This window comes from Bos indicus x Bos taurus, chromosome 29 (assembly GCF_003369695.1).
Source record: "Bos indicus x Bos taurus breed Angus x Brahman F1 hybrid chromosome 29, Bos_hybrid_MaternalHap_v2.0, whole genome shotgun sequence".
NCBI classification, from domain to species: domain Eukaryota; kingdom Metazoa; phylum Chordata; class Mammalia; order Artiodactyla; family Bovidae; genus Bos; species Bos indicus x Bos taurus.
In genome coordinates, this window is record NC_040104.1 from 14,150,967 (window position 1) to 14,222,895 (window position 71,929).

At 46.8% G+C, this 71,929-nt stretch overlaps 2 long non-coding RNA genes across 3 annotated transcripts; one reads left to right on the forward strand and one right to left on the reverse strand.

Moving 5' to 3' along the window:
* Positions 1-12,854: 12,854 nt before the first annotated feature.
* On the reverse strand, positions 12,855-44,148 carry LOC113886227. 2 transcript variants are annotated; one of them, XR_003509395.1, is made up of 3 exons: positions 43,881-44,148; positions 40,998-41,155; positions 12,855-15,007 (listed from the first exon to the last, which is right to left on the reverse strand). It is a non-coding gene; the product is annotated as an uncharacterized LOC113886227 (long non-coding RNA). The 2 variants fall into 2 exon arrangements; XR_003509394.1 differs by lacking the exon at positions 12,855-15,007 and adding an exon at positions 39,418-39,557 and having other exon boundaries at positions 43,881-44,146.
* On the forward strand, positions 27,689-31,490 carry LOC113886228. The gene is made up of 2 exons (XR_003509396.1): positions 27,689-30,400; positions 31,174-31,490. It is a non-coding gene; the product is annotated as an uncharacterized LOC113886228 (long non-coding RNA).
* Positions 44,149-71,929: the final 27,781 nt, after the last annotated feature.

Genomic DNA, 71,929 nt, shown 5'->3' on the forward strand with positions numbered 1-71,929 from the left:
ACTGAAAGGGCAGCGCAAATCCGGGGCATTAAAATAACCCGAATGGTGTCGTTTTCTGATCAAGTGCCTTTCCCTCCCGGGTTTGTGAGTTTCGAGCCTGAGAATGTCTCCCCACAGCTCAGGTTTCTCTGCTGCCACCCTGATCTCAGCCTGGAATCCAGGTCTGATGGAACTATGTCACAGTCCCGAAATGGAGAGACTTCATCTCACAGACGGTGGTGCTGGCAGGCCCAGCTCAGGCGGCCGGTCCCGGGCCCCGGGCAGCGTGGCACGTCCCAGCTCTCGGTAGACAGATGGCCTGAGCTCCAATCTGTGCCCAGTAAACTGGGGTCTGTGAGCCTCCCACCGAGAGCAGACGGGGAGCACAGGCCGAGGTGCCACAGGCTCACTTGGGGACAATCACGTCGGTTTGCAGACAGGTGGACCCTGGTGGGAGGCCCTTGAGTTTCTGGAAGGTTGGATTGGAGGGCGGCGAGCAGCCAGTTACACGATGGAAGACATGGCTCACGGCCGAGCTGAGCCCCTCTCTTTCATTAGCGGGGCCCCGGTGTGATGGCGTCACCCGCAGGGCAGGTGGGGCCTGGGGGTCAACGAGGAACCACCCCTTTCTTGGTGAGGACTAGGCCTCAAGGGGGACCACCCACTGCTCGTGTGCAAGAGAAGGCAGCAGAGTGTGGCCCCTTGGGCCTGGTGATCTCCTGGGTTGAGGAGCAGCCCTTCCAGAGCAGCCGGGGGCAGAGGGTGCCTGGGCCCTGTGCTCGGCCAGCCTCGCTCCCCACCTCCTCTGTGAGAACTGCAGCGGCAGCCAAGCCATTGCCCCTACTCCCGCTTCAGCCCCTGCAAACTCCCTCCGGATGTCCCCTCGAGCCTCTTCGTAGTCCAGGAGCCGCGCCTTCTGCCGGGCAAGGTGTAGGAAGCCTGGCCTCCAGGTCCCAGAGGTGCTCCTGTCTTGAGTGGCTGCTTCCATCCCACGCATCTCCTGCCACTGTCTTTTACCACCACCTGCGGGCACGAGGCCAGCTTTGAGGCCCTTCCCCGCGCAGGCTGTATTTTATCTCTCAGTGCCCCCAGTGCCACGCAAGGTGCTCACAACACTGACTCTGAAGAATGCACCAATGGCAGCCCATCACACCTGGCGTGGAATCCTGAGGTGAGATCCAGGGATCAGCCTCATCTCCCCCCACAGCCTCCCCACCTCCGCCAGGGACCCCGTGCTCACATCAGGCCTCTGGCCCGTTTGTCTGCTGGCATGTCCAGGGCTCATTCCCTTGTCCATTGTTTCTCTCGCCAAATGCCGTCTTCTCTTCTCAGACAGGACTTTCCTGAGCAGGCGGGCTGGAAAATAGCTGTCTTTACCACATAATCCCATCCTGCTGTGTTGTTCTTAGCACTTACTACCAACTGACAGTCATTGCATTAGCTCACACAATAGATTACTTCGTGACACTGCAAATGTTTCAATTTTTTGTTGTGTGTGACTGACTCCCATAAGACTGCAAGCTCCAGGAGGGCCAAGACCTGGCTTTCTCCCCAACTAGTCCTGCGTGCTGGCCCATAGCAGTGATGGAATGCTATAGGTACTCCTCACTGAACAAATGGGTGAGAAAATGCATGAGCAGATGAATGTTTCTTTGTAAAGTAAGAACCGATATAAATTATCTCTTAATGTGATGGGTAATCAACCCCCAAATGATCTAAGGCTTCCTTTTAAAGAACCAAAGAGCATAAGAACTATAAAGGTCTTTGAAAGCTGGTCAATCCCCAAATGTATACAGTAGGAAACTGAGTCCCAGGGCGGGAGAAGGGCTGCAGTGAACACTCATAAAATCAGTGTCTTTGACTTCCAGCCATCAGCTCTTTCTAAAACAGGGTCTGACATGACAACTCTTCTGAACAGATTCTGACCTGTCAATTTTCTACTGGTTTTGCATGCAAATAATTTTTACTAAGATGAAAAACAAAACAGACAAGAGAACAAGGCCAGCAGCATCAAATTTCACCTCCTATTGCCTCCAGGTATGTTGACTGAAAAGCAAGCCTCTGTACTGCCCAGAGTCCCTTCAGTAAGCTTTGTTGTTGTTGAGTCACTCGGTTGTGTCCGACTCTCTGCGACCCTACAGACTGCAGCACACCAGACTTCTCTGTCCTTCCCCATCTCCCAGAGCTTGCTCAAACTCATATCCATTGAGTTGGTGATGCCATCCAACCATTCATCCCCTGTTACCCCTTCTCCTCCTGCCTTCAGTCTTGTTTCTGCATTCTTCCCCACTTTTGTGTGTCCGGCAGGACCCTGCAAGATTGTCTGCAATTGGAATAGAAGAAATGCAAGCGTAAGCCAAAAGCTAAGTTGTGCCTGGGACTCCACCCTCCGTCTGCCCTTCTCCCCAGACACCTGTGGAATCTCACCGTGGGTATTTTAGATGGACGCAACCCACTCAGTTCTGCAGTAAGGGGTGCACCTGCTCTGCTCATCAGACATCAGCCATTCTTGATGTTCCTTTTAAAGAAATTCTCTAGAGGCTTCTAAGAAACTCCCAGCCTATCAAAGCCTTCTCTCCCAGCTGGCCCTGGAGGGTGACTCCCCCATCTTGCTCTGCATGTAAAATTATGTTTAACAGCAATGAAAACCAACAGTTCAACAGCAATAATTTCTTGGCAGGGCAGATTGGCATGAGACCTGCCCCAAAACAAAATAAGCCTTTCAGGGAAGTATTTTTCAAGCTGGGTTGGCCTTCTCAAGCCTCTTGGAGATTCTAGTATGGCTGACTTGGGAGTCGAGGCTGAGCCCCAGCCAGAGCCATCAGTGACAGTCAATGACATGATGGCCAGGAAGGGAGACCCAGGGCTGAGAGTCTCCTGAACAGCTCAGACAAGGGTGACTGCTGCGGACCTTCCCCTGGGGAGAGGCCGTCTACACTGCGCCTGCTGTTCTCCAATATCCCGTCAGTGATTTCAGTCCTGGAGGAGGAGTCAGACAAGCACCCCTTCCTTTCCCTCCTCCTCTTTTCACTTCCCAGCTCCTATCCATCATTCTTTACAGTTCTTAGCATTACCACCTTTCTCAAGGCTGTGTGCCACTCTGAGGGGCCTTCTGTCACCAGGGAGCATGCTGTGTTCCCTGGGCCTGAGATCTTGTTCCATCCTGTGTCTCTGGTCTCCTGCCTCCTAAGCTGTTATGAAGCCTTGCTTTCTAGGCTTGGTTCCAGCGTGGGCCCACAGCATAATGCAAACATCAAAGATGGCAAAGAGCCCAGGGACATCATGGTTCATCGTGCCCTGGGAATAGCCAAGCCACGTTTGCGCTACTTCTGAACGCCCACCAGAGGTAGCCCGAGACCTCCGGAGTCAGGCCATAGCCAGGGCCTCGAGGCCAGCAGGTGGCACTGTTAGCTCAGCCACCAGCAGGGAGCGATCCCCACTGGGCAGGTGGGCAGCACCCTGTCTGGGCAAGTGGCGTCCCTGCGTGGGGAGGGCAATCCCCAAGGAGATGCTGCCATGACCCGCCACATGCAGCTTCCCCGCCCCACAAGCACAGCCAGGCCCTATGAGCCTGAGTTGGTGGAAAGCTCCAGATGAGGAACTGGGTTCTCGGGTTCGGGTTCTCACTGCACAGATGCTTTGCTGGGAGGCCTGGAAGGAAGTCATTCATTCTCTCTGCCCACAGCTTCCTCGATTTTCCATGCGTTTACCTAACATAAATTAAAGCCATACTGTAGGACCAGATGGGCTCAGGACTCAGGAACAAAAAGGACAAGCCCTGTGTTGGACAAAGTCGCAGTGGGCAGGGTGGGGAAGGGCGTGGACCCCATAGAGGAGAAGCAACTTGCTCTCATAGAAATTGCTACTGTCAGCTTGGGCTCCTCAGAGGTGGTTCCGCCCTGTTTTCAGTGCTCTGCGTAAATTAACTCATTTAAGAATCCCAGGATCGGCAGGGCCTTGTGGGCTGCCGTCTATGGGGTCGCACAGAGTCAGACACGACTGAAGCGACTTAGCAGCAGCAGCAGCAATCCTCCCAAAGAGGGCATGAAGGATGAGTTCTTCCCCATATTTAAAGGTGGCATGATGGAAGCTTGGAGGGGCTAACTGACTCTTGCTGGCTCATCTATCTGTAAGGGGCTGAGCTGGTTCAAAGCCAGGCACTCCAGCCCCTAGCCCATCCCCACAATCACATTGTTTAGTCATCTGGCCCCCAAACCAGCGCAAATCCGTAGCAGAACCAATGAAGCTCCTATACCTCGCCCCCAGTTCTTGTTCTCTCCACCACGGCGCTCCCCCCTGGTCCTGAAGCCCCTCCGTCAGGGGTGCTCTTCACCCAGGTCTCCAAGGACCTGCTCCCTCGATTTCTTCTCTGTCCTCTGCACCCCAGACAGAGCGTGGCTGCGCACACTCCCACCCTGTGAACCCCTGCATGTCCGATACCCCTTTCTCTGCTTCTTCACAGATAACAGTTACCACCACTTACTTGCCATTCTTGTGTCTTCTTCTCTAAAGTGCAGTGTCTGAAGGCAGGCTCTATGGTCCTCAATGCCAGAGCCCTGGTGCCCGGCACATTAGAGCATTCAGTAAACAGTCGATGAATAACAGACGAGCAAATAGCAAATCAATCCACAGGGTGGAAGCAAAGACCTGGGGTGCTCTGTGCCCCGTGCTTAGATACCACTCGCACACCCAAACCTGGCCAGACCCTGCCTCCTCTGGACGCTCTCTGAATCTTTCCACTTCTTGGAGAGATTTGTTCCTTGAGGTTTAATATCACATCCCCAACAAATCTTCACTTAAACTGTGGGTACTTCTGAAAGGGAGATTACAATACCTCAATGAATTTTCAGCCATGAACACTCCTGAATATACTAAACAATACATATACAACATTTTATATATGAGAGCCAAAGTGAAATAGAGCTGGTGTGGATGCAGTCCTTATAGCACGCCCATCAGAGCACCTGCCGCTTTGCACGCTGCACTGATTGGCTTCTATTTCTGGCTCTCTGCTTTCCTGGCACCCATGAGAAGGGTTCTTCCCAGATGCTTGGTGGTGGGTGGGTAGGTGATACCATGTGACTGGTCCTAGCCTATCACACCTAAGTGGATCTGTTACCCACTTAAAGTTCCAATGAGAGACATTGGCACTCTCTTTCCCTTTTGACTCGGCAACCTGCCAGCCTTAGCCCGAGTCCCCGAGTGACTGTGATGAGCAGGGGACCCCATCTCTCCAGTCTCCACACAGCACTTTTGTGAGGTATTCTGTGCTGTCCTTGTTTTGCAGAGAAAGAGCAGGCTCTGAGTCATTAAACGATTTTCCTGAGATGACACAGGTAATAAGTGACAGCCAGGAATGGCAATCAGGGGTGTTTGACACTAAAACACATAACTTTCACTTACTCTTACTCTCTGGCAAATCTGTGTTAAATAAAAAACGAATAGGAAAATGGGAATACCAGCCATTTCCTGGAAAACAGAAGCTTTGTCAGGGTACCACGGCTGTGGGGAGTAAAGAGGGCACTGGGGTCCTAAGAAACCCATGACCAGAGGGGATGTGAAGGGGATAATCTATGGACCACATTGTCCCGGTTCATATTTTTGCATGTTGAAGAGTTAGAATCCTTGGTCTGTAGCCTGATTCCTTCCACCTACAGACTCATTAATGCAGTAAAGGAATATGCGGGCTTCCCAGGTGAAGAACCCGCCTGCCAATGAAGGAGCCCTAAGAGACACAGGTTTGATCCCTAAGTCAGGAAGATTCCTTGGAGGAGGGCACGGAAACCCACTGCAGTATTGTTGCCTGGAGAATCCCATGGACAGAGGAGCCTGGGAGGCTACAGCCCACGGGGTTGAAAGAGTCATATACGACTGAAGCCACTTCGCTTGCGCGTACAACACGCACGTAAAGGATTATGCAATGAGTCTATCCGTGTGCCAGGTCTTGTGCTGAGGGTGCCCTGATGGGCGCTCTCCAGCTCCCCGCTGTCAGGGACCTACAGGCTGTCCATAGAGCCCACTCCTTCCATGTTTCAGACAGAAGCAGCCACCCCTGTAGAGGCTAAGTGGCCAGTCGTTTGCTCTGAGAGTTCTCGAGAGTCGAATCTCAGCTCCCCCACGTGCTCTTGGGCACAACTTCTGAGACTCTCTGCTGTTCCATTTCTCATCTGCCCTAAGCTCCACTTGACCTTGTGGAGTGATCGCCAAAGTGATGGGATAAGCATCTGCAAGGACAACCCAGATGTCTTTTAAATGGGAAGTGGTACATGGACGAGAAACCCTCTTCTCCCAACCCTCACGTTTAGTTTTTAAAGAGAGAGGAGACAGATGTATTTCCACCAATTCTGAGGCTTTTTAAGAGGAAGGGGTGGGAACTCGACACTGAAAAGGAGCCACTGTAAATGCTGTGACCAGTGGAATTTTTGTGGCCTGATGGCTTTGAAAATAAACTCCAGGCTGGGTGTAATCGCACCTCCTGCCACAGGAGATTAGCTAATGTGGGTGAAGCACTTGGACTTCAGAAAGCAAAACACTGTCATGATTAGCAGGATTCTGATACCTCCCTCTTGAGATTCTTAACCGACTTGCTCCGTGCCCTTTTGGCAAATCCTTGTATTGCTGCTTCCAGAATCAGGAACAAAATTTTCCGGATCAGATGGGCTCCTCCACTGCTCTTCAGAAGACCTGTTAGGTGGAAGGTCCTGGGGTCTCAAGGAGGAGGTGCAGACTGGGAGAAGGAGGAATCAAGAGAAGGAAAGAGAGAAGGAACACCAACGCAGCTCAATTCTCTCTTCCCCTTAAGGCCTTCTCCAAAGCACTGCGTTTGTCTACAAGAGCAAATGAGGTGTAATTTGTTACCAAAAGCAAATCTTGACTCTCTCACTATAAAAAGTCTAAAATAAACAAAGCCCAGGGGAAAAGGGACCTAAAAAGAAAGAACACTGATGCAGAGAACAGATGGTTATCATGAAAATGGGAGGGACCAACGTATCCCCTGCTTGTGTCCCTCCCCGGATGGTCCCTGCTTGCCACCTGGGTCCATCCCAGCTGCAGAAGATCCCCTCAGCCCCCTTTCCCAGGCCGGCTGGTCACCCACCCCTGCGTGCCACACCCTCTCCCACACCTCACCTGTCACCTTGCCTCTGGCAACGGTGTCAGCATACTTTTAAAATTCCTTCTGGAAGTTGCTCATGGCCCTGGAGCAGGCATGCTGTTTCCTCTGTGTTATCATGGCAGGCTTACATGATGCAGCCACCTTGGTTAGAGCTGTACAGCGGTCCTTCGTTTGCTACTAAAATGTGTTTCTCTCTGATAGAGTGTAAACGCTTCAAAGGCAGGACTCTTATCTTACTTACATCTGAGTACATAAATGTGTGCCTTGATAAAACCACACTTTATTCATCAGTACACGTCGAACATTCCCCAAACGTGCCCACCGGTGCCAAACTACATGGAAGTGGCAGAAAATCCTCAAGGTCTGCCTCCCAAGCAGGAGCCTCCTGCAGAGTCTTCCACTTTCTGCTAACATGGTACCTGAACTCTTCACTGAGGACAATCTCTTCCTGCAGGGACTTCCCTGGGGGTCTGGTGGTTTAGACTCTGCAGAGGCTTGATACCTGATTGGGGGACTATGATCCCTGTGAGGCACAGACAAAAAAACAAACAAACAACAACAACAAAAACCCTAAAAATCTCTTCCTTTGGATGAAGACAGGGTTCTCCTCCTCCCTGGGATATTCTCAGACTCTCAGATAAAGTCTGGTTTTGTCCTGCTTCCAAATGACTGGCCTGAGAACTCCTACCCTCACCTCAGCACTGAGGTCTGGCTGAAATACCCCAAAGAGCCGGGCAATGATACATATCTCAGTTACAAGAATTAACATGCTCTCCAAGTCTTTCTCTTCTTAAGTGGCATGGCCCCAAAGGAACTCATTGTTACTGTCTGTGTTTGGGGTTGGGGAAGGCCAGAGCCCCGTATTCTCAGGAAGACTAAGTGGGTAAGAATAGATGCTACCCTGGGCAGAACACAGATCTCCTTCAGCAGGGTCTGTCATGGGCAGGCTCTGGGAGATGAATGCACCCCTAAGCGTCGATGCAGGTCGTTCTATGAGAAGTGTATTCCTTTCTGAGGCTGAGCGGATCGTGGAGAGCCGTGGGGGCCATGAGGGCATCTTTATCAAGAGAGACAGCTAAGGGCCTACAGAAGGATGAGTGATGGAAAGATCTGGAAAGTGATGTAGCCTGGAAGGGGAGGATTAAATGGCCAGAGGGAAAGAGAGGTTTCTTTGTGGATGAGGATGGAAGTGAGTCATCAAAGCTCAGAGAGATGACTTGAAGACAGATACCCAGAACCTCATTTAGAAAATCAGGGAGGTGTTAGGATGACTCCGAGCAACCCTGGAATGTATTTGTAGGCTTAACCCTGACTTGCATATGTGAAATTGCATAATTTGAGGCTAATTTGTTTTGAATTTCTGCCTTATGGGTCTCTTTAGTTTGGATAATCCAAGAACATCTTGTGAAAAACTTTGAACTGGGGTTTAAGTTGAACATGCAACACAGCTGAGTGTGGAAAAGAACTGTGTACACATCTGAAAGAGAAATCATTTAAAACCATTCCTTAAATCCCTAAGCAGAACAGTGTGTGACTGGGAAGAGCAGACTCTTTGCCCCCATGTTCCCTGAGGCATCCTGCCTTGCTCTGTGTGTTCGTGAGGCTGACCTGTGCTCAGCGTCTGTAGAGATGTCAGGTTACCTGTGACATTTTCCCATAAAGGAAGGATGAGCTCTGGGGGTCACACATACCTAGGTGCACATACCCCAGAGCCTCTGTCCCCTGTGGGTGACACAGGGAGGCCCGTGCTCACATGCCCTTCCTGTAGGCCTAGAGTACAGGTTGGGTGTCGGGTGTCCAGCAGGACCTTGACCCACAGGAGGACCCCATCTATCCCTCCGCTTCTCTGGGGACGGACACAGTGGTCACCTGCTGACTCCAGCAGGTCCTCTCACCTCGTGACCTCTCAGCCGCTCTGTCTCCTCCGACTCTGCCCTCTTCCCTCCCCTTCCTTGGCAGCCTCAGAGCTTTTACCAAATCTCAAATCTCACTTTAAAGCCCCACTGGGAACACTCCAAGTGCTTCCTGTGCCCACACTCTCCGCAGGGACTTCTGAGGACTTTGATGAATGGGTCCTGCTCCCCTGACCTTCTCTCTCATAAACACATCTCGCCTTCACATTCTCCCTCCACTCCGCCCCGCCCCACCACACATGCCCATCTTCCTGCCCCTCAGCACCTGCAGGACGCCCTTTCCCGAAGGACACGCCTGTGAATATTTTGTCCCTCTGCCTGGACGGCCCCAGATTGAACTCCCAAGGGCCTGTCTTTTATTTGATCAACTCCAGTCTTCCGAGTTCAGCTTCGAAGTCACTTCTAGTGTGCTGTCACCTATTCGGTGCTGCTCTTCATGGAATGGTGTCTTGTGTGTGTGTGTTAGTCGCTCAGTTGCTAAGTCACGTCTGACTCTTTGCTACCCCTCAGGCTGTATGTAGCCTGCCAGGCTCCTCTGTCCATGGGATTCCCCAGGCAAGAATACTGGAGTGGGTTGCCATGCCCTTCTCCAGGGAATCTTCCCGACCCAAGGATTGAACCCACGTCTCCTGCATTGTGAAAGTGAAAGTGAAGTTGCTCAGTCGTGTCCAACTCTTTGCAACCCCATGGACTGTAACCTACCAGGCTCCTCCGTCCATGGGATTATCCAGGCAAGAATACTGGAGTGGGTTGCCATTTCCTTCTTCACTCCTGCACTGTATGCAGATTATTTACTGTTGCGCCACCAGGAAAGCCCGAGGTGTCTGTAGTCCTGTCTTACTGTCTCTACTAAAAAGACCTGCTTACTTGTCCTTCTGCAGACCAAGCTCCCAACCTCCAGGAGAAGCATCTGGTCTTGTTCACCAGGGTCTCCTTGGCCCAGAGAACAGTCCAGAATAGGTGCTTAGTGAATCTATGTTTTAAGCTTCTGTGTGGAATAATGATGGGCTTAAAGAGAAGTTGCAGAATGCCAAGTTCCCATACATCTTTCACCCAGCATCCCCTCATGGAAAATCTTATAAAATCATGGTAAAATGATTGAAAGGATATTATCATTTGATCCAATACTCTTAACTAATCTACAGACCTTATTTGAATTTCACCTGTTTTGGTGCTGTAATATTGTGATTTATAACATGAAATATGTACTTGGTTCTTGTCCCCATTGCTAGCTCAGAGCTCCTAAAGCTCTCGGAATTTTCTATTAAGAAAGCAAGCAAGGTGTCTTTTGTTATGTTAATGAGGTGACATTTGGAAAGCCCCAGGTCACCTCTGACCTCTGGATGGGGGTTGGTTGGGGGGGTGGGGGTAGGGAACGACAAACCCAGTGATTAGAGGTTTGTTTTTCAGCCCTTCCCCCAACCCTAACTCCAGGGATGAGGTAGAGCTAGAGATTGAACTTAATCACCAGATGTCAGTGGGCTGACTGAGCACGCAGGCAGGGCCAGTGTGCTGTTCCATCACACCTACATAATGAAGCCTCCAGAAAACCCAGAAGGACAGGGTTATGAGAAATTTGGAGAGAGTGGACACTCAGAGGGACTGCTCTTTCTCCCCACATCCTGCAAGGTCTCTCTTCTCTGTGCTGCTCCTGAGTCATTTCCTTCTTTGGTAACCTGGTAAGCATAAGTGCGTGTGTGCTCAGTTGTGTCCAGGTCTTTGCAACCCCACGGACTGTAGCCTGCCAGGCTCTGTTAGTCCCTGGAATCCCTTTCCTTATGTTTGGCTTCCCAGGTGGCCCAATGTAGGAGACACAGGTTCGATCCCTGGGTGGGGAAGATCCTCTGGAGAAGGAAGTAGCTACCCACTCCAGTATTCTTGCCTGGGGAGTCCCATGGACAGAGGAGCCTGGTGGACTACAGTCCATGGATCACAAAGAGTTGGACATGACTGAACAACTGAGCGCGCTCACACACACACACACAAACAAGCACAAGGGGATTCAGTTCAGTTCAGTCTCTCAGTCGTGTCCGACTCTGTGACCCCATGGACTGCAGCATGCCAGGCTTTCCTGTCCATCACCAACTCCCAGAGCTTGCTTAAGCTCATGTCCACTGAGTTGGTCAGGCCATCCAACCATCTCATCCTCTGTCATCCCCTTCTCCTCCTGCCTGCAATCTTTCCCAGCATCAGGGTCTTTTCCAAGGAGTCAGTTCGTCACATCAGATGGCCAAAGTATTGGAGCTTCGGGTTCAGCTTCAGTCCTTCCAATGAATATTCAGGACTGATTTCATTTACGATAGACTGGTTGGATCTCCTTGCAGTCCAAGGGACTCTCAAGAGTCTCCTCCCACACCACAGTTCAAAAGCATCAATTTTTCAGCACTCAGCTTTCTTTATAGTCCAGCTCTCACATTCATACATGACTACTGGAAAAACCATAGCTTTTGACTAGACGGGTCTTTGTCGGCAAAGTAATGTCTCTGCTTTTTAATATGCTATCTAGGTTGGTCATAACTTTTCTTCCAAGAAGCAAGCATTTTCTAATTTTATGGTTGCAAGGGGGTTAGGGTTTGAGAATTTTGGAGGACACCTCAGACCATAACAGCCCAGGCCTTCACAGGGCATTACTTGTCCAACAGGCTGTCAAAGTGGGGCATTTCTTATGGTCTCAGTTTCTGCCGGTGATGGGAAAGATTAAGAATTAAGGAGGGAGCAAGAAAGGTGGAGGTTTCTCTAAAAAAAAAAAAGCTTTGCATGCATGCATCTTCCTAACTGCTGCTCAGGCCAACTGAGATAAGCTTAAAGGGAGCTCCCAGGGGCTTTGACACACACCCCTTGGATTAGGAAAGAATGTGGAAGAAGGTCTGAAGGGAAGAGGCCATTCCTGGCTTGGGGATGGGGAGGACCGTGTTGGGAGGATGAAGAGAAAGCTGCAGTTACCTGAGTGGTACAAGAGGCTGGACAAGAAGAAGAATTTTCAAGATCCAAATACAGATCCCAGGGCAGAGCCCAGCCATGAAGTGGCTTGAAAGCCTCTCTACCCAAGGGGACCACCCACGTGGGGATGCTGGGAGGGTGACCTCAGCAGAAGAGGATTGAGCTGAACCACCAGCTGTGGGCTGGGAGGGTGTTGTGAGCAGCAGCCAAGGCAGGTGACACCCACATCAGAAAGTGGCGGTGACCGTGCCCAGTGGGAGGGGCTCAGAGGAACCTAGAAAAGCCCCATGAGAAAGAAAGACAGCCTTGGGTCCTCAGCACAGAAGGCTCCATCACAGCTGCATCTGTCACATAGGGAATGTGCACCCCACCACTGCCTTGCACCCCCCAAAAGCTGATGCAACAAGAAGCCTGAGAAGGACAGGAAGATCTGAGTGGGCAGCATGGTAGGGCTTAGTACCCTGGGTACTAAGCCTGGCAGGGGAGGCAGAGGGAGCCATCAGAAGAGAGTTTGATAAAAGAATGGAAATGACCTGAAAATTCTATGGGACCTGCAGGAAGGAAGAGGGAACTGAGAAAGAATTCAACACAAAGTGCAGAAAAATCCCCTCCTATTTGCACTCTGCTACGTTCAGTCCTTCAGAAATAAGGTAGGACAGTTACAAACAGTTGTGCTCACCAATCCAGCCACGTGGGGCTCAATGCTCTGTGGGCACCACCTTCAAATTCTTAATCATTTTTAACTGGAGGCCCCAAATTTTCGGATTTCCCTGGTGGCTCAGATAGTAAAGAATCTGCCTGCAATGCAAGAGACCTAGGTTCCATCCCTGGGTGGGGAAGATCCCCTGGAGCAGGAAATGGCAACGCACTTCAATATTCTTGCCTGGAGAACTCCACGGACAGATGAGTCTGGTGGGCTACAGTCCATGGGGTCGAAAAGAGTTGGACACGACTGAGTGACTAACACTTTCACCCAGGTTTTTACTTTGCACTGAGCCCTGCAAATCAAATAGGTAGTTTTGGTTATATAGAGAGCAGGGACTTAGACGTGTTCTATATAACCCCACGGGATACATTAGATCTGATCCAGGGGAGGTAAAAAGAAACAGCTTTTAGCCCAATATTAGGAAAAGTTCTCAAAACTGGTGGTTGCCCAAAATGGAACAGGCTATATAAATAGGAAGAGCTTCTGACACCAGCCTCCTTACAGCAGAGGAGGGTCAGCTACTTGGCAGGAATATTGGAGGCACAATTTAAGCATTGGACTCTGTACCCTCCAAAATCCCTTCTAACCCTGGAATTATCTAAGTCTTTGATTAATGAATCTCCTTCCAGGTGTCTGCTTTACCCTCTTCACCAGGAAATGAACTCACTAGTGCTGAGACAGGTGAGGGTCTTGCCAAGTCCAGCCTCTAACTCTCCACGGTTGGGAGTTTTGCTGACTCCCTGGGTTTCTGTCCAAGTCGTGAGCTGTTGTTTTCCTTGATGAGGACATTACTGCCATTACTCACTGTATTTTTGATCATCGTTAAGTTGGACGTTGTTATGGCTGGCACACTGTGACTTCCAGCTTCTAAGAAAAGGCCTAAAAAGACTCAGAAAGTGTCTTGGGCTTAAAGCCATGTTCATTAATCATCGTTTTGACAACAAAGCATAAACAGACCTAACAAATACTGATTAAACGCAACTTTAGACATCTATACTTGTGTTTTGGTTCTTGTCTTCGGCATGATTATTAGTCTTGGGGAAGAGGTTTCTCAGAGAAGGAAAGAAAGTCCAAGGCTTGCTGAGACCTTCCACAGGTAACCGCTCAGCCTCTACCTTCATGGGGCTGGTCTCTGAGGCTTCAACCTGAAGGACCAAAGCTCCAGTACAGACACCATCGGGGATGGTCCTGGGTCAGGAACCCACAGGAAATGGGTGTACTTGGTCATGCCCAGTAAACTCATATTGGAAAACTCTGGGCTTCTTTCATAACCACATTTTGGCCTTGACCTTTCTAGCATTTAGCCTCCCGACAATGGAGTCTGTGTGTCTCCACACCCTCCGTGCAGGCCCCCTAATTACCACCATCCGTTAAGCTGTCAGGAAGAAACCCCTAGCTCAATCCCGTCTTTATCAGACTCCGGCTGCCAATGGGGTCAGGACAGGCGTCAAGTCTGACCCGCCTGGAGCCCCTGTCCAGTGCTGGTCCCCACGCTCACTGGGGCCTTTGTGATGGGGCTGGGGACAGCCACCTGGGGCCCCAGCTCAGTCCCCTCAGATGCACTGCAGACAGGGCGGAGCCAAGAGCAACAATGGGGCTGACTCAGCGAGGGCCTCCTTGTTGGCTTCATCTTCGGGGAATTTTGCACACAGGAGTTATGCGGGGTTGTCAAAGCCCTAAACTGGAAACGGAGACTCTACTGAATAGGCAGGAATCTGGTGTCAGGGAAAAACAATTCCTCAGCTTGGACCTGCTGTCAGAGACCATGGAGTCATAGATGTTATCACTGCCAAGGAACTTAGTGGTCATCCGACTCACCCTTTATTTTACAGGTCAGTGTAAGTGTGGCCAAGGGAGTAGGGTTTGACTTTCATCAGTGAGCCTGGTTTTCTTGAGTTCTAGGTGAGTAATATTTTAAAGTGAGCTCTATATAATAAATCCAGGTGTGTTACTATGTGGCCCCATGTTACTCGCTGTCTGTTTCATGCACGTGTGTTTTCTTTCAAACAGAAGATCATAGATTCTCTCCAGGACAATTATTTCTTCTCTATTCCCCACAGAAAAGTGCTAGCAAAGAAAGTGCTGAGGGTTCGTTCATGATCTTTTCTGGTTTTTTCTTGTTTTTCTGTCCGAGTGTGTTTCTGTGTGTCAATGTCTCCCTAGATAGATGATAAAGGCCATGTGAAAATTAAAATAGAACCCTCACATCTCATTGCTCATCTTGCTACTCCGTTTAAAAGATGAGAACACTGAGGTCCAGAGAAAGGAAGTTATTTGCACAGGATCACTCACCAATAGATGATCTAAACGCAGGTCCACAGTTTATGCAGGGCTCTTCCCATAACTCCAAGGTAGCTGCTTGTGATCACATATTAATAGATACAGGTTGAAGGGGACAAAGGAAATGAGGCATCAGAATAGACCCTTAGTACTTTCCTGACCAGTGGTTAAGACTCTGTGCTTTCATTGCAGGGGGCCCATGTTCAATTCCTGGTTGGAGAACTAAGATCCCATATGCCACACAGTGCTGGCAAAAAAGAAACACAAAACAAAACCAACCAAACAACAACAAAAATTGACCCTTAACTGATAACATGATCATTGTTATTAGTAATACTACTTGAAGCGTGCAGAGCTATTAGTTTACAAAGATAAACACTGTTAACAGTTTCTTATATGTCCCTCAGTAAACCACGTGCATTCTTATTTACACAAGGGGAAATTCTGCCATACCTGTTGCTCTGCACATTGCTTTTTTCACTTGCAAACATTTCTGAGGGATCCTTCCACACCCGCACGTGCAGGTCCACTTTATGCTTCTTCAAAGGCCCTTAGGGTTGGATCGACCACAGCTTATTTCACCAGCCCTATAGTGATGGACAGTTGTTTCCAGATTTGTGCTTAGAGGTGTCTATTTTTCACACTCTGCCCTGAAGAGTTTTAAGTAACTAGCTTGACATCAGATTAGCCAATCTTTCATAGTTTTATGTCTTTATTTTAGAAGATGACAAAACTGAAATCCAGAGAAGTGTGGTCATTTCAACTACTAGGGGCAAAATCCTAAGAAGCAGGACTTTGTATTCCTGTGTCCTCTTCCACTGGTCACTGCAACATGCTTGGGCCACTTAAGGGCGCTGGACCTGCTGGCCTTGGCTACTTATAGAGGCAGTCAAGAGCCACCGCCAACATCATCTCCAAGGAATAGCCACAATCTGACCCAACAATCTTTGCTGAAAGCACTGATTCATCAAAAGACTCTCATCATGGTTTTAATTTTACTAGCCCAAAGACCACTGGATTAAACTTCCCATTTCAGTGGATGAACCCAACTGCTTTGAATAAAGACGTAATTCAATAAAAACTTAATACTCTCATAAAATTGAGTATTCTCTGGTTCCCCAATGAACTCCAAAACATATTAGATTTCTTCTGCAGATGACATGAGATGAGTGGCTTTCACTGACTAACCCTATTATGCCTTTTAAAAATACATTATTATTTAAATGTTCAAATTTCTTTTATCCTACAAATCTACAGAAGAGCAATCACAGTGTTCCTGGACAAGAAAGAGCTGGTGGAGGGGTTTTATGATGTGGGGAATTTTAGGACATTCATTCAAGAATTAGAAACAAAAATCATGTTGGGGTTGTACATGTGTATCTCATGAATGGTCTCAGGCAGTGGCTCCTTCTGCAAATCGCCACGTAAGGAGTTTATCACAGATTGAGAAAAAGAGAGAACTTAAGGAGAAGGAAATGGCAACCCACTCCAGTACTCTTGCCTGGAAAATCCCATGTATGGAGCAGTCTGGTAGGCTACAATCGATGGGGTCACAAAGAGCCGAACATGACTGAGCGGCTTCACTTCACTTGAGATTAGGACTTTCTAAGGGTGAGAATCTGAAAGTTACACTGACTTTTTAGACAACTGCTTTTTGTTTGCTTGGTATAAAGAAACAAACAGAACGTCTTTATTAAATAGCAAAAACCAAAGTTTCTGGTTGGGTTTCAACAATGAAAATAACAGTAGCTGCCATGCATGAAGCCCCTGCTCTGCAGGCACTGTGATCATGGCCATACACTTTAGAAAAATCTAAGAGAGAAAGAGAAATATCTGGGAACTTCTGGACACCAATTTCTAAATAACTTCGCAACAATCACCAAGTGCCCACAGGGTATGTTCCAGTGTAGTCTTAGGTTTATGTAGAGTAGTTGGAAAACAGACGAGCAAAAGTGCAGGGTGCTAATGATCGTCCATCATTCCTTCTGGATGATCAATGGGAAGCAAGGTCACCTAACATAGCATCTTGGACCAGAAGAAGGACACTCCCATAAAAAGGGATCCTGGCTCAACTCTTGTGTGCTTTCTGCGTCAGGAAGATTCCCTGGAGGAGGAAATGGCAGCCCACTCCAGTATTCTTGCCTAGAGAATCCCATGGACAGAGGAGCCTGGCAGGCTACAGTCTATGGGATTGCAAAGAGTCAGACGTGACTAAAGCAACTTAGCACTTAGCACAGCACCAGAGGGGGCATTGCAGGCAAGCTGAGGCTGGCCAATTTCTTGGTCTTAACCCTAATCCTGCTCTTGTGCTCCTTCCTGACCTGGATCTCTTCTTTAGAGAGTCCTCGATCCCTGGGAAAGTTCCTTCTGTTCCTCCCTCTCTTTCAGCTGATTTTCCTAAAGCAGTTTTTCTTTAATCTGTCAGGTATTATTTCTGGTCCTTTTTCATTCTCTTTCCAATCTGTTGCTAAGTTTCCAATTTTAGTCCCTGCTTTTCTCCAAGTGAGTTTTTAGAGGATTTTCTCACCTATGGGTCTAAAAAGAGAATTTTAGAAGACCAGGAATTCCACTGTACTTGGCATTTGACTCAGATGTAAAGGAGGAATAAAAGATTACTGGGAACAAATACCCTATCTGTTATTATGTGCCAATACTTCCATGCTATACCTGGTCTATGACTTTCTCCATATTACATCCATGGACTCAGAAACAGAAACTTCTATCTTAATAAAATAACTTAACACATGTTCAATGCCCATTGAAATAATTATCCTCTAAGTCAGTAGAAATTCTCTGCTTGCTTCTGTGTTTTTTCTTTTAAGCTGAAAGATTCTACCTCTGTCTTTCCTCTTGGGGTAAAGTGTTCAAATGAAAAGGTCCCACCTTTCTCTCTTAGTGTTTCTTCATCTCTACCCTTTAGTATATTTTGGAAATCTATGAGGAAAACATAATATTCTGTTTCTTTATAGGCTCATTCATCTAGTTCCTCCCAACCAAAGTTACCCTTGTAAATCAAGATCAAGAAAAGCATGAACGCTTCCCCAGATTTTTTTTCTTCTTCTAGAGCAGGGGTCAGCAAAGTTTTTCTTCAAAGGGTCAGACAGTAAATATTTTAGACTTTGCCAGCCAAACAATCTCTGCCACAATTACTCAGCTCTGCACTGTAATATGTATGCCCTGGGAAATGTGTAAACAGATGGACATGGCTGGGTTCTAATAAAACCATTTATAAAAACTGGCTGTAGGTCATAGTTTACCCATCCTTGTTCCAGGTGAGGAAGAGGAAAAGGAAGAGGAGGATATTGATGGCCAACTGCATCGAACATTGAGTGCCTTTTCTGTGTGAAATACTGTGCTAAGCATTCTATGAGAATTATCCTGTTTAATCTCTGTAATTCCACAGGGTAGGTACAATTACTGTATCCATTTTATAATTGATGAAACTAAGCTTTAAAGAAGCTAAACAAGTTTCCCCACGGTCAGACAACTAATAAACAGTGGAGACAGAAGCTCAGCTCTGACACCAGTGAGCATGCTTTCCATCCCTAAGTTGTGCCGTAAGACATACACATTCACTGTTGGAAGCTTTTTGATCAACTTCTCTTAAAAACTACCTCCGAACACAGTGGGTGGGAAAGCTTACTGCTGCTGCTACTGCTGCTGCTAAGTCGCTTCAGTCGTGTCTGACTCTGTGCGACCCCAGAGACGGCAGCCCACCAGGCTCCCCCGTCCTTGGGATTCTCCAGGCAAGAACACTGGAGTGGGTTGCCATTTCCTTCTCCAATGCATAAAAGTGAAAAGTGAAAGTGAAGTCGCTCAGTCGTGTCCGACTCTGTGCGACCCCGTAGATGGCAGCCCACCAGGCTCCTCCGTCCATGGGATTTTCCAGGCAAGAGTACTGGCGTGGGGTGCCATTGCCTTCTCTGGGGGAAAGCTTACTAAACTCACAGAATTCAGTTTCAGTCATTTTAATTTGCTTAATCCAAGTAGACTTTGAGCTATGGAGGTGTTTATTTGAACAAACATTTATGATGCCACTACTATCAGCCTCCAATTATAATAGTGACTTGAGGAGGAAAATAATAGAATATGGTTGTCTTATGCCAGACACACATGGGGTCTTTGGTGCGAAAGCCCCCCTCCCCTTTCTTCTCTTAGAGCCTGTCTCGCTTGGAGAAAGCAAGCCCACAGCTGGCATTGCTTAAGGAAGGCGACCAAAATTCATTTTCTGTTGTCTTCAACCACAATGTGTTTACCTTTCCAACCTCTGAAGACTAATGTTTTCACGTGGATTATTTTTGTTCATTTTATTATAGTGAAATAAGCAGTTTCTAGGGAATTTCAAGTGATCTTACAAAAAGAATCTTCTCCCAAGATTTAAAGCCCAAAGTCTTGACAACCTTTCCCAGAACATCTTAGCCTTGATGTTTATGACTGAATATCCAACCCCAGTGAGCATCCCAAGTTCTCTGACCCAGTGTCCCCAGTTGTCTCGAGAACCCCCTCCCTCCCGACCCTTGTCCTTTCATAAAGCTGCACTTGTGCAGCCACAGGGTGTTTTGTGTTCTGCTGCTGCTGCTAAGTCGCTTCAGTCATGTCCGACTCTGTGCGACCCCATGGACTGCGGCCCACCAGGCTCCCCCGTCCTTGGGATTCTCCAGGCAAGAACACTGGAGTGGGTTGCCATTTCCTTCTCCAATGCATGAAAGTGAAAAGTGGAAGTGAAGTTGCTCAGTTGTGTGTGACTTAGTGACCCCATGGACTGCAGCCCACCAGGCTCCTTGGTCCATGGGGTTTTCCAGGCAAGAGTACTGGAGTGGGGTGCCATTGCCTTCTCCGGTTTTGTGTTCTAGCAGTGGGTTACTTAGTGCAGAATCACATAAGTAATAGTGAATGTCCTGACTCTCATAAAGCTAATGACTCCTAATAGTCCATACCTCCAGCAGTTCTAGTAACTGTTCTCTCTACTGCCATTCATAGAATTTCTTCTCTGTACCCCCTCTCTTTACTGCAGATGAAATGCCTTTTTAATTTCCTTCCCCTCCAAAACCATGTGGTTAATTGTTATCATGCCTCATGTGCACTAAACCCAAATGGAAAGCAGCCTATGGTGGTGAGGCTTGGTGTTGCTTCTCCCCAAAGGTCAAACCTCACACAGCTGTTCATCATGAACCACCTCCAGCTCCAGCAGCTGCCCAGCGTTTATGTTATGTTAGTGATGTTCTCTAGCTGCAGAGCCAGAGAGCTTGCTGTTCTGCCAAAAAAACCCTCAGGGAAAAGGGAATGAATGCCTGCAGATTGCACACAGGGTTGCTGGGCACCTCCTTTGTGCTGTGTTTCCCATAGAGAAGCCAGTGCAGACCAGTGCAGGGTCACTAGTCAGATCCGTAGCTGTTGGGATATGACCTGGTTCCCCTGAATCTTCAATACGCAGAAAGGTGCCATGGGCAGAATTCCTCACACTGGCTCCCGGCAAAGGCACCGTCGAAAAATCCAAGAATATCTTAAGGACTTTCCTCTGGGATTGAGATGTATCTCTCTGATTACCAGCCACTAGGAAACTCTGAGAACAGGGGGAAAACTTGCATACCACCGGTGCCTTGGAGAAGCATAGGATTCAATTCTGTATTATTATAGTACTGACATCTTTTTTAATGGGTGGAATTTGATAAGAATAGAAGAGAGAAAAGAGAGAGGCAGAAGAGGAGAAATGAGATGCTGCGTCTACGCTGGTGAGTTCTGCTTGGTAGAATAACACATCTACTTACAAGGCTGTAGCACAACTGCCAGGCTTCAAAGACATTTGACCCTGCCTACTCCCCATCAGCATCCCCAGTCTTCACAAGTACCACCTTAGCCAGCTCACACACACCCTTGACCAATGGCAGAGTCCACTGCTGCCTTACATATGCTGGGTAACACCTCAGAGATAGATGGGAACCCAGTAAACTCAGGATACGAAGCTCAGAGGAGAGATGGAGCAAAGATTGAGTGCCCCCAAGGACAACTGCTCAGCTCCCCAGTCTTCTTTGGGGAAATTCCTGGGAATGGATGGTTCTGTCTGCTTCTTGGGGGAGTTCAACACAATGGGCAGAATGGGGCCCCTCCTGGCCACAGAAGCAGCCACTGATGCAATGTTCTCATATTGGCTTTTTCTTCTTGTCTATCACTCTCGCCCATCCTCATCTCTGCAACTTGGAATCACCTCCCCAATAAACTACTTGCCTAGATGCTCTTGTGTCTGGCTTTGCTTGCAGGGAAACTGAGTCTTTTCGGAGCTACCAGTCCAACATGAGACACCCATTGGATCAACCATGGTAAAACCACCACCTGGTCCAGTTACACTGGGATAGGATTGTATGATGCTTGGGGGTAGTGGTTGAGGTCGGAAAAGCTGGCCTTCTTAAGGCCTCTGCTTCTCATAGCTTGTTGCTCCTAAGCAGTGAGATACTGCCTGTGGGAGAAACTCATCCGTCATCCTGTGTGTGCCCTGATCTGTCTTCCTTTCCATCTGTCAAGGATATCCATCAGCAGGGAGTGAGAAGGAGCCATAAAAATGATAATGGAGAGAAACACCAGTAAAAGAAATGGCAGACTAGGAAACTGCCTCATTTCCTCATGGAGACATTAAAAAAAAAAAAAAAAAAAAGCCAACCAAAAACTGGATAAAATAACCTTGTATGAGTTATGGAAAAACAAAGGTCTACAGCAGCCTAGCAAACACCCAATTAAGGAAATGCCACTCTCAGAACAGTAGGAAAGTCTGTGGTATGGATATTTTTGCCTGCCCTTTTCCCACCCTCTCCCTGGTGGTCTTGGTCTGGAGGACACAGCAGCTCCCAGTCCCCTCCCTTGAACGGGAAGGAAGAGAGCAGATTTGCAAGGTTGTAACCTCTCTGGGGGCTGCTTGAAGGAGTGGCCTCTGTGTCACCTAATTCAGATCCAAAGCAGAGAGAAGCAGCTGGCACTGCTCAGAAAACTATGGATGTACTAGTGTCAGGGACAAAGGATTACAGGTGGAGACACACCATCAACAATCTAAGGTCCTACAGAGAAACTGAGGTGAGACTCTGTACCGTCAAGATATTTATAAGCAACTGTGTATGTGAGGTGATTGAAAAGCCATACACAAGCCCAGACAAGACGCATGCTCCAAGAAGACCCTAAGCTTTTTCCATGGGATGGTCCAGAGACTCAAATTGTGCCTGGCTAATTACTTAAGGATTTCCCCGGCACAAAGACAGCCTGCACTGGGAGAGGAGGTCATTTTTACAAATGTTCAGTTTTCAACCAAAGAAAATCATCAGCATACTAAGAAATAGTAAAACACTCGAAGGAAAAAATAATGGCAGAAACCATCGCCAGAGAAATACAGGCATTGGATACAAGACGAAGACTTCAGACAATTATTTTTTTTTAGTACTAGGTTGACCAGTGTGAAAATTACTGGCTTTAGGAGTTACTGATTAACTTCCAGAGAAACATGTAAATAAGGTATGTGTTTCTATGAGGATCTTCTTTGATCCTTTATGTATTGCAGGTAGAATTATTTTTGAACAATGCTCCACAGAGAACATTAGTTATTAGCTTATTCATTTCTTCACTCATTTACTCCCTCCTTCCAAGCCCACAGCCTGGTTAAATGGTTAAAATAGAGAACAGAACAGACAGAGTTTGTGCCCTTAAGTTCCTGAGAATACCTGTTCATTCTATTCTGTTTGGCAGAAAAATCTGTCACCTGTCATGCATTGTCATCTGACATGTGAATTCCTTCTAAAACAAGCCTGCAGGCTTCCAGTTCTTCCTTAAAAGAAATAAATGGCTGGGGGAGAAAAATTCAGAGGCAATACCCCATCTTTAATTATTTGGAATAATTGAAGTGGAAGAAAGTTTCTGTTGGTGAAAAGCCTAATGATTCTATAATTTCTGGAGGACTGTTTTTTATTTCTTTTAGGTTTAAAGAAACTAACTGGATTGACTGTTAAAAGAATATGGATTGCAGATGTCCTATAACATCTGCAATAAATATATAATTTCTTAAGATATTTTTATAATTTTAAAAATAATTTATGTATTGTATAGATGAAGCACAAGCTGGAATCAAGATTTCCAGGAGAAATATCAATAACCTCAGATATGCAGATGACACCACCCTTATGGCAGAAAGCGAAGAAGAACTAAAGAGCCTCTTGATGAAAGTGAAAGAAGAGAGTGAAAAAGTTGGCTTAAAACTCAACATTCAGAAAACTAAGAACATAGCATCTGGTCCCATCACTTAATGGGAAATAGATGGGGAAAAAATGGAAACAGTGACAGACTTTATTTTGGGGGGGGGCTCCAAAATCATTGCAGATGGTGACTGCAGCCATGAAATTAAAAGACGCTTGTTACTTGGAAGAAAAGTTATGACCAATCTAGACAGCATATTAAAAAGCAGAGACATTACTTTGCCAACAAAGATCCATCTAGTCAAGGCTATGGTTTTTTCAGTGGTCATGTATGGATGTGAGAGTTGGACTGTGAAGAAGGCTGAGCGCCGAAGAATTGATGCTTTTGAACTGTGGTGCTAGAGAAGACTCTTGAGAGTCCCTTGGACTGCAAGGAGATCAAAAAAGTCCATCCTAAAAGAAATTAATCCTGAATATTCATTGGAAGGACTGATGCTGAAGCTGAAACTCCAATACTTTGGCCACCTGATGTGAAGAACTTACTCATTGAAAAGACCCCAATGCTGGGAAAGATTGAAGGCAGGCGGAGAAGGGGAAGACAGAGGATGAGATGACTGGATGGATTACTAACTCAACGGACATGAGTTTGAGTAAACTCCGGGAGCTGGTGATGGACAAGACGGCCTGGCGTGCTGCAGTCTGGGGTTGCAAAGAGTCGGACATGACTGAGTGACTGAACCAAACTGATAAATTTAAAAATAATTTATGTATTGTATAGAAAGTACTGAAAATACAAACCCAGTACAAAGAAAGAAAGCATATGATCCCAGTACTCTGCTTCTTTTTTATTGGCGCATAGTTGCATTCAGTGTTGTGTTCGTTTCTGCGGTACAGCAAAGGGAATCAGCCATACGTATACGTATATTCCCCTCTTTTTGGATCTCCTTCCCATTTACGTCACCACAGACCACTGAGTAGAGTTCCCTGTGCTATACAGCAGGTTCTCGTTAGTTATCTGATTTACATGTAGTATCAATAGTGTATCTGTGTCAATCCCCGTCTCCCAATTTCTCTCAGACCCCTCTTCCTTCTTGGTGTTCACATGTCTACATCTGTGCAGAGACAACTGCTTTCAACACCAGTCCACATCCTTTATCTGATTCTTGGACCTGTGTCTGAGAATTCAGAATTTCTCAAATTTTATTCATTACAATTTTTTAAATTTAAATCATGAAAGTATGATAACATATTTACAGGAGACTTGGAAAATATAGAACAAACTTACATATAATTTCACTTATATTACAATTATTTTTAAGTAGATAAATTAAGATTTTTAGTTGGAGTTTTAATATCAAATTCTCAAAAATTAATAGAATGAATAGACAGAAAAGTAGAAGGATATAGTAGACCTGAAAAGCATTCTGAACCAATTTAACATAATTAAGATTTATACAATTTTCACACAATAGCAGGATACAAATTCTGTTCATGTTCCCACAGACTATAAACCAGGAGACATTGGAATATATCCAGGGACATAAAACAAGGTGCAAAACCTTCATGGTCTAAAAGTATTGAAATCATACAGGGTCTGTTCTCTTATTAATGTGTAATAATGTTAGAAATCAGTATCAAAAGATATTTGAAAATAACCCAATTATTTTCAAGTGCAATGTGACATTTACCAAAAGAGAGCTTTGACTTAGCCATTGAAAACCTCAGTGAAGTTAGAAGACTGGAAAAGCACAGAGGGTGATTGCAGAGAAGAAAGCATTTAAATGAGATGAATTTCTCAAATTTTAGTAAGGAAATTCAATGTTTATACCAAAATTTGGTTTGATTTGGTATTGAGACATAATTGAAATATAACAGTACATTAGTTTTAGGTGTATAACATAATGATTTGATATATGTATATATTGCAAAATCATCACCACAATAACTCTAGCTAATACCCATCATCAGAATTGTATTTTTTCTTGTGATGAGAACTTTTAAAGATCTTAATTTTCAAATATACTATACAGTATTGTTAGCTGTAGTTACCATGGTGCCCGTTACATCACCAGTGTACATACATCATCAGGACATATTTATTTTACAACTGGAAGGACATTTGACCACCTTTACTCATTTCTCCATTGCCCCTGGCAACCAGCAATCTGTTCTCTGTATCCATAAGAAAGCAGTCATCTAAAATATTCTCAGAGAGCTAAAGGAAAGCATGGGAAAAGAGCTAAGGAGAATCAGGAATCAACATATGAGCACAACGAGAATAGAGATAGAAGAGCTAAAGAGAAGCATGGGGAAAGAGCTAAGGAGAGTCAGGAATCAACATATGAGCACAATGAGAATAGAGACAGAAATTATGTAAAGGAACCAAACAGGAATTCTGAAGCTGCAAAGTACAATAAGGTTTCCCCTACTCCCTGAAAGCAGAGCATTTCTGTGAAACTTTTTAATAAGCCAAAGTGGCATAAAGTGAAGAAGCAATTACCTTAGGTTACATATTGCTAATGGATGCACAAAATAAATCAGGATAAAGCACAGATGCTCACATACACAGTTCAAAACTATGGTGGCTTGATGCTGAGATGCTGAGTGTAGTTCCTGGAGAAGTACTGTCTCTATAATAGCTCACTGCAAAACAAATCCTGAAGGCTATTTTCACTTTTTTTCTGTAAAAGCGAATATTCTCTTCTGACTTCTTTTGGTTAGTAAAAACAGTTACTAATATTGGTCTTTTGTAAAAGTGAAATGACATAAAGCTAACTTTCAAAAAGTGTGAGATACCTGTAACTAAATTGAAAAATTAGCTAGAGGGGTTCAACAGCAAATTTGAACAGGAAAAACAATCAATGAACCCAAAGATAGGACACTGGCAATTATTAAGCCTGATGAGCAGAAAGAAGAAAAGAATAAAGAAAAGTGAACAGAGTTTAAGAAACTTACAGAACCTCATCGAGTAGACCAAAATATGCATTATGGAAGTCCCAAAAGTAGAAGAGAAAAAGGATTGAGAGCTTATTTGAATAATAGCTGAAAACTCTTCATATTTACGGAAAGACATGAATCTGAATTCAAAAAACTCAATGAGTTCCAAGTAGAATAGAACGAAAAAGACCCACACTGAGACACATTATAATTAATCTGTTGAAAGACAAAGAGAAAAATCTTGAATCAGCAAGAGGAAAGTTACTCATTGTATATAAAGAATACCCAGTAAGATTATCAGCCAATTTCTTATTGGAAAATTTGGAGGCCAGAAGTCAATGGGATGATATATTTAAAGTCCTGAAAGGAAAAAAAAAATTATCATGTAAGAATTCTATATTCAGCAACACTCTCCTTCAAAAATAAGGGAGATAGTAAGACATTCCCAGATAAGCAAAAACAAGGAATTCATTACCACTGGTTGGTTGTGCCCTACATGTGATGTTGCAGGGATTTCTTCAGGTTGGAGTGCAAGGATGTTATAAAGCTACTCACAGCCCTGGGAAGATGTTGGTCTCTGGTAAAGGTAAATACATGGAGAAAGTCTTTGTTAACTAGTATATAAGATATAAAGATGTAATTTGTGGCATTGATAGCATAAAGTTGGGGGCAAATAGAATTGTAAAGGAGAAGAGTTTTTGTATGTCACTGAAGTTAAGTTGGTATCAATTCAAAATAGATTGTTATAACTTTAGAATGGTAATATAAATCCCCATGGTGACCACGAAGAAAACACTTGTAGAATATACACAAAAGGGAATGAGGAGGAAATCAAAACATGTCACTACAAAAAAAAAAAAAAATCAACTAAATACAAAGGAAGGCAGTAATAGAGGATATGAGGGACAAAAAAAGGCTATAATACATACAGAAAACAAATAGCAAAATGGCATGTCTTTCCCTGTTAATAATTACTTTAAATGTAACTAGCTTAAATTTCCCAATCAAAAGGCATACACTGGCAGAATGGATAAAAAGTAAAAAGTATGATCTACTTTTATGCTGCCTATAAGAAATTTAGATCTAAGGACACATAAATTGAAAGTGAAAGATGGAAAAAGATATTCTATACAAATAGTAACCAAAACATAACTGAGGTGGCTATACAAATACCAGATAAAATATACTTTAAGTCAAAAACTACTGTAAGAGACAAAGACATTATATGTTGATAAAAGGGTCAATTCACCAGGAAAATGTAACAAATGTAAACATATATGCAACAGGAATCAGAGTCCAAATATATAAAGCAAATATTGAAAGAATTGAAGGAAGAAAAAGACAGCTCTGTAATAATATATTGTAGGAGACTCAATACCCTACTTTAAGTAACCAGACAGAAGACCAATAATGAAATGGAAGACTTGAACCAACCTAGAAACCAGTTGGGCCCAACAGACACATACAGAGCACTCCACCCAACAACAGCGCAATACACATTTCTCTCAATTGCACAACGAACAATGTCCAGGACAGGCCCCCAAACAAGTCTTAATAGATTCTTTAAAGAGACTGAAATCATACAAAATATCTTTTCCAACCACAATGGAATGAAATTAGAAATCAATAGCAGAAGGAAAACTGAAAAATCCAGAAATATGTGGAAATTAAACAACATACTTTTCAACAACCAGTGAGTCAAAGAAGAAATCACAAGGGAAATTGGGAAACTACCTTGAGACAAGGGAAAATGAAAACATAACATACCAGAACTTACGGGATGCAGTGAAAGCAGTGTTAAGAGGGAAATTTATAGTTGTAAATGCTATAGAAAGGTCTCTAATGAACAACCTAACTTTATGCTCTAAGTGTCTAGAAAAAATGATACTGGCTGACAGTTTATGTTCTAAGGCCTCAGAGACCATGCTTCCTGGATGATATGACCCACCCTGACTTCAAATGTTCCCTCGGTGTTTCAACATCTGTAGCTCCAAACTTTCTCCAGCCCACACATCCATATTTTGCAAGATAGTTTAACATGAGTGTTATGTTCAGCACATCCCAAAATGAACTCTCCACCTTCTCCAGGAAACTTGGCTTTGCCTCTATGGTTCAAATCCCAAGTCTTCTCTGGTTCCTTTCTCTCTCTGGCCACCCCCCACCCCACTCACCTTGGAGACAGTGTCTCCACTGCTTTACTCCATCTGTCGCCTTTCTTGTAAAGCCAGAGTTCTCACAAAATAGAGCTAACTGGATTCATCCTGAGTACAAAAAAAGAGCGAGCACCATTGTGTCCTGTTTTCTGTTTCTATCTCCTTAATTTCAAACTATTGTTGAGCACCTCCTAGGGGTCAAACCAAGATAAAAATCACTTTACTGCCCTCAAGGAGATGTCAGTTTCCTTGGGGGGAAGTCAAGTCATAGAAACAAAAAGCCAAGTGGTGAGACTGACAGTGGAGGCATGTGTAAGATGCTGCAGGGACACAGAGGAGAAAATGTCAGTCAAGACTGGTGAGCAGAGAAGGTGTTAAGATCGGTGATATTTGAGCTGAGTCCTGGACGATTCATTGGAGCAAAGTGAATCAGAGGGGTGGCATATTGGTGGAAAGGATAGAGAATGCATGGGCTTGGCACTGTTTAAAGAAACTCTGGCTAATTCTGTATGACTCACACTTTTATAACAGCCACATCACGTTATTACTACAACAGCCCTGTGAGGCAGGGACCACTATTATCCCCATTTTACAGATGAAGGATTTGAGGAGAAAAGAGATTAAGTGATCGGCCTAGGGCTACACAGCTGCTCAGAGAAGCTGAGTTTTCAATCTAGGAGGAGGGGATGGATATTCACTTTGAAGCCCAATACTCTGAGCAGAAAAGACAAATCTCTTGACACTTACACCAAACAGCTCTGCTGAAACATTGCATTTCCTCTTGTGACCCAAAACAAACTCAGACCTGAAGCTACATTTTTACCACCTCCGCCCCTACCCCCATGCTTAACAAGACACAGTATCTTGTTTCTAAGGGGTTAAGACATGCTTATAAACAAGACTGCAAAGGCATCTTAAGACAACAAATCACTCATAAAAAAGGGAACATTCTGATGAGTAAAGTGTAAATGAATCAGAAACATATGGATTCAATCTACTTTAAAAGGCCCAGTGGAGTTCTGAGCGAAGGGTAAAACCCTTGGAGGAGGTTATACTGGGGGATATTTCCAAACCCAGGGCTATTAGTTCTGGCCAGGCCCAGAGGTAGGCTGGTATGTGGGTCTCTGAGGAAACTGGCAGAAAGAGAGCTTCAGAAAGGTAGGAGGGTCACTTTATCTCAAATCTTCAAGTGCAGACTTGGAAATTTTCAAAGCCGCATGCCTCCTAGAAACACCTTTCCTGAACATCTCATTCTGGCCCTGGGCTGGGACACTGAATCCAGCCAGCCAACGATTTCTCTTTAGAAACTCCAGCTTGTCCAACTCCAGAAGGGTGTAGAGGCTGGACCAAAACCCTTCAGCTTTCGCAAAGGTTCTCTACCTTTGACTGTGAACCTTATCCAGGCCATGGCCTTGGAAGAGGAAATAAGGGCCATGGTTCCCTTTGGCAGCATCAGATAAGAAATGAATATGCATAGAAATACTGAACACGTTCCACTAAACAGGAAACAATATAAGAAAAAGAAGCATGCAGATTCATCAGTCTGCATGAGTTACATTAGCCACGAAAATAAACACAGGACTAAAGAGTCCAGGCTGGCTTAATGGAAACCAGGCAATGAACAGGTATGTGTCCCTCGGCATAATCATCTTGGGGGCGCCCTGTGCCTTTCCTGGGGTCCCACGTGGGATGAAAGTTCAACCACAGGGAGCATGGTGGGCTCAGGGTCACCCGGATTTGCTCTGTTTCTTTACCCTCCTGGTGCCCGCTTCCAGATGAGAGCCCAGCCTGCTCTGTTGCTGATTTTTCTCATTCTCACAGTGGTGTTGCTATGGTAACAGGCCTTTCTCATCCACGGCTGATCGAATCAAGTTTTGGGGGGAGTTCTAAGAAGAATGAGCAAGTGGAACAGTATTCTCCGCAAATGCTGCCTGAAATTGACATCGTCTGTTTTCACAGCCCAGCCTCCCCCTTGCAAGACCACACCCAGGCAGCCAGGAAGGTGGGCCGGGCAGCCACACTCCCCGACTGCTGACCGCTCGCCACTGGACTGGCTGCAGTCAGGGGCTGTGCTGAGAAGAAAGGCACCCTAGGGCCGCTTTTGCTCAGCTCCCTGCATCCGTGTCATCAGCTTTCATACTCAGATGGGCCTCATCCAGGCTCTGGGTGACTCCCTGCTAGTGCCATCGAGCTAACACAGGATGCTCTGGGTGAGGCTGGTGGGGGAGCTGGGTCTCAAGGGAATTTTCTGTGCCTCTGGAAGTCCCCATTGTCACCCCCTCCCCAAGACAGGCTTTCCTCTCTCTTGTTGATGCCTGAAGTCTGTCATCTTAGAGATTTATTTCTTTAGCGGAAGACTTTGATTCTTAAGACCACTGATGAGACCTTGTATGTGCATTTAACATCAAAAAATGGAGGAGGGGCGGGAAGCTGTGGTAACGGGCTGGAGCCGGGGGAGGCAGGTGTGGCACTGAGTGGTAAAGGTAGGCAGGATGGCAGGAGCGAGGCTGAGAACCTTGGAGACACCCTGTACTCGCTTCTCCGCCCCCACCCCTGGTTGTTGTAGGAGGAAAACAGAGGGTGCTCCAGAGCGCTGAGAGCCCCCCTGCCCCTCTCCACAATGCCCATCCCCAGTCAAGGTATATTTGAGGCCGCTGAGTGCCAGGCATGGCTCTAGACCCTGGGAAAGCAGGAGCCGCAGGAACCCTGATGCTGGTCAGAGGATCCGGAGCAGCTGGAGCCTGGGAACCGAAAGGGACCAACGCTCTCCCTGTCACCCCTCCCTAGGCCCCTCCAGCTCCGGATCCTTCTTCAGCTGGTCCTGCCTTGGCAGGGAGAACCTGAGCTCTCTAAGGAGTTTCTTTAGACACAGTGATGAGCTTGACGGAGTGCAGAGCCCAAAGGGGTGGCCTGGGGTGACCACAGCCAAGAGGGGAATGCATAGGCGAATGTATGCCCTCCGGCGACGTTACTCTCTGCACAGGTACAGGGCCTAGGCTGGATCTGACACCGCCTCCCAGAGGACAGAGGCTTCTGGAATCCAGTTACTCATCCCCGGTACCCCAGAGTCTCCGAATCCACAGGACTGAGCGCCCTGGTACCCTGAAGTCCAGCCTCTGGACCTGGAGGGCTGTTGGCTGACGTTCTCAATCTCCTGTGGATGGACAGAAAGGTGAAGAGAGGGAGAGAGAGCTGGGATGGGGGTGCAACAGAAGGGATGGAATTGGTGGTGGGCTTCTTGCCCAGCTTACCCATCTGTTTCTCTATTGCTTCCCTGTGAATAAAGTCTTCAGTACCATTTTTCTAGATTCCATATATATGCATTAGAATACAATATTTATCTTTCTCTTTCTGACTTATTTCACTCTGTAGAATAGTTTCTAGGTTCATCCACCTCATTAGAACTGACTCAAATGCATTCCTTTTTATGGCTGAATAATATTCCATTGTGTATATATACCACAGCTTCTTTATCCATTTATCTGTTCATGGACATCTAGGTTGCTTCCATGTTCTAGCTATTGTAAATAGTGCTGCAGTGAAGAATGGGGTACATGTGTCTATTTCAATTTTGGTTTCCTCAGGGTATATGCCTGGGAGTGCAGGGTCATATGATTGTTTTATTCCTAGTTTTTTAAGGAGTCTCCATACTGTCTTCCATAGTGTCTGCATCAATTTACATTCCTACCAACAGTGCAAGAGCGCTCCCTTTTCTCCACACCCTCTCCAGCATTTATTGTTTGTAGACCTTCTGATGAGGGCCATTCTAACTGGTGTGAGGTGATATTTCATTGCAGTTTTGATTTGCATTTCTCTAATCATGAGCTATGTTGAGCATCTTTTCATGTTAGCCATCTGTATGTCTTCTTTGGAGAAATGTCTGTTTAGGTGGCAGCTGGGTTTTTTTAGCCATCTGGGCTTCCTCTAGAGTCAAGGGGCCCAAAGCTAAGACCATGGGCATCTGTCTGACAGTGTGATGCCACCTGGATTCCAGCTTTCCATTTCACCAACACTTGCCATGTGCCTCAAAGCAGTAGCAAATCAGCCAAACACTGTTCTAAAGGCAGCAGCCTCATAATGCAGGCACTCTCGCCACGTCCATTTAACAGATGAGCACACTGAGGCCCAGAGAGGGCAGTTAACTCTCCTGAGTCCCAGGGCTGAACAACAGAGCAGGGATCTGAACCCAGACTGCCGTGCTGATGGCTGTACCCCCTGGATCATTGAGCTAGTCTGGCTACTTGGACAAAGCTCCATGCTGGGTTACACGAGGGAATACAAATAAATAAGTGGTGTGGTCATGGCCCTTGAGGGCTTGACCATTGCCAAGACTGAAGCAGTCTTCCTAGACTGGCCTGACGGGCCCGCTGCCCAGGCTGGATTCCCCACACTCTGCATACGGCTTCGGGCTTCTGCACCTCAGGGACACCATCAGTCACCTCCCCCCTTTCCCAGCACATCAAACCCTCACAGCAACTGAAATCCCACCTCAGCAGCCTCCACCTATTCTTCCAGACAGGCTGGCCAGAGCTCCTCCCCTCCCCAGAGCATGATTCTGGAGTAACAGAAAGGACTCAGCGGTCCTTGCCAAGCTTCATGACAAAAATGCTGTGTGAGGCCAGAGGACGCGGCTGAGTCGGGCCTGCTGCCTGGGCTCCGGCCTCAGCCAGCAGTGAACCAGGTCAGGGCGCCGGGTGACAGGACACGCTGCACCGGCCGAGCCCGCCAGGCCCTGCTCGGGCAGCAAGGTCACCCTCATCTATCCACTCACAAATGGGCCACTTGGCACTTCAGATGCCCTGCCTATGCTCGCCTGCGGGACCGGAGGATAGGGTCTGGCGTTTGGTCCAGGCTCTGTGCCCCTGGGACCCCAGAGGCCATGAAGATGTGTTGTAAGTTAGCAAAAGCCAAAGACAGGGTTTCATCAAGGGCTTGATGAAATAGCGTCAAACAGGGCTCAAAGGAGCCTGATGCCATGGTGACAGAGACATACAAAGAAGGTCCCTGGGCACAGGATTCCTTCTGGAGCTCTGAGCCCACTCGTGGGGCTGTTAGAAGCTGATACAGGATGCTGAAGCCAGAGCCTCGTCTCCTTCCTGGGGGACCATTAAAAACCAACTGCATTTGGAGACGAGGTGGGTGAGGGGTGGATATGTACAGAGGTTCGTCTGCCTTGCTGTTCTTCTGTGGCTCTGGGGTCACTGAGTCTCTTTCCAAAGGGCCAGTGTCTCTCCTTTCCCATGGGGGGCAGGCAGCCACATCATTGGGGTGCCAGGGGCCCTAGGGACAGCTTATCACAGCGCCTTGACCAAGGAAATGCTGCCTGGAAAAAATATAGTGGTTGAACCGATGCAGGCACAATGTCCATGAGCAGGAAGAACATGATAAACCAAAGGAGACAGGAAGGATGCCCCCTTCCCTTCCTGTAGCCTGACTTGGTTTTGAAAACCTCCAAGGGGGCTCAAGTCTCTTCCAGGAAAGAAAGCAGGCTTCACCAAGGCAAGGCTGCCCTAGCACGACACCCCCACCTCTGGCACCCAGAACTGAAACAGCCTCCAGCATCGGGCTCCAGGGTCAAGATCACTAATGCCATTACCCACCCCTGCCCTTCCCTTCAGTGCCCACCTGTGCCTCACAGGAAAGGCCTAGAACTTGGGCAGGTGGCTGCTTGGGTTCTGGCAGGTTCCAGGTGGTAGCAGACACATGTGGGATCCAGCCCCACATGCAGCCCTGGGGACAGGCACTTACTACAAGCCATGAAGAAAATTGAAGGCCGTATTCTGCCCACAGTGATACACACCCCCCGCTTCCCTCCTCCATCACCCCATCAAACCACCGTCACCTCCTCCTCACACCACTCCAACCTCTCCCTATTCCCTCCTCCTCCCCTCCCTGTCTCTCCCCTAGCTCACAATCCATAAACCTCATCTACAAACTGCTCTGGACATTCCTCTCAGACACAAATTCCAAAGACAGCCAAACAAGAAGAAAAATGGTGGAAGAACAGTGTATTGATTTGGGATCACCAGCTGATATCCTTTGGCCCCTGCCTGATTTGGGAAGGATCCCAAATAAATGCTCATGGGTTGGGCCTCATGGGGACAGAAAGGCTGCTGGGGCTATGCCCATCATACAGCTATCCCTGGCAATGAGGACAGCTCCAAGGCATCCCAGTGCCATCTGTTGTTGAACCAAACGACCTGCCTTGACCAGCAAAGTGGACAGACCTGGTTTTTATTTTCCCTCTCTGGAGGAAAAAGGAAAAGGAATTCTGGCCATGGTGATATCCAGACTCTGCAAACATCAGGCCTGGGTCTATCTATGCATGGAAGTAACTCCTCAGGCTTCCCTTCACCACACACACCTCTGGAGATACACCATAATAAAGTATTAACAACTGGCTCTGCTCTTCTGACTGATACAGGGCAACTTTCTTGTAAAGATTTTTGTGCTCTGTTGGTGCCAAATCATTAGTGACTCTGCCTGTAAGGCGAGCTGAGGCGGCTTTCTCTGGAGAGGCTCCATCAATCCGTGCCCCTGGTGGGCAGCAGCTGTCCGAGGCTGGGTTGCAGGGGCAGGGGGCGACGCTTCACTCACCCGGGCCCAGCAGGGAACTTGGCCTGGCTCTCGGACACAGGTGCACCCTGCTGGGAGGTGCCTGACAGCACCATGGGGAGGGAGAGGCGATGGGGGTTGTGTCGCTCCTTCCCTGGAAGCCCAAGGGGCATCTGCTCCAGGCTCTTAGGAGGGACAAGGGATGGCAGAGGCGCAGCTTCAGAGAGAGAGAACAGCATTGGGCCTGAAATATTCTGCAGTCCTTGGGGGAAAGGGCTGGAAAGGAATGTTCAGGACAGTCGTGTCCCGTTCTCTTCCCTTTCAAGTCTTCCATGTTGCTGGAAGCACTTCAGAAGGTGAAAATGGAAGGAACAGGAAGTCCATGGATGGGTGTGGGGAAGGGAAGGGAGGCAGAGTTAGGGGCAGGGGAGAGGACAAGGCTGAGCAGCAGGAGGAAGAAGAGGACACGGGAGAGAGAAAGCCAAGGCAAAGGGGAGTCAGGAGGCAGAAAATAAAGAATGGGGTGTTCTGAGGGGTGAGAGCTTAAAAACACAGATAAATTAAGGAGGTCAACTATACCACAACATAAAACAAAGATTACAAACTTCCCTAGTGGTCTAGTGGCTAAGACTGCCCACTCCCAGGGTAGGATGCCCAGGCTCAATCCCTGGTTGGGGAACTGGATCCCACATGCTATAACTAAAGATCCAAAGTACAACTAAGACCCAGTACAGCCAAATAAATAAATATTTTTTTAGAAATAAAAAATTAAATTTTAAAAAAGGATGAATGAAGAAGAGAGGGACTGCGTTCCTTCTTTTTGAAGACTGAGTAATGTTCCCCTCTGTGTACATTTCACATTTTCTTTATCCACCTGTCTGTCAATGGACACTGAGTGCCATTTGCAACAACTTGGGTGAACCTAGAGGACAGTGAAATGAGCCAGACTGCTGCTGCTGCTGTTGTTGAGTCGCTCAGTTGAGTCCACCTCTTTTCAACCCTGTGGACTGTAGTCCACTAGGCTCCTCTGTCCATGGAATTCTCCAGGCAAGAATACTGGTGAGCTGCCTTGCCCTACTCCAGGAGGATTCTTCCAACCCAAGGATTGAACCCGAGTCTCCTGTTTGGCAGGCAGATTTCTTACACTGAGCTGCCTGGGAAGTCCATAGTCAGACAGCAAAGGGGAAATACTGCACAATGTCCCTTATATGAGGAATCTCAAATAGTCACAGAAGCAGAAAGTAGAACAGTGAAGTAGGAGGGGGAAGTGGGAAGCTGCTGTTCAGTAGGTATAAAGTTTCAGCTGTGCTCTCCCTCAGTGGTGTCTGACTCTTTGCCACCCCCTGGACTGTAGCATGCCAGGATCCTCTGTCCATGGGATTTCCCAGGCAAGAATATTGGAATGGGTTGCCATGCCCTCCTCCAGGAAAAGTTTTAGTTATGCAAGATGAATTAGTTCTAGAGATCTGCTGTACCATGTAGGGCTTATGGTCAACAAAACTGTATTGTACACTTAAAACTTTGTTAAGAGAGTAGGTGTCACATTAACCTGTCACTAGGCACACAACCATCAAACAGAGGGACACAATGACAGTGTGTCCCGGACAGTGTTCGGAGGTGATGGTATGTCAGTTACTCTGAAAACAGGGTGATGGTATCACAGGTGCACGTTTGTGCCCAAACTCCTGAAACTGCATTCATTAAACATATGCGGTTTACCGTATATCAACTATGCTTCAATCAAGCTGTTAAAGAGAAGAAGGAAGGGACTATAATTAGGGAAGGCGGGCTGGGTTTTGGAGAGAAAGGTTAAAAGCTGTCAGCTCTTCCAAAAACTCAGACACATTCCCGGATGAAAATTTTCCGTATTCAAGAACTTTGCCCCCCTTTTTCAGTCTCAGTTGCCAGAGAGTTTAAAAGTCAAACATGTTGCTGTTCAGTCGCTCTGCTGCTGCTGCTGCTAAGTCGCTTCAGTCGTGTCCGACTCTGTGCGACCCCATAGATGGCAGCCCACCAAGCTCCCCCATCCCTGGGTTTCTCCAGGCAAGAACACTGGAGTAGGTTGCCATTTCCTTCTCCAATGCATGAAAGTGAAAAGTGAAAGTGAAGTCTCTCAGTCGTGTCCAATTCTTTGGAACCCCACGGACTGTAGCCCACCAGACTTCCCTATTCTTCACTGTCTCCTAGAGTTTGCTCAGATTCATGTCAATTGAATCAGTGATGCTATCTAACCATCTTATCCTCTTTCATCCCCTTCTCCTCCTGCCCTCAATCTTTCCCAGCATCGGGGTCTTTTCCAATGAGTCAGCTCTTTGCATCAGGTGGTCAAAGTACTGGAGCTTTAGCTTCAGCACTTCCAATGAATATTCAGGGTTGATTTCCTTCAGGATGGGCTGGTTTGAGCTCCTTGCTGTCCAAGGGACTCTCAAGAGTTTAAAAGTTAAACTTACTGCCCAAGTTTTGTGATCTCTTCAGATTAGGTGAGTGAAAATACCTCCATCTGTTTCTCTGAAAAAGTCCTGGTAGTTCGATGCTCAGACTGTTGCTAACCACAAGGCTCCCCAGCTTCAGCCAGCATTAGCCCTTCAGGAAGTGGGGAACCTCAAAACTTGGATAAAGACCCAGGAGGAAACATTCTCCAGACCCTTCTTGTCTCTGGAAGGGAAAAATGTGTGTTCCACAGCAGTCAGATACAGCTTGGTAGGGAGCAGGCTCCATAGATGAGGATGCCCTGGGACAGGCAGGTCCCAAAGGGGCAGCCATCCAGACACAGTGACCAGAGCAACCAGTTGACCAGTTAGGGGTTTTGCAATTGTCTTATTGCTTTGATTTATTTTTATTTACCTGATAGTTTAGTTGGTACCATGAGAACAGGTAGGGATTTCCTAATATCCCAAAGGCTATGCATTAAGAAGTTGGTTGCTCTCTTCTACCTACGACCCCCTCCCCTTCCCCCATCAGGCAAATGCTGACAGCAGATCCCCTGAAAGGAGACTGTGGGGTTCTCTAACAGGCTTGACAAGGGACCCTGGCCCATCCCAGAGATAGAGTTCGAAAGGCTCCTCTGCGGGAGTGACACTTGAGCTGAGAGATGAAGGACAAGCAGGGGTTTGTGGTGAAAGAAGGAACTGCATGTGCAAAGGCCCTGTGGTCAGTGTGGTCACAGCACAGGGCAAGCAGGAGGGTGGCCTGTCCCTAGAGAGTGAGGTGGGGGTGGGCAGGAGCAGTGGGCAGAGGTGGCAGGGCTCCCCAAGCCATCTTAGGGTTGTGACCTTTATCCATACATGCATGCATGCTAAGTTGCTTCAGTTGTATCTGACTCTTTGCGACCTATGGACTGTAGCATGCCAGGCTCCTCGGTCCATGAGGTTTTCCAGGCAAGAATACTGGAGTGGATAGCCATTTCCTTCTTTAAGAGATCTTCTCAACCCAGGGATCAAACCCGCATCTCCTGCCGCTCCTGCATTGCAGGCGGGTTCTTTACAGCCAAGCCTCCAGAGAAGCCTGACCTTTATCCACAGATTTAAGCCCTAGAGTTTGGAGTGTATATGTGACAGATCCAGTTAATGTTTTGAAAACATAATCACTGTTGCTCCTGTGCAGAAAAAAGCAAGGAGCCAGCACGGAGGAGGGCAGAGATGGTACAGGAAGAGATTATACAGTTAGGAGACTGCACAGGAAGCCTCGGCAGCCCTGCCCCTCGCCTGTTCAGCATCCCCTTTGCGTTCAGCCTCGGCCGTGGTGGACACTCCCAGGCAGTCTCCGCCTCACACTCACAACCCTAGCCTGAGGTTCACCTTTTCCTGCAGTGACCTCAATGATGAGGAAGCTATTGGGGCACCTGTAGGAATGACTCAAACTACAGGAGAGCTTGTGCTTCCAGGAGCAGTCCTCAGCCAGTGGAGAACAGGAGACGATGGATAAACGCTCCTCCTGGGCCGTCAGGCTCTACTCTCCACAGAAGTGACCCCACTTATACACTTGTATATGAACATTCCTTCTCTCCCCGTCTGCCTGTCCCTCCCTTCTGATTCCTGGGACTACTCCTAAATAAGTGATCCTCACAGAAGACCATGTAGGCTCTGCTTTATCTGTGTATTCCAGGTAAGAAGGAGGCACCTGCAGGTGTGTAGGTAAGGCAGGATGGAGCTTGGACTAAAGTGGCAGCTGTGGGAATGGACAGATTGAAGAGCTATTCGGATGGTGAAATTAAGTGTCTGATGCAGCCACGTTCTCCAGCACCACTGTCTCTTCCATTCCCTTGACATTTGGTGCGGCCCATCCAGGCTCACAGCTTGTGGTGAGTCTAGGTGGAGAACGTGTTTTATAGCTGTGCAAATGGCCACGATGTATGGAGGCAGAACTCAATAGCCATTGCAAGATGAAGGTTACAGGAGATGAAGATGGCATTTCCAGCAGTCCTTAATTTAGTTCAGTTCAGTTGCTCAATCGTTTCCGACTCTTTGCGACCCCATGGACTGCAGCACGCCAGGCTTCCCTGTCCATGACCAACTCCCCGAGCTTGCTCAAACTCATGTCCATTGAGTTGGTGATGCCATCCAACCATCTCATCCTCTGTCGTCCCTTTCTCCTCCTGCCATTTATCTTTCCCAGTGTCAGGATCTTTTCCATTGAGTCAGTTCTTCACATCAGGTGGCCAAAGTATTGGGGTGTCAGCTTCAGCATCAGTCCTTCCAATGAATACTCAGGACTGATTTCCTTTAGGACTGACTGGTTTGATTGTCCTTAATTGGTTGAGTTTAAAATGGGGTCTTTGGGGCTTCCCTGGTGGCTCAGTGGTAAAGAATCTGCCTGCCAATGCAAAAGACACTGGTTTGATCCCTGGTCTGGGAAGATCCCACATGCCTCACACCACCAAGCCTGTGCACCACAACTACTGAGCCTGTGCTCTAGAGCTCGGGAAGTGCAACTACGAGGCCCTGTGCTACGACTACTGAGGCCGTGCGTCCTAGAGCTTGCACTCTGCAAGAGAAGCCTGCACACCACAACGAGAGCATAGTCCCCGTTGGCCACAACTAGAGAAAAGCCCAAGCAGCAAGGAAGACTCAGCGCAGCCCAAAATAAATAAACAAATAAACAAAACTATAAAATGGGGCCTTTGGCAGGCATTGCTGGCATGAGCATCTTCTTCAGACAAGATGCACGGCCTCTGTAGCAGACAGAGAAGCAACAGGAGGACATGGAGGAGGGGTGATGGCTGCTCACCCAATGACAAAGAAATGGAGACTCTCAGAGAGAGAGGTCGTCCTCCCAGGGCCCCGAGCAGTGCCTGATAGAACCAGTACGCACATTGCGGTCCAAATGGCTCCAAAGGCTGGCTTTTAACAGCGACCTCCTTTTCAACTTCCCTCTGCTCCAAAGCAGGGGAGGAGCCCCGCCAGAGCCCAGCCACAGCTATCTCTATTTATGCTAGCTCATTGGACCAGCTGATTGTCAGATTCTGTTACTCGGTAAAAGAGGCTCAAAATTTTTTTTTTTCCCATAAAGGGCTTATTTTAAATATCTTAAGGATAGAATAGATTTACATCATAATTATAAAAATTACTTACAGAATTATCAGGTTTATATTGTTTATACTTCCAAATGTAGAGAACAGGGAATTGTCTACACGTTGAATTGTGTACGTGTGAACGCATTTCAGTTGTCTGACTCTTTGCAACCCTGTGGACTGGAACCTGCCAGGCTCCTCTGTCCATGGGATTCTCCAGGCAAGAATACTGGAATGGGTTGTCATGCCCTCCTCCAGGGGATCTTCCCAACCCAGGGATTGAAGCCAGGTCTCCCGCATTGCAGGTGGATTCTTTCCTGTCTGAGCCACCAGAGAAGCCCAAGAATACTGGAGTGGGTAGTCTATCCCTTCTCCAGGGGATCTTCCTGACCCAGGAATCGAACCAGGGTCTCCTGCATTGCAGGCAGTTTCTTTACCAGCTGAGCTGCTCTTTTGCGACCCCATGGACTGTAGCCCACCAGGCTCCTCCATCCATGGGATTCTCCAGGCAAGAATACTGGAGTGGGTTGCCATCTCCTTCTCCAGGGGATCTTCCTGACCCAGGGATCGAGCCCAGGTCTCCTGCATTGCAGGCAGATGATTTAACCTCTGAGCCACCAAGGAAGCCCAAGCTGAGCTGCTATGGCGCTTCAAAAAAGGAGAATTCCAACGTGGGAGGTGCAAAGCGATGATTTGCTGCCTAACAAACTGCTCTAACACTCAGTGTTTCACAAGACACCTACCTGTTGTCTCACGCAAGCTGTGAGGGGGTCCGGGCAGTTCTTCTGTCTGGGGTTGGCTCAGCAGTGCCGGGGTGTCCAGGGGAGCCTGGCTCACCTGTCTGGGATGGCTGAGATGGAGAGGATGTCTTGTCCTCCAGTTGTGGTCCAGCCTCACTCTCCTGGTGGAAAAAAGTTTCGGATCAGCTAGATAGAGGAAAAGCCCTGATGCACACATGCTTTCCCAGCCCCTCCATGTGTCGTGTTTGCTCATATTCCATCGGCCAAAACAAGCCCGTGATTCAAGGGGTGGAGAGACCAGCTCCCCTCTGCTGGGCATCAGCACGTTGCAATGAGACATGCTTAGCAGGACTGGACAAGAGTGTAGTTTGTTTTGTTTTCCATCAGTCAGGATCAGACGAAGCTTCACAGAAAGGATGGGCTTCAAGAAGTGGCTGGGGCTGGGCATTTCAGCCAATCTCTCACAGGTGTCAAAAACCCACAGAGGTGAGAGAGAGGAAGGTCTGAAAGGACCTGCCAGTGGTCCATCTGGGCTAGGGAGAGCGTCGGGAAAGAAAGCTGGAGCCGAATCAGGGAGGGAAGGAGTGATGTCTTTCAGAGGTGGGATGGCAGCCAATGGCTGAACTAAGAGGTTGATCTCCACTTGCAGGGCAATGCCCCTCTCAGAAAGCATGTTCCTTCACACGCCGGGCAGCCGTGGTGGCACAGTTCTCTTGCTCCTGTAACCTGAAGGGCAAGCAAAGGACCTGGGGTAGCCGATCTACAGGCTGCCAAAGCTAAGGTGGCTGGAAAAGGTGAGCTGAGGAGTGAGGCATGAGTAGCAGAGGTGAGATGAAGCGTCCATTGAAGTTAAGTCAAAGCTGGGGAACCCAGAGCGGGGTCCCAATTGGCTATGTGGGAGCTGAGAGCAACGAAACCAGCTGGAGAGACAGGAAACAGCATTTCATGAAGGTAAAAATTAACCCAATGAGGGAAGACCAGTCCCTGCAGCAGCCTCAGGTCTCAGTAACATTCCCCGGTGAACTTCCCACCCATGTTTTTGTGTGTTTACAAGTAACTCTCTTTCTCTGCAGGGGTTGAATGCATCTGTCCCACATCACGTGATGGGCTGTCCTCTCCTTAAGTCCCCGGTTAGAACATCAGTTGGAATGAAATTTTGAAAAGAGGCACGGCGACCGGGAATAGGAGAATCTGTTGGTCAGACTGCAAAGCAGGGTGAATGTTCATGACCACAGTTGTTTTATTTTTAAAATATAATTTTTGTTTATTTCTTTCTTTATTTTTGGCAGTGCTGGGTCTTCATTGCTGCATGGGCTTTTCTCTAGTTGTGGAGCAGGAGCTACTCTCTAGTCGTGGTGTGCGGGCTTCTTATTGCAGTGGCTTCTCCTGTTGCAGAGTACAGGCTCTAGAGCACGTGGGCTTCAGGAGTTGCAGCTCCCCAACTCTAGACCACAGGCTCAGCAGTTATGGCTCACGGGCTTAGCTGCTCTGTGGCATGTGGGATCAACCTGGTCCAGAGATCGAACCTGTCTCCTGCATTGGCCCGCAGATTCTTTACCTCTGAGGCACCAGGGGAACCCAGGACTCGGATTGTTTTTTAAAAGGAGCTGCTCTTTTACTACCTCCCCTAGCAACTGCTGCTGCTGCTGCTAAGTCACTTAAGTCGTGTCCTACTCTGTGCGACCCCATACATGGTAGCCCACCAGGCTCTGCTGTCCCTGGGATTCTCCAGGCAAGAACACTGGAGTGGGTTGCCATTTCCTTCTCCAATGCATGAAAGTGAAAAGTGAAAGTGAAGTCGCTCAGTCGTGTCCAACCCTCAGCGACTCCATGGACTGCAGCCTTCCAGGCTCCTTTGTCCATGGGATTTTCCAGGCAAGAGTACTGGAGTGGGTTGCCATTGCCTTCTCCCCTAGCAACTAGACATACCATAAAGTGAAAACGGAAGCCATCATATTTTCAGAAAATTTCTGGGATTAGGTAAAGTCTTAAAAGCTTCAAGAATGTTAGTTTGTAGTCTATTATTTCTTTCAGAAAATGAGTCAGTTCTCACTCTAGGTGCCAAAGAAGCCAGAAGCCATAGCTCACTCTGCCTTATTCCTTCTGGAATTTACCCAGTACATCTCAGCAGTGGCACAGGAAACGTATTTCCCTGGAAACCAGAAGTCACACAATAGGTCTCCTCCTCACAGCCCCATGGGGTACAAAAATCCCCCTTCTATTTGAAATCCAATTATTCTGCTTTTATGTCGCCTCCTCTGCTGTAAATGAGGGCCAGCCCCTCTGCCCGAGCACAGAATGACACGGACACAACGTGGTGTGTCAGCCACTCATGATCCTCTTTTGTGAGATCAACCTTTATAACATGTAGTCAGTCCACTGCCAGACTGTTAACCTTGGCTTGTTGGAAACAGACACATCAACCATGAGACATCATTTGTCAGATACCGACCCGGCCTCTTAGGGACACAAGTTGGTCCTTACAGAGAGAGCTACTAGGAACGGGAGCCTGAGTTGCAGCTCGGGCTGTATAGGCACCTGCCCAGGCGATCATAAATACTGCTCCTTGTGAAAAAACACCACACTGAGTCCCACCATAAAGTGTGTGACGTTTGTGGGTTAGCATCGGGGCCCATGAATCTTCTTCCAGGAGAATTCAGAGTGCTCGAGTCCAGCCAAATGTTACCGTCAAAGCCTTTTCTAGTCTATTTGTGGCTACAGAACTGTCTTCTCTTTTGAGAACCCAGAATGCTGACAGCAAGAGTCAGCTCCCACTTCAAAGGCAGAGTTCAAAGCAGATGCTTCTTTGGATTCGAATGCCAGCGGGAGGAGGAGTCAGTGTCACAGGCTGGCCTTCATGCACATTCCACCCCGTCCCTGTCTTACCTTCACTGGAAGCTCAGAAACCACCGCTGTCCCCCGACTGGTCTCCTTACACACCAAGGGGACTCTGAGGTCCTCAGACCAGACAAATCTGGAGAGTGTCCCTGGTGCCACGGCTCTGCTCCCTCTCAAGCTATGTCTTGGTTTGGGCCATGACTTTCTTCCCCCGGTATATCAGGCACTCAGCTACAGATGAGAGGCAACTCAGTGAAGCTTCCTGATGCCAGCACTGCTAAAAAAGCACGTCTCCATGGCAACCACAGCGTTACCTCACCCAACAGCATTCAGATGTGACCGACCACAGAGCAATTATTTTTTTCGATGTAGAGGAAGCATTAGCTCTGTCTACAGAGTGAACTCCGGGAGTTGGTGATGGACAGGGCGGCCTGGCGCGCTGCAATTCATGGGGTCGCAAAGAGTCGGACACGACTGAGCGACTGAACTGAACTGAACAGAGCCAAGAGAGTTTTGCCTTTTTTTTTTCTTTTTGGTTTGTTTTTGATGTTATATCCTTCTCTTCAGAGTTTTTGGCATAACATCATATGTTTGGGGAGCATTTTGTATATAGACAGTATTCTCCCTCGTGCCTCAGCACACAGAGATAGCTTTGCTATGAAAATAAGACGGCTTCTTCTAGGGAGTCATGCCATTATTCATCTCTGCTATAGTCACTGCCTATTGCCAAAGGGTTGTTTTTATGTTCTGAATCCAGAATTTCTCTTTCCTCACAGCCGCAGCAGGGTCTGGCCCACTTGGCACTTGATTCGGTTTGTTCATGGGAAACCCAGGTGCTTGGGGTGGGCGTGGGAATAACTGCAGTCACAGTGACCTTTCACCTACTGCCCAGACTGGACTGGTTAACTCAGGGCACCCACCTGCTCTGCACTTCTCCACTCCATCGACCTGCTGGGGATCAGCAGCATTGGGAATGACATCTTCTGTCTCTCCGGGCTCCCCTAAGAGCTAACTTAATTGTCAGAAAACAATGGAGAAAAAAGATGTCCCTACATCCCCTTACATCACTAGTTCTCAACATGGGGGAGAGAAGGGATTCCATCCCCTGGAAACAACTGGGCAATGCCTGGGAGTGTTTTTGGCTGCAGGACTGGGAGAGAGGTGCCAGAGATATCTCGTGGGTGGAGGTGGGGAGGCGCAGCTAAACATCCTGCAATGCACAGGACCGCCCTCCCGCCAACAGTAAATGATCCAACCCAAAACGTCACTAGTGCTGCAGCTGAGAAACCCTGAAATCCAGGGTGGCCTCAGAAAGGTGTGGCCTCAGGGCAGCTCGGGTCTCTAATATTATTAATGGAAGGACAAGCAAGTTACTTATACTTAGTGAGTAAACACAGTTATTTACTAACTGTGTGAACACCTGCCTCCAAATGTATTCACCAGGAAACCCCAGTGCACAGAAGGACTTCTTGTGACTGCAGAGTGTGCAGGGTGTGGGTTCTTCCCAGAAAGCGATTTCTTCTCTGAATTCTGATCTGTCTGTGCTGTCTAGCACTGCTTCTGTATTTGTTAAAATTCCTTTCTGCACAATTCATGTGAGCATAAGTCCTTTCTTTAAGTTCTAACCAATTAGACTTAGAAAAAAGTAGCTTGTTTACTTAAGAGCCATAATCTTACCTCCAATCTCTCTCACTCTGGAAGTTTTAGGACAGGTGGAAACAGGGCAACACATGAAGTGATCTTCAGAAGCCATCTCATGGCCATGTCTAAAATCTACTGTTTTTGTTTAATTGGCACTTCTTTGCTATCACTAGCTTTCTAGTTATATGTCTTAGATTATTACCTAAGGTGTGATGTGTTTGCTGAATTATATGGCTTGCATTTTTATGTGTTCCTTAAAAATAAGAGGGCTTCCCTGGTGACTCAGTGGTAAAGAATCTGCCTGCCAATGTAGGAGACCTGGGTTCTATCCCTAAGTAGGGAAGATCCTGTGAAGAAGGAAGTGGCAGCCCACTCCAGTATTCTTGCCTTGAAGAAGCCCATGGACAGAGAGAGGAGCCTGATGTGCTACACGGTCTATGGGGTCACAAAAGAGTCTGACGTGACTTACCAACTAAACAACAGCAACAAAAATGGGAATAGTAGGAAGCATGAGAGGAGTTTAGTCCCTGGAGTCCACCAGCATGTAAGCCAGCAACAGAGGTGGAACTGGACAAGTTTTCATAGTCAGTCGCTCCTGGCTTTCTCACCAGGACCACTTTTGTTCCATAGCATGAGTGGCTAAGTCATCTCAAGGCAAACTCAGGTCAAGATGACAAACGTCCAGGCCCTCTGAATGTCTTACCCGTTTGTTCACTGCCATGGGGAGGATGGTGTCAGGCCAAGGGAAAAAGCTTGCTCTGTGGGCTCTCAAGGCAGAGTGGACTGGGTTGAAATGGTGGTCCCCTGGGAAGCACCACGGATTGGAGAGAATGTTGTAGAATGTTCCACAGTGCTTCCGCTCCAGCTACTCAGACCTGTCATATTTAAGAAAACATTCAAGGTATTCAAGTCGAGAAGGCATTTTAGAAGCGGATGTAGATATATTCACAAGGTAGGCAGACACATAGCAGACAGTCATCTCAAGAAGCTACAGCAGCAAGCCCCACGTCACCATGGAAATATTTTTAAACGATCCTCTTAGTGGACTTTGAATTCATGCTCAGCTGATCTCTGGGGCTGAGAGCTTACTGCGTGGTTGCAGCACAGCAAGGCCTGCAATCTCCACCAGCGCTGGGACACAGCACGGCTGCCCCTGAGAGGGGAGCAGGCTTCCCAGGGAGCATCGCCCACTGATGTCTGGGGCAGAGTCTGGGCCTGACTGGCCCACCCTCTCTGGGGGCACCATGCGCTCTTACTTCCCAAGATAGGAATTGATCGGCTTATTTCATAACTTGAGCAGAATTTGTTTCTTGCTTCCAACTGCGAGCCAGCCAGCAGGGTTGGTCTCTACACCCCTCACCCCCATGGCCACTTCCTGTAGCAGGAATTTCCTGGCTTCTGTCGTTTGGGGATGGGGAAGAGGGATAGAGGGGACAGCCCCTTGGGGTTTAACCCAGCGTCCGGTTTAAGGTCTTCACCACTCACGTGCCTCACTCCTCACCTGGACTGCCGTCCCTCCCTAGAGGACGCTCCACTGCCTGGTCTGGAGGAACAGAGCCCTTTGTAACCGAGGAAGAACTTCTTGCCTTTGCCTTGCAGGGCTGTCAGCAGCTTTGCTGCACACGGCCCTGGAGGAGCTGAGCTGGCCCTAGCTTAAGGAAAACCGGCAAATCCATGCAGATGTTTCTGTGCGAGCTGTTACAGGCAGGGCTCAGGGATTCCGCCCTGCCTGGTATCACATAGCACGGGGGTGGGTTGGTGGGAGGGGTGGGTGGGGGTGGGGAGACCCACTCTGAGGGGCAGGAAGTATATTACATGAAATCAAAATGTAAGTGTGTTCTTTTTGGATTAGGCCATGTTTTCCTCTTCTATTTTTCTTTACATAACCTCGTCACTCAGCTTCTTTATTTTTCCCTCCACCCTCCTTGGCTCCCACGCCCACTCCTGTCTGCAGGATAAACTGGAACCACGCGGCAGGCGCTCTGAGTGGCATGGTTTCCAGCTCTTCTCCAGTCTCATCCAGTTCTCACTAAGGCTTTACTGACCTCGTTTTCTTATCCGATGCAGAAATCCTACTCCACCTAGTTTTTCAGTTCGCAGGAGACCTCTGATTTACAACCAAGAGGCCAGGGAGTGGGGTGGTGGTCCACAGCTCAGCCCAACCCACTCCCCAGTGGTCTGCAGTGCCTCTCGCTGCCCACTCTTCTCAGCTGCCCTCTTTGCCTACCAGAACATGCTCCGCAGACAAGCATCTGATATGCTTTAAGAGGGTGAAACAGACTTCCCACACCTCATATTTCTTTAACTGCGTACAAGGCATTTCACTTCATAATTTGAGATGAAAGGGTTCATGCGAGTCCCCCTGGGAGAGCAATGGGAACTGAATTCACGGGGAGGCACAATTGATCTCGTCTCAGCTCAAAACACAGGTTTCTTTGTGTGTGTGTGTTTGCAGGCGTTTAGCTTTGGGCTTCTGGTTAAGGGGCGTCTCTCGTGGCTCACATGGTAAAGAATCTGCCTGCAATGTAGGGAGATCCAGGTTCGATCCCTGGGCCAGGAAGATCTCCTGGAGAATACTATCCACTCCAGTATTCTTGCCTGGAGAATCTCATGGACAGAGGAGCCTGGAGGGCTACAGTCCATGGGGTCCCAAAGAGTGGGACATGACTGAGTCACTGACACTTTCACTTTTTTCTAGTTAAGAGGGTTGAGGGCAGAGGGACAACAGAAGAGCAGAGAAGCACTGGGCTCCTGAAAAGGAAAGGCGACGGGAAACAGGCTTGTCCTCTTCCCAGCTTTCATTAAGCCTCCCATGCTAACTCTCCCCATCCACAGTCTTCCGCCGGCCCACCTCCTGCATCAGCCAGACCTGAACTGATGGCCAGCGTGGGCTCTTCCACTCTGCCTCACATCCATCCTCTAGCCAGTCTTCACGTTCCCACAAAGTGCTTTCCCCAGAATTTGAGAAAAGAGCCTGTGTCCCAGAAGACAGCAGTTCTGCTTCCTCATGACCCCCAAATTTTGAAAGGAACCGAGAAGTCTATAAGGAAAATATGGCAAAGGGGGGAAGAGCCCTGGGGTGTAGGAAGTGAAGAACCCACTGAAAACTCAAATTAGCTAAATTGTGCTAAATAAGCTTACATAGTGATGTGACACATCTTTGAGGCAGTCCTGGCCTGTCGGCACACGGATTCCTCCTCATGCCCCATCTGCTTGTCTCCCAGGGGCGGATCCTCTGGGCTGTTTCTCAAACTCCTGGAGAAGTGGGGTTCCCCTGGATTCATCCATGAGGGCACTAGCCGGAGACAGGTGGGCAGGGAGAGTGGAAAGTGGAGAATCTCTCCCCCTTCTCTGTCTTATATAATTTGTATGTCAGTACGTCTTATTTTTTTTAGTTTTACTTATTTGTGTATTTTTGGCTATGCTGGGTCTTCACTGGTGCTCAGGCTTTTCTCTAGTTGCAGCGAGCAGGGGCTGCTCTCTGGTTGTGGTGTGCGGACTTCTCATTGCAGTGGCTTCTCTTGTCATGCAGCACGTGCTCTGGGAGCTAGGGCTTTGGTAGTTGCAGCTCCTGGGTCCTAGAGCACAGGCTCAGCAGCTGTGGTGTATTGGCTTACTTGCTCCGGGGCTTGTGGGATCTTCTTGGACCGGGGATTGAAACCTGTGTCTTCAGCATGGGCAGGCAGATTCTTTACCACTGAGCCACCAGGGGAGCCCAGATTTCTTATTGTTGGCACAAAATCAAAACACAACAAACAAATCTATCCAACAGGGAACTCGGGCTTTTATGACCCAAATCTAAGAGGGGCAGAGCATCATTCAGAAAGCCCCGTCTCTGTCTGCACAACTTTTCCAAACGCTGATGGCAGAAGAGGCCATGCCCAGCTGTTTCCCACTTGTCTCCCTTCTTTGGGGGTTTTGGGCAGGCAGGTGACTGAAAGTCCCAGAACTAGATGGAGCAAAATCAACCTTCAAGCCTGCCTCCTACCAGGGCCACTCTGGGCTGCTTTGGTTCCAGTTTAGACACCGTGCTTGAGCTGCTGCCTCCTGCTTCAGCAAATCTAACATATGGTTCCTCTGCTTCTTCCTGTGATGCTGCTAGAATATTGTAGAACAGTCACAGTATTTTAAGATGTGTCCTGCCTGTATGATTCCTTCAGCTAGTTTGTACTCATCAATCTGCCTCATAACAAAGGGGTCATTGTATCACTCCATAAAGAAAAAAGCGGTGCTTTCCAAATTTGCTGCCCTGTTAAATACCATTCAGAAACAAAACAACCCATTTCACCTGGGAATTGTTCAAGGAGCAGACTGTAACTAGGGAGTCAGATTGGGGAGAATGTACAATGTCACTTCAGCTCCCCAATTGCCTCTTCCAGCCCTTGATTTTTTTCTGAAAACAATGGAGTGCACCGGAGAAGGCAATGGCACCCCACTCCAGTACTGTTGCCGGGAAAATCCCATGGATGGAGGAGCCTGGTAGGCTGCAGTCCATGGGGTCGCTAAGAGTCAGACACGACTGAGTGACTTCACTTTCACTTTCCACTCTCATGCATTGGGGAAGGAAATGGCAACCCATTCCAGTGTTCTTGCCTGGAGAATCCCATGGACGGAGAAGCCTGGTGGGCTGCAGTCCATGGGGTCGCACAGAGTCGGACACTGAAGCGACTTAGCAGCAGCAGCAGCAGCAGCATGGAGTGCACAGTGAGAGAAGAAGAAAGCTAGGACAACGGGTTGACTCAGAGGCCAAGGGTCTTTTAGAAAGGGATGCCCTCCTTAATAAATAAGATTATTCCTAAAATAGCTTTTCCCTCCGGTGGCCTCTCTCTCCTGCCTGTTACTACCAAGGTCTTAAACAGCGCTGCCACCCTGAGAAGCTCTCACAGCACCCATCCCTCCGCTCACTCTGCACACTGACCCCCTCCACCTCCTAGAATTGCTCTGTCAAAAGTCACCTACTTTTTGGGAATTAAATTCAGGGACATCTCCACCTTCATCCCCCAGATGCAGCTGCAGGAACGGATCACATTGTGCGTCTCCACTGTCCTCTCTCCATCCTGGCACTCTCTTCCTCCAACCCGGGCTGAGTGCTCTCAGAAATGTTCGCAAATGTGTCTCCTCCTTCCCTATCCCCGTTGGCCCTGTGGGGATCGAGCCTTCAGGTTATTGGAGCAAATGTCCACATTAGCCCTTTACCAGCTCCTGGTTAGAGTTTTGCTGCATTTGCACCACTTGGGACATCTGTGCCAGACCAGAAGTCATACACTGAAACCAGGATGGCATTGCTGCCCGGCTCAGAAATCTTCCACTTTCTTTGTTCACAGAACACAATAAAAATGACCGATTCTGGACCCCAAGTCTTCCTCAGCCTACACTGCAGACCTGTCCCCTCATACGCCTCATTCCTGGCTGGCTCACCATAGCCCAAGAGGGCTCACTTCCCCACCTCCACCTGCTCACTCACACTCTCCTGGTCTCTTCTCTGCTTTCAAGTCCTAGCAGGAATCCAGCCTCTGGCGTGACATTTATCCTGAATCCCTGCAACTGAATGCAATTGCTTCTTTTAAAAAAGAGAGAGAGAGAGAAAATATCCTCCTTAAAATGAGTATTATATGTTTAAATTTTAAATGTAAAATATTTTTTAAAAAGAAGGTACAGCTAAAGTTCCACTTGACTACCTGCCCAATCTCGGTCCCCTCCTGATGCATTTATTATTATATACACACCTGAGGATGTGTATATAATACACATTATATACAGTACAGTTCTGGTGCAGTCACCAGATGGGGGCTCAGGACCTGCTTCTCCTACTGCTGGTCGCCGCTTCTACCCCTGGTACCATTTGGTTAGAGACCACTCCTCAGAATGTCGGGAGCTCTGGTTTCTCACTTTACTTTGCTCCTATCAAATGTCTCTTAGAAATTCCTAATAATTTCCAGTTGACGGAAGCCATTTCTTTAATCTGCTGTCCTGTTAGGAATTTTTGTAGTTGGTGATATGTCACTTTTTGTGTCAGTTTTAGGACAGGAGGGAAAGGGAGCCACAGGGGCTCCCATCTTGATGGTCTGCCCACCTGCTGTTTTAGTTCAGGTTTTTCCTCAAAATATTTGCTTCTCACAGTCCCCTTCACCTGGGGAATCTCTGGGTCTTCTGTGATACCTAGCTGGAGTGCCCGGCAGGAGCTCAATAAGTATACAAGGTTTCAATAAATGTAGGAATGTTTTTGTTTTTTTTCCTCACCGGCATGACTCAATGCTATCAGTGTGCTGCTAGGAAGCTCTGATGGCTGTCAGGGACGCATGTTAACACAATGCATTCTTAGAAGGTATTCCCTGGGAAGCCCCTTTTAAAAAACAGTTTATAAACTAAAGTATAAAGGATCTAAAACTGTGAAAACAGTCAAATCCAATTAACAGGGAGAAAATAAACCACTTTTAAGGGAATGAATTTGAGAGAATATATCAGTAATAAAGTGTTTTAATTATGGGCTTCCCTGGTGGCTGGGGTGGTAAAGAACCTGCCTGCAATTTGGGAGACCCAGGTTTGACCCCTGTGTTGGGATGATCCCCTGGAGAAGGGAATAGCTCCCCATTCCAGTATTCTTGCCTGGGGAACTCCAGGACAGAGGAGGCTGGTGGGCTACAGTCCATGGGGTCACAAAGAGTTGGAGGTGACTAACACTTCACATTCTAATTATATTTAGGAAAAAAATACATTTATGCAATCAGTGTGTTTAATGGCTTAAGGTAAAAGTAAAGAGAAGGTATAGAAAAGTTATAGGGTTTAAGTGTTATTATGCAAATATTTAATAGCATGTGAATTGAGAAATCAGGAACTGCTTGTCACTCACTGAGCCCCTGGTGGAAGTTGCAGCAGGATGGACCCGGCTCGTCATTCTCATGCGTTCACAGCTGATGCTCTCCCCTTAGCCAGCTCCTCTTAATTCTGATATCAAGTTGGTTTCAATGTTTATGAGAAAGGCCAAAATAAATATCCCTTGTAGGCAAGATTTCTGGAAATTAAGGGGAAAAAAAGAGAAGGCTCCATATCTTCCTTTCCTTAAAGCAATGCCCATCTCACAAGCCTTTACCACCTTCTTCCCAGTTCTCCTTCCAGAAGGATCTTGATATGTGTTTTAAGCATGTTTCACATCCCTAAGCCAGCACCTCACTGATCAGGCCTCAGTCTGACTTGCAAGTAACCTCCAACCATCACAAAGGCAGCAGGCTCTGGAGGAAACCAAAGCTCCCGTGTGAGTCACTGAGCAGCCTCAAGCAACTTTTGTGACAGATGTACCAGAAGCCGTCAAGAAATCTCATCTCCCTTGGCGCTTTCTGGAGTTTAAGGTGTTGAGTCAAAATGTGCTGATTTACACACTGGGCATTGGAAGCATGTAAAGTAGAAGCGCTACATAGGGTGTCAGCCCAGGACCCAGCTGGCTCGCGGCAGCTTTCTGACCGTAGACAAGGCAGCTACCCCCGGCCTCAGGTCCTCCATCTACAGAATGACAGGCTGAATTCATGAAATCAGAGCAGTATAAACAAGGCTCTGGCCAAATGCCTCACAGGCATTGTAACCGTTCATCGGCAGCACAATCCTGCATGGTGTGTATATTATCTCCATTTTACAGAGCATTTCTTTTGGGTTTTTAAAAATATTTTTTAAAATGTTATCAAGGGACTTCCCTGGTGGTCCAGTGATTAAGATTCCACACTTTCAATGCAGAGGGCATGGGTTTGATCCCTGGTCAGGGAACTAGATCCCACATGCTGCACAACATGGCCCCCCCCCCAAAAAAAACAATTATTGAAATCTAGTTGACTACCGAGCATTTCTAACATCTCCACTCATTCTAATATTTTTAGACTCTATGTAATTAAGTTTGATATCCATTTGGTTCTTATTTTTCTGCAAAGTGACTTGCATTTATTTTTTAAAGGGTTTATTATAGGCACTTCTAAAATGAAGAAAAGTAATTACCCAATGGACTCAGGAAATGAGATTGCTAATTTGGATGCTAAAAATGGTTTCTGATTACACTGATGAGCTGTCTATTCTTCCTGAATTAACCAGTAATTCATTTCTTTTTTTTTTCTCCAGCTCAAGAGACTTGATTCATCTGCACCCTCCACGGACTATGCGTTTCAGATGTATCATTATGCTGACTTCAGCAAATACATCCAGTAGACATGTACAGACATGAGAGCTGGACCATAAAGAAGGTTGAGCACTGAAGAATTGATGCCTTTGAATTGTGGTGCTGGAGAAGACTCTTGAGAGTCCCTTGGACAGCAAGGAGATCAAACCAGTCAATCCTAGAGGGAATCACCTGAACATTCATTAAAAAGACTGATGCTGAAGCTGAAGCTCTAATACTTTGGCCATCTGATGCAAAGAGCTGACTCATGTGAAAAGACCCTGATGCTGGGAAAGATTGAAGGCAAAAAGAGAATGGGACAGCAGAGGAGGAGATAGTTAGATAGCATCACCAACTCAATGGACATGAATCTGAGCAAACTCTGAGAGACAGTGAAGGATAGGGGAGCCTGGTGTGCTGCAGTCCATGGGTCACAAAGAGTTGGATACAATAATTGCAAATACACTTTGGGATCATTTCAGACAGCGGAGTGGGGCAGCAAAGAGGTCCAAGCAAGAGGTTACAGGACTGGGCTTCTCCCAATCTGTGGCTTCCCACTCGGCACAGGCCTTTATGTTGGCCTCTCCCACAATTGTGAAAAGCTGTCTCATGTCTGAGTCAAGTGACTGACTGGGGTCTTTAATTGGCGGTTGGGCCAATTAAATGGCTGGACCACTTATCTTCTGGCATTTTCAGCAGATGCAAAGTAGGAAAGAAGCTGTCAGGTCTGAATTAAATGAGAAAAGCCCTGGAGATGAGGCCAATATTGCTCAACTTTTAAAAGACACTTATTTTGAAGCACCTGCAATTTGGAATAATTTGAAGGACTTCAGTTTCAGGCTCTTCTCCAGCGCAAGTCCAGCAGGAATCCTGTGGACTATGAGGCCACTTGGGAGGTGACAGAGATGCTAAAAATTTATTCTTGGGAAATTCATAGCCAGAAAAACCTTCCAGGCATCTCTGGCTGGGATTCTTCCTAAATTCCAGGGAGGTCCATGACCATCTGGCTTCTGAGATGAAGAACTCACAACTGTGTCTAAAGGACACCAGGACAGTAAAGAAAACTTAAGAGGTCTGGTCAGCAAACCCATTTGTTTAACCTTTTTGACGCCAATCAGTACTTCGTTTTCCCAGAGTAGCCCTGGTCTGGGGCGGGGGATCAACTTCCAGCCCAGTTCTGCCACTTACTAACAGTGAGATTTGGAGACGGCTAACCCCCATCTCTCTGGCTTCAATTTCTAGACCCATAAAACCAGTGCTGGACAGGTTGAAATTCTTTCAGCCGTAGCAAAACTGACTCTATAAAATATACCGTTTGTTTTGTTGTCATGGAGACAGACTGGAGCTCAGTTAACCCCATCAGCTCCCCCCGCAGGACTTACTTGAGGTGGGTCCTATCTTAGGAAGCTCAGGGCAGGAAATCTGTGTGGGACAGGAGCCCACAGCCTGCAGACGTCAGGGCAGCTTCACCTAGGGGTGGTTTGTCCTCCGAGCATACACTCTTCTAAAAGGAGAGAAGTGGATTCAGTAAATGTGGGTGAGAGATGAGTGCCCATGTTCTAAACATTGAATGGACTGACGGCTCAGGGGTCAAGCTGGCCAACAAGAGCTGGTTTGAAATCAGGATTCTGATAAAGGGGTACATAAACATTTTTCCAGGGGGCTATCCAGGCATTCGGAGAAGGCATTGGAACCCCACTTTCACACATTGGAGAAGGAAATGGCAACCCACTCCAGTGTTCTTGCCTGGAGAATCCCAGGAACGGGGGAGCCTGGTGGGCTGCTGTCTATGGGGTCGCACAGAGTCGGACAAGACTGAAGCGACTTAGCAGCAGCAGCAGCATTCAGGCATTGACAGTCTTGAGGAAATTAAATTTCAGATGCTGGAGTTAATTTCTATTTTTCCTGCCTGAGGATATATAGTTCAAATTTCTCAACTTTTCTTTTCTTCTGACGGTGTTGGGTCTCCCTTGCTCCGCAAGGGCTTTTCTCTAGTTGCCGGGAGCTGGGGACACTCTCTAGGTGCAGTGTGCAGGCTTCTCACTCCTGTGGCTTCTCTTATTACAGAGCACATGGGCTCTAGGGCTCTTTTTTGACCATAGTCATCAGTGGCTCAGACAGCAAAGAATCTCCCTGCAATGCAGGAGACCAGGGTTAGATTCCTGGGTCAAGAAAATTCCCTGAAGAAGGAAATGGCAACCCACTCCAATATTCTTGCCTGGAGAATCCCAAGGACAGAGGAGCCTGGGGGGCTCCAGTCCATGGGGTCCCAAAGAGTTGGACACAACTAACACACACACAATCTTTCTCCCATTTTGAAAAACAAAAACAAAAAAGGCTGCATGTCCCTCATCCATCCTGAAGCTCATGAGGGTGAAAACCTTGTGGGCACCACACACAGAGATGGTTCTAGAACACACCTCTCCTCTGATAGGGACAGAGGGAAATGCCCTTAGAAAACACTGGAGCTGGAGGCCCTGACTTCACCCAGGTGACAAGGCTCAATGAAGGCTATTTATGCCCCTGTAAGAATAGGGATTCAAAAGCAAGATGATCATCATAGGGGCACAGGGAAACTTATTTGAGTTCAAAAGTGAAGTCAGGGGACTTCCCCAGCCGTCCAGGGGTTAAGACTCTGAACTCCCAATACAGGGGGCCCAGGTTCCATCCCTCATCAGGCAACTAAGATTCTGTATGCTGCAACTAAGACCCGGGACAGCCAAATAAATAAATATTTTTAAAATTCTTAAAAATAATGTGTCCTTATCTTAATGTGGAAGACAGTTTAAAAAAAAAAAACACTAAAAAAAAGAAGTCAGAGTTGTTCTGATAATAGTCAGATGTGTCTAATTGGTCTGAGGAGGCTCTTCCTCTAGGCTGGGTGCTGGATACCGGCCACAAGGAGCTACATCTGGGAACAAAAATTTACACAAACATATATTAAAGCACTGGATAAAATGATAGCCTCCACTGTAAAATACCATATTTGCAAAGGTGTGTTTAAATGAATAATCATGACAAACACAGAGAAGAGCCATGAGAGACCCTTGGGGACTGTCAGATGGTGTCAGCTCCCAGCCTCTCAGCCCCACCGCCACTCCTTCCCTCACCTCCGCCAGCGTCCAGGCCTGTCCCAGCTGTGTCCTCATCTGGTCATACCTGAAGGTGCTACCTCCACGTGGAGTCCGTTGGTAAAGCCTGTGGCCCGGGGCTGAGGCTTCCAGGAACGACCCACATGTGTCCAAATGGGGGGAGGGAGGGGGTCATTGAGCTTGGCCTGTGCCTCACCCAGGGGGCGACTCTGACATGCTTTCAGGTTAAACTTCCCCAAAAGTTGTAAGCCTGTTTCTTCTAAGATTTTCTGGGCTTCAAGCCAAAAGAGAGTCAGCAGGAATCTAAAAATGGAGGCTGAAAACTCCTAACAATTGGGATAATCGGGAATCCCATATTAAGCAGATCAATATGCTTAATGCTTTTCCTTTTTTTAAAAGAATTATTTGATGTGGAACGTTTATAAAAACCTTCATTGAATGTGTTACAATATTTTTGTGTTTTATGGTTGTTTTTTTTTGTTTTGTTTTGTTTTGGCTGTAAGGCGAATCTTAGCTCACACACCAGGGATCGAACTGGCACTTTGCACTAGAAGGCGAAGTCTTAACCACTGGACCTCTAGGGAAGTCTTTCGTGTTGCTTTTATTTTCATTTATTTTTTATTTTGTTAATCAATTTTCTTTCACACAGATGGCTCCTGGTTTAAATATCTTCATCCAAGTCACCTAGTTAGTGATTTGGTTACTCCTTAGAAGCCAGGTCTTCTCCTGGGAAATTACCAAGTGTCAGAGCCCCTGGGGATGGGTCGTATGAAAGAGACACATACTCTTATGCTATTAAAATCTAAGAGGTGAAATGCTGCTCTCAGGCCTGCTGCAGGGCCTTTGCACATGTGACTCCTCCGTCTGGAATGGCCTCCTCCACCCCAATCTTCTCCTGGTTAATTCCATCTTATCTGGAAGAATCCACAGGACAGGTCAGGCCCCTATTACTTGCTCTGCTAGCAGCCTTGCTTTTTCCTAGCACCGAGCAGTGGGTACACGCAAAGTCTCTCAGTCATGTCCAGCTCTTTGCAACACTATGGACTTCAGTCCTCCAGGCTCCTCTGTCCATGGGATTCTCCAGGCAAGAATACTAGACTGGGTTGCCCTGCCCTCCTCCCAGGGGATCTTCCTGATGCAGGAATCGAACTGGTGTCTCTTATGTCACCTGCATTGGCAGGTGGTTTTTTTTTACCAATAGCACCAAGTAGAAACATAATTCAATAAGTAACTGGATGTTTATTACCAGGATCTCTCTTTGAAATGTAAATTCCAGGAAGACAGAGAACACTGTATCTCAAGTGTGTGATACCACCATGCACATAATAGGTACTCAGGAAGTCTTTACAGCATAAATGCAACTTATTTCCTCTCACCTCACCTTTTCCAATAGTTTCAAAACTCTATTCTCCCTTTCAGGCCAAGGTTAAAGCCTGTTGACAACGATCCAATATGTAAATTCATCACTCATTCTTCTCTGTTCCCACAGCATGCTATACATAAGACATAATAGTATCTGACTGAACCATAGGAAATTTCGTGGTTTTTAATAGAGCAGAGTAAGTGGTTGAATGTCCGCAGTTTTCATGCAATTCCCTCTAACAGTTCACGCTTTCATCTCTCTTGCTAATACGTGAGTTCCTTGAAAACAAGACCAGCATTTGTTCATCTCCAGTATCTCACATTTCTAGCAAAGGGCCTAGTACACAACAGATGCTTAATCAATGTTGTTTATAAGAATGCCTGAGTGGCTGACAAATCTCTCCTCAGGCTCCATGTGGATTTCCAAGACCTTTACCCAACAGACTCTTCCAAATTTGGGGCACTCCCTGATGACAAAATGCCTTTATGGACTAATTTTATTTTTTTACTGTTTCCAATTGGACACCTTCCTTCAGAGTCAAGGAATTCAGTCCCAGCCTACAGAAACCACAAGCCATGGAAAGCTGAGGTTATTGCTTGTTGAGAGAAATAACATCAAGATGGATGAGGTCAGTCTAATGGCTCAGGTTATGCCTGCCAAGGGGATTGTGAAGTTCTGTGAAACACCCCACCTTCCTCCACACACCCAGACAGCCAGACCCCTCTAGCGTCCATCTGCCCCCTCCCTGGACAGCTTATCATAGAGAAGCTGGAATAACCACACAATTCGTTTCGCACTGCTTGATTGGTCTTGCCCACCTACCTGTGGTGACGAGTGAGGCCTCCACACCTGTCACTGGCATGCCTCACCACAAGCAGCTGTAAACCACAGCAGAAATGGCAGGTGTCCCTCAACTAGCCCCACTGCTTTAGCTCTTCAAGAACTTAGAGCTAGTTCTCTGGCAGCTAAACCTGCCCTAAGGCACTTCACACATTAACCACTCATGATTGCTCCAAAGCCCCAAGAACCTATTTCCATCAGCCTCAACCTTAGGAATTTTTTTTTTTTTTTGCAGTGTGGCATGTACAATCTTCTCCAATATTTGTGCCTGGAAAATCCCATGGACAGAGGAGCCTGGTGGGCTATAGTCCATAGGGTCACAAAGAGTTGGACACAACTGAAGCAACTGAGCACACACACACAAATGCACAAGCTTAGTTCCCAGACCAAGGATCAAAGCCATGCCCCCTGCATGGAAGCGTGGAGTCTTAACCACTGGACTTCCAGGGAAGTCCTGGAAAAATCTGTTCTTAAGGCTTAAAAAAAAAATCACATAAACTTGCAGATAGATGAGAACTCATCACAAACAGAGAACTGAAATCATCATTTCTCTGTCACTCCTTAAGTCTGAGAGGAAACAGAGTTCATAACAACTCAACCAGAAGTAAGAATGGCAGTCTGACCGATTCCCTAGGAACTAGAGGGGCTTGAGGCATGTAAATCCAACCCCCCACTTTATAGCTGAGTCTATTAAGAGGCATGAAAGTGAAAACTCACCTAAAATCACAGGTATGTTATCCCGAGAGCCATCTCATCACTTTGCCTCCTGTGCAGTTAGGTTGAGCTGAGATGTTTGAAGAGGTCCCATTTGCTTTATTAATGAACTGAGGCAAACCTGTGTATTCATCTGCTGGGGCTAACATTGCAAAATACCACGAATAGGGGGCTTGGACAACAGATTTACTGTCTCACAGTTCTGAGGCTGGAAGTCCTAGATGGAGGAAGCAACTGCCTGGGTTCCTGGTGAGAGCTCTCCTCCTGGCCTGCAGATGGCACCCTCTTGCTGTATCCTCACCTGGAGGAGAGACAGGAAGCTATGATGTCTCTCCTTGTAAGGGCGCTAACCTGGGCACAAGAGTCCCATCCTCACCTAATCACCTCACCCTCAAAGGCCCCACCTCTAACGACCATCACACAGGGAGTCAGAGCCTCAGCACATGGATTTTGCGGGGGACAAACACATCCTGTCTTCAGTCCAAGACTCAGAATATATCTCTTGATGTCTTTAGGGAAAATGTATATTCATGATTTTAAGTAAAGAATTACCTTTTGGGGAGCCATACTGTCACATTTCTAATTAGTAAGTTAAATACATTTATAGGGACTTATGAGGCAGTCCAGTGGTTAAGACTTCACCTTCCACTGCAGGAGGCTGGGTTCGATCCCTCGTCAGGGAACTAAGATCCTACATGCTTTGTGGCCAGAAAATCAAAAATAAAGGGAAAAAGAAAAACCCATAAAACAAAAGCAATGTTGTAGCAAATTCAATAAAGACTGTAAAAATGGCCCACATTGGGGAAAAAAAAACTTTAAAATAAATAAGTAAATACACTTATAACTGATAAGAGTCATAAAATACTGTATTTGAGATATTCTCTCTGTGCTGTCCCAATGTGAGTAATTTCTCCCTAGGCCTTTGGAATTACCCATTGTGAGCAAGCATCTGTACTCTGAGTGGTCATCATGCTATGAGCTCAATGTCCACAAAGTTTTCCTTCTAAGGTATCATTCAACATTTCCAAGGGAATTCCAAAAAAACATTGACTGAATTCCCCATTCTGTCCTCTCTCACTTTTTCCATCACCTTCCAGTGTTAGAGGTCATTCCTGACTCCTGTATAACCAGAGTGAATTTCCTCAACTGTCCTTCAGACATGGATACTGAAGAAGATGAATTACTTGGTAGGAGCATGAGAGGTGGAGCCTCACAACCAACCACCCAGCCCTCAGCAGCTGCATCCATCAAGGCCTTGGGCCTCTAGATGGTTTATCTCTGTCTGCTATCCCCAGTCCTACCAGAAGTGTGCTTTTATATGTTTAAATTATCATTTAAAGTCCTTGAGGATAAGGACCTGGCCTGTCCCTCCCTTCCTTCCTCACTCCCTCCTTCCTTCCCACATTCTTTCCTTCATCCTTCCTTCCCTTTCTCCCCCCTTCCCTCCATCTCTTCCTTTCTTCCTTCCCTCCTTCCTTCTCCCCTCCCTTCCCTCAGTCCCTTTCTTATACCCATTCTTTTATCCTTCCTTTCATCATGATCCATTTTTGCTGATTCTCATCTTATCTGGCGGATAGACAGCAACTCTTGGTTTGATGCATGGACCTGAGGGATGAAGGCTTGACCCTTGAGGTTGACATGCACACCAGTCTTTGCTTCTGCCTCCAGCTCAAGTTTGCCCCCGCCCACTTCTGTGCCTTCCCTTATGTTGGGCCCCACACGAGAACAGCTGTGGAGTCAAGAGTCCATGGTCAACAGCTATGGATGAACATTTCTGGTTAAATACGTGGAGTAAGGCATGTTATTTCACCTCTCTAACCTCACCTTTCTCATGTATAAAAAGGAAATAATACCACCACTGATACCTAAGAAGAAATGACATATGGAGTCTCAGGGCACTGCCTGGCACAAAGTAAGAATTCTGTAGTGATTATCATCTCACTAACAGTGAGTACCAGGAAGGTATGGTCTGCAACTGTTTTGTTCTCTTTGTTGTTTGGGGGGGCACCTATGGCTTTACGGGGGTTTAACTGACATGGAATAAATGGTACATATTTAAAGTTTACAGTGTGATGATTTTTGATGTGTGTGAAACCACAGCCACAATCACTATAATGAACACATCTTTCACTTCCAAAGTTTGTTCTTGTTCCTTTAGATCCTCCATCCCTACTCCCATCTCTGGGCAACCACTGAACAACTTTCAGACCTATAGATACATTTCCATTTCCCAGAACTTTATGTAAAAGTCATGCAGCATATTATTTGAGGTTTATCATGTTGTGATTAATGGTATTTCTTCCTTCCTGTTGCTAAGTATGACTCCACTCTATGGATGTGAAGTGAAGTGAAGTGAAAGTCGTTTAGTCGTGTTCAACTCTTTGTGACCCTACGGACTATGAAGTCTATGGAATTCTCCAGGCCAGAATACTGGAGTGGGCAGCCATTCCCTTCTCCAGGGGATCTTCCCAACCCAGGGATCAAACCCCAGTCTCCCTCATTGTGGGTGGATTCTTCACTAACTGAGCTAGCAGGGAAGTTTATACGGATATACCACAGTTTATCAACTCATCTGTTAATGAACATTTTGAGATGTTTCTGTCTTGGAACTACTAGAAATAGCTCCAGTGTTCTTGCCTGGAGATTCCCAGGGATGGGGGAGCCTGAGGGGCTGCCGTCTATGGGGTCGCACAGAGTCGGACACGACTGAAGCGACTTCACAGCAGCAGAAATGAAGATGCTCCATAACGGCTGCATCAATTTACATTCCCACCATCAGTGTAAGAGGGTTCCATTTCCAGCATTTATTGTTCGTAAATTTTTTATGATGACCATTCTAACTGGTGTGAGGTAATACATGCATGCGTGCTCAGTCACCCAGTCATGTCCGATTCTTAGCAACCCATGGTCTGTAGCCTACCAGGCTCCTCTGTCCATAGGACTTCCCTGGCAAGAATACTGGAGTGGGCTGCCATTTGCTCCCCCAGAGGGTCTCTCGATCAGGGATCAAACCCGAATCTCTTGCACTGCAGTCAGATTTTACTGCTGAGCCACCTGGGAAGCCCTCCTCATTGTAGTTTTGATTTGCATTTCTCTAGTAATTTGTGATGTTGAGCATCTTTTCATGTGTTTGCTGGCCATTTGTATGTCTTCTTTGGAGAAATGTCTATTTAGGTCTTCCACTCTTTTCTGACTGGGTTGTTTGTTTTTTCTGATATTGAGCTACATGAGCTGTTTGTATATTTTGGAGATGAATCCCTTGTCAGTTGCTTCATTTGCAAATGTTTTCTCCCATACTGACGTAGATTGTCTTGTTTATGGTTTCCTTTGCTGTACAAAGGCTTTTTTAGTTTAATTAGGTCCCGTTTGTTTATTTTTGTTTTTATTTTCATTACTCTAGAAAATGGGTCAAGAAGACCTTACTGCAATTTAAGTCAAAGATTGTTCTGCCTATGTTTTCCTGATCTAAATGGGAAGGAAATCCAAAAAAAGGGGGGATATATGTATACATATGGCTGATGCACTTTGCTGTACAGCAGAAACTAATGCAACATTGTAAAGCAACTCTACTCCAATAAAAAATATTTTTAAAAAAGAAATAAAGCTGCTAAAAGCATCCATGTTCATGAATATGTGCCTATTTCTCTTAGGCAAATGAAATGACTAAGTCATGTGAAAGGTGAATGTTCAACTTTTAAAGAAACCACCAAACTGTTTTCCAAAGTGACTGCATTAGTTAGAGCTCTCCAGAGAAACAGAGCCAATAGGATGTGTATACACAGGGAGATTTATTTTAAGGAGCTGGCACACGTGCTTGGAGGCTGGCAAGTTTAGCATCTTCAGGATAGTCTGGAAGCTGGAGACCCACACAAGAGCCAATGCTGTCATTTGAGTTCAAAGGCCGTGGCTGGCTGAGGTCCTTCCTGCTCACAGGAGGTCAGTCTTTGTTCTAGTCAGGTGTCTACTCTGCTGCTACAACAAAATACCACAAATGGGGTGGCTTAAAAGACAAATTTTTATTTCTTACAATTCTAGAGGTTAGGAAGTCTGGGATCAGAGTGCTAGCATGGCAGGGCTCTGGTGAGGACCCTCTTCCCAGCTTACAGATGACTGTATCCTCATTTGTGGAAGAAAGCAAACCCCGGTGTCTCTTTTTCTTCTTACAAATCTCATCAGGGGGACTTCCCTGGTGGTCCGGTGGTAAAGAATCCTCCTGACAGTGCAGGGGACATGGGTGCGACTGATCCCTGGTCCAGGAAGGTCCTACATGCCGTGGGGGCAATTAAGCCCATGTGCCATAACTACTGAGCCTGTGCTCTAGAGCCCATGCCCCACAGTGAGGAGTCTGGGCATCTTGCTAGAGAGTAGCTTCTATTTGCTGAAACTAGAGAAAAGCCTGCATGCAGCAACAAAGACCCAGCACAGCCAAAAACAAACATGAATTAAAAAAAAAATCAAATATCATCATGGGATTATCTAAACCAAATTGCCTATCAAAGACTGCACCTCTTAGTACCATCACATTGGAGGCTGGGGCCTCAACACATGTATTTGGGGAGGACATAAATGCTCAGTCCAAAAGGTCAGGCCCTCACCTCGTGGGATGAGACTCACTCACATTATGAAGGACAATCTGTCTCACTCCAAGTCCCCTTATTTAAAAGTTACTCTCTCCAACACCACACTCAGAAACATCCAGCATAATGTTTGACCAGATACTTGGACATCATGGCCCAGCCAAGTTAACACATAATACTAACCATCACAAGACCACCCTTTGTCAGCCTGACACTTACACACATCTCTTTAAACCATAATTAAGCTCCAAATGAAGACAATAACAAGATCATCCTTCCATCTAACATGATACAACTATCCTGCATATAACTGAAAATGCACGAACTCTTTCCCCAGAAGAGGATGTAAAGCCCTTGAGTCACATTCAGTCTTCTCCTTGATATCCTGCAGCTTAATTACCACGATGTAATAGTAACCCCAGGATGTAGTTGAGGTCGTCTCTGAGGACCTTGAGCTTCTCAGGTGGTTCAGTGATAAAGAAGTCACCTGCCAATGCAGGAGTTTGTCCCTGGGTCCAGAAGATTCCCCTGGAGGACATGGCAACCCACTCCAGTACTCTTGCCTGGGAACTCCCATGGACAGAAGAGCCTGGTGCGCTACAGTCCATGGGGTCACAAAAGAGTCAGACAGGACTTAGTGACTAAACAACAACAATAGCAACAATACATAAACAGTGTGTACTGTAACAATAGTAACAATACATAAACACTATATATAAAGTCAACACATATTTCATATCATGTAACACACACACATAACAAAATGAGGAAGACATACTACAACTCAGTAGCTGCGGTTTCTACTCTGAGATCAGCCCTACAGAGAAAAGCAATCACCAAGCTCTCCAAGGACACTGGAGCTCCACTCACAACTTTATCCCTCACAGCAGTGGTGAATGGTGTGTCTTTTGGACCCTCCCAGGGCAGGTGAGGGGGTCTTCAATGACAAATCTACTCTCGCATTTCCATGTCCCAAAGCCACTGGTGACACTCACGTGCCAGATGACCAACAGGCACATGAAAAGTTTGAATGGTGAGACCAGACATTCTTTCCTTGTGGCTGATCTTAGGGGGAAAGCATAGAGGTTTTCAGCAGTAAGAGTTATGTTGGTTGCAGACCTTTTGTAGATTTTTAAGATTGAAGATTTCCCTTTTATTTCTATATTGGGGATCTTTTTTAAAAAACCAGAATTGAACGTTGGATTTTTCATATGATATTCTGTATATCATTTAGAGATGATAAAAAGGCATTTTTTTTTGCTTGTTGATATGGTTAATTATATTGCTATTCTCAGAAATAAATAAGAAACTATACTGATACAGGCAATGATTTAAATGAATCTCAAAGGCATCATGAGGGGTGAAGAAGCCAATATCAAAAGGTTATATACTGTATGATTCAACTCATATGAACTTCTAAATGTTTTTAACAGCCTGTGGCAGGGTAGTCCCCTCTGACATCATCAACAGTACAACATTTAGTGAAAAGGTTTGCCCCCAGTTCTGGGTGTTGGGGTGAGGAGACTGGGCTTCTTTGTTATGTTTTTCTAGTTGGGCTGTTTTTTTTTATTTTTTGTTTTATATTTTTTCCCATCTCTGCATATGCTGAATGACTAGTTCTGTAACATTTACAAAATAATCCCACTGCAGGAGCTCCAAGGAGAGGGTGGAAGTGCCACTCCTTTAAAATGCCCTGGATTCTGGCCCCAGTTCTGCTGTGGTTACAGTGGGTCCCCATCAAAGAACAGATGCTTTCAAATTGTGGTGCTGGAGAAGACTCTTGAGAGTCCCTTGGACTGCAAGGAGATCAAACCAGTCAATTCTAAAGGAAATTAACCCTGAATATTCATTGGAAGGATTGATGCTGAAGCTGAAGCTCCAATACTTTGGCCACATGATGCGAAGAGCTGACTCATTGGAAAAGACCCTGATGCTGGGAAAGATTGAAGGCAGGAGGAGAAGGGGGCAACAGAGGATGAGATGGTTGGATGGCATCACTGACTCAATGGATATGAATTTGAGCAAACTTTGGGAAACAGTGGAGGACAGAGGGGGCTGGCATGCTGCAGCCCAAGGGGTTACAGAGTCGGACATGACTTAGTGTCTAAACAACAAAAATTCTACACGGTCCCAGCAGCTGTGAAGAAGCATCAACTGGAGAAACTTGGCCTCAGGAGATGTCCAGCTGGGCTCTACCTCTCCGTGCCACCTAGAAATCTTTACTCATAGGTAAAGAATGTGGCAGCCTGCCCTCTGAGGAAACTCACTGCCCCAAGCATTTTCATGCAGATCATTCAATACATTGCACAGGATTTTGCTAAGTATATCTAAGAAAAACATCTACGTTTTCCTGGAAGGCATTACAATTCTCACATTTGAAATGTAATCTTCTGAGAATCTTGAGCGACTCTGATGATGTGTTAAAGGACAGGTTACAGCATCCAGGGTACAAATAGTAGTAAAAATCCTGACCTAGACTCCGAGAAAGGCTTGACGTGAAGATTTAGGTGCTGTGGAAATGTCACAGAGAGAGCTCTGCTGGATTCAAAACAGACTTGGGCAGCAATAGAGTTTCGTCAGCGATAGACTTTAATGACTATTCATTGCAGCCTGCAGTAAGCATTGCTGATAGTTCACCAAAATGAAAGCTTAGTTTAATTCTTAAAACTAAAAAAATAACTCATGCCGAGTCTTATCAGCAAACTGCCTCCATATTCATTTTCTCCCATTTCTCCGGACACATAGGTGGGATGAATGACTGGTCAGCTGCGGGGTGCTGAGAATGGGAAGCAAACAGCCTCAGGGCTACCAGGGGGCAGGAAGAAAGCTGGAGGGATTCTGGAAGAACGTGTCTTCTCTTCCTGCTTTATCTAAAGACTGGTGTCTCTTATTCATGGAGAAAGTCCCAAGGTGGGCGGTGGGATGGTGCCCTCTGTGATGCAAAGACTTGTGGATGAAGTTGCCATGGCAGCAGCTACATCCCATCACCAATGGTGATGCAAGCTGACTGAACTCTCCCTCTGGTGGAGGAGTCAGCATGGAGGCATCAGGGCTCCAGTTAAAGTAGGGCTGCCTTTCAGGGTGAGGCAACCCAGTGCAAAGAGTGTGTGTAGGGCACACTGGTACCCCAGCAGAGAGTCAGCACTGGGGTGTCTGCCACCCCAATATCAATGGCACCAGCCAAAGATTCCTTCATCTCTTCCTTCCCCTCCATCCAAACTCAAGCAGCACCATGAGAGGAAAGGTGAGGCAGGAAACAAAGACAGCCCAGACTCAGGTTCTGAGCGCACTGTGGGCAAGTGGAGAAACTTCAAAATGGGAATTAGATGGAAAACGAGACGATGCCCAAAAGTACCTGGGAGAACAAGGGATTTGCCAAGAGTTCTTGGACTTGGAGCAGGGAGACTGGATGGAGAAGACTGATGAGCAGTGGTATAAATGCATAGTGGAGTCCCTACCACTGGAAACCTTGAGCCGAGCTTCCCCACTCATGGGCCTCAGCAGCCTGTATTAGGATGAGCCAGGATAATAACTTCTCAGCTCTCAGGGAAACTGTGAGAGTTCTGGAGAAGCAGAACCCCCGAAGCTAAAGCATCCAAATCTCTTTGGTGGTAATATAACTACTACTTTCTGAATACACTGATCTGAATGGCATCAGGGCCTTGCCTGTTGCTCTTTCAACAAACTGGTTACCACTGGCCGCAAGTAATTGATTGATGTTAGCTAAGGCAGGGACACATTGCCTCAGCAACCATCCAAGGAGTCAATAAATCCTTGTTTGACCAAGTGACAAGGAATGAGCCTTATATCCTTTGGGTGGAAATGTCATTTTCCTTCTGCTCAATGTGGAAAATACAGTATGTACATAACATGGTTGATTTCATCAAATTATGTCAGAATATTAGAAGATTCTTAAAGCCTCCAGAGGAATGAGTCAAGAAAGGGAATTTGAGGAAGGGGGTGGTACCGAGAAAACGAAGCAGGAAAGACTGGATCTGTCATAGAGCAAAGAGCTGTCAGTCGCTTCTACTCAGCAAATCAGGTCCCAGCATACTCACTCACAACAAATTAGATCCCAGGAAAGGAAAACCCAGTGGGTGGTCCTAAAGAGAAGTCAAGGTTTGAGAGGAGATGTTAGGCAGGCTGACCCTGGAGAAAGAAGTGGCTATCACAGAAGCCAGACCCTTCTGCCATGTGAGGTGATGGATGAAGACCAGAAGCCTTAGAGAAGGGAGAACAAGTGCTTATTTTTGGCGAGTGGACGTGCTACAGCCAAAACCCGCACAGAAACAGAACGGGCCGGGAGGACAGGATCAGAAGCAAAGGTGGAATTTGGGACCGGGGAAAACTCCAGGAGAGACAGAGGGAAGGCTGGCGCAGAGCCCAGAGAAAAACACAGAGGGTTCCACTCACTTAAGGGACCAGAAGAGGGTTGGCTTCAGAGGGAGGGTCTAGAGGAGACAGACACCAGTCCTTAGCTGGAAAAGGACTGTGGAGAAAGTTCCGGGAGAGATCAAATTCTTTCCCAGCTTGGCGGCTAGAACAGCCCAAGTCTGCCATGAGCTTGAAGTCATTAACTGTCATTTATCCAGGTCATATCCAGGACAGCCAGGTAAGGATGGGATACTTTTTAAGCTCTGGCAACCTGCAATTGGTGATTATACTCTAAGAAATCTAAATTCTGTGTGTGTGTGCGCTCACTTGTGCCTGACTCTTTGCAACCCCATGAACTGTAGCCTACCAGGCTCCTATGTCCATGGGATCTCCCAGGCAAGAGTACTGGAGTGGGTTGCCATTTCTTCCTCCTGACCCAGGGATTGAACCTCCGTCTCCTGCATTAACAGGCAGGTTCTCTACCACTGTGCCACCTGGGAAGCACCAAGAAACTAGCTTTGCTCACTTGTTTCTGTATTTGTGTGTGTGTTTTCCTTTTGCAAATGTTAATGGAGGTTTTAACTAAGCTCATATTTAAGAAGCATCAAGAGATTCTTCACACTAATACTGATGAGAGGAGAAGCCTGGGTGCTTGTAGCCCCGGGGTCAGGGGTCAGGGAGCAGTGTATTCTCAGCATACCTGCCCCACCCTTTTCCATGCACACAAGATTGAAATTGGAGTTGCAGCGAGAGCAATTGATTAAAAGTTTGTAAAACTGTCCCTTACAACTTAAAATCTGAAGATAAGCCAATGCTCTTAGAGATAAGTGGACTGAGCTTTTGGCAAAAATCTAATATCCCAATTCTTTCCCTCATATTTTTTTGTGTTTAATAGTCACTGAAATAATGATAGCTAACATTTTTCTGTGCCAATCGGTCTTCTGAAACCCTATAATAGGTTGTCTCTTTGTATCTTCATCTATCCTTCATCATCCTTGAGGGGGTCACTATTCTGACCCATTTTACAGATGAGGAAACTGAAGCCAAAAAGGGTATGAAATGTGTCAAGCTGAGAGCCATCTGACTCCAGCGACTGCGTTCCTCATGGTATATGTCGGAGACCCAGGTGTGATTTCTCTTTTAAATAGTTGCTTTACAACACCGATAGTTTCTACTGCTCAGTAAAGTGAATCAGCTATGCGTACATATTTATCCTTTTTTGGATTTCTTTTCATTAGGTCACCATGAAGGATTGAGTAGAGCTCCCTGTGCGCTACAGCAGGCTCTCATGAGCTACCTGTTTTACATAGAGTATCCACGGTGTATGTGTGTCACTCCCAGTCTCTCGGTTCCTCCCACCCTTGTTATCCGTACATTTGTTCTGTACGCCTGTGTCTCTATTTCTGCCCTGCAGACAGGTTCATCTGTACCATTTTTCTAGATCTTCACATGGTGCCCAAAGTAGGTCAGTTCAGTCTGGGAAACAGGGGACAGTCAAAGTGTTGGGAGGCAGTCATCCATGGTCTAGAGCTAACAACCAACTGTTGCCACAACTTTGTACTTTTCAGCCTGGTTTTGTCATCATACAGGCAGTGCCTCTGCAGGAGGAGAGAGAGGTGCGTGGAGGGGAGTGTGCCCATGGGGGAAGAGAGTGGGTGCATGTGGAACTGGCTTGGTGGGTGCACAGTTCACCTCCATTCAGAATTACAGGGTCTTAATTTCTTGAAATTTAAGAACATTGCAAGGATGAGTTAAAGGAACTTGAGTAATTTTGCTGTGGGCCAACAAATTTAACAGATGAGGGCAGGTCACCAAGATAGGGAAGATTTTTCGTTTTCTTCCTAAAAGAACTCTAAACTAATAGGAGTCTAGTTTATGTTTTTGCTGGTTGAAGGAGGGCATGAGGTATGATGATGTCATGAGCACAGCAGTGACATGGAAGCCAGGAGGCCAGATCCAGACTCCTTCTGAACAAATTATTTTAAACTCTCAGCCTCAGTTTCCCTTCTGTAAAACAACCCATTTGGATTACTTCTCAAATTCTTTCAGCTGTAAAATTCTAAGATTCTCCAATATGTCTGTTGCATTGACAAATAAAATGAGTACTTTTAAAGTAGGAAAAAATGATAGAAAATGACTTTTTCAGTTCATCCTGCCTTTGCCACCCGGCTCCACGTCTCACTAACGGCTCCAGGCCTCACCAAAGCCCCCAGCAGGACCCAGCATCTTCACTAAAGACCAAGGTTCTGACAGCTTCCATTGGGTGTAGCCACAGGCACTGATGAGAGATTGTATACCTAGGAGGAATTTCCTCCAAGCTTGAACACAGAGCTTGACACATGCTGGGAGAGGGAGTACTTTGATAGGAAAGGGGCACTGATGAAGGTATTTATTGGAAAACAGGTCTCCCCTGTTCCATGAACTCTGAACCATGCACAGCGTGCATGGACCTTGTCTTCCTGCAAACGGGGACTCCGCCTGCATCTTCCTGCCCCCTATGTCTGCTGCATCAACAGGTCAGTTACTCGCTCTGAAAACCCCATAGTGTGGCCCCCGTTCAGTCCTGCCTGTCATGTCTACCACCGATGTCTTTCTTTCCTGAGGTCAAGTTCACGTGGATCCTGGCCATACACAATGTCCTGGGGTTTACAGCATGTTGCTTAGCTTCTTGGGCAGAAAAGAGGCCCTTTGTTTTCCTCACAAGTCCATCGCCTTGGGGGGCTCCCAGGATTGAATATTTTGTATCTGCCTTTTCTCTGCAGCTTCCCTATTCCCCGCTGTTATCTTTGGCTCTGTTGCTATGGGTGGGAATATTTTCTTGTCCTTGTTTAATAACTGCTTGGCTGCCAGACGGGCTCATTTCTCATTGTATCGGTGCGGGATTAGCTGAGATGTTTGGGAAATATTTCCTGTATTAAGCAGCAGGGGAGAGTGTGTTGGGCCCGTGCCTTCTTTTGACATCGCGTCATACTTTCTCTCCACTTTTTCCCTTGGAATGTGCTGAGGCCAGTTCTTTGCATCCAGAGCCTCAGCCCCTCCCTGACACTTTGCAGAACTGGGTCCCTTTCCAGGTGCCTCCTGTAAGCACTCCTAGGGAGGCTGCAGGGAATCGCAGGCAAGCGTCTCAATTGATTTTTGATATTTGGGGTCCAATTGTGAACTGCACCATCAACCTACTATCCAGGCGGAATTGCCTATAAACCTATTTCATACTTCAGATTCTTTGACAATTAGCTCACCGGCCTCCTATCAGAGCTGCCAACTGATTGACAATGAACTTGAACATGGTCTTTGCTGTTGCCTAGAAGTGACAGCAAGTTTACAGCTCTGTCTGAAACTCTAACCGCTCACAGATTTTT